The sequence below is a fragment of the Silene latifolia genome, chromosome 3 (genome assembly GCF_048544455.1).
Source record: "Silene latifolia isolate original U9 population chromosome 3, ASM4854445v1, whole genome shotgun sequence".
NCBI classification, from domain to species: Eukaryota; Viridiplantae; Streptophyta; class Magnoliopsida; order Caryophyllales; family Caryophyllaceae; genus Silene; species Silene latifolia.
In genome coordinates this window covers 33,716,533-33,788,621 of record NC_133528.1, presented here as the reverse complement: position 1 = coordinate 33,788,621, position 72,089 = coordinate 33,716,533, and the positions used below count along the sequence as shown (strand labels likewise).

General features: G+C 37.4%; 2 non-coding genes across 2 annotated transcripts; both read left to right on the top strand.

Annotated features, from left to right (window-relative positions):
- The first annotated feature begins 39,979 nt into the window (after nucleotides 1-39,979).
- On the top strand, nucleotides 39,980-40,086 carry LOC141650815 (small nucleolar RNA R71). The gene has a single exon (XR_012546829.1). It is a non-coding gene; the product is annotated as a small nucleolar RNA R71 (small nucleolar RNA).
- Nucleotides 40,087-61,173: 21,087 nt separating this feature from the next.
- On the top strand, nucleotides 61,174-61,280 carry LOC141650795 (small nucleolar RNA R71). Its single transcript, XR_012546810.1, has one exon. It is a non-coding gene; the product is annotated as a small nucleolar RNA R71 (small nucleolar RNA).
- Nucleotides 61,281-72,089: the final 10,809 nt, after the last annotated feature.

The window sequence follows — 72,089 nt, the reverse complement described above, 5'->3', positions numbered from 1 at the left end:
ATTTTAACTACCAATAAAACCAACTAGTACCCTCTTTCGCTTTTATTAGAAAATGTAACTGGTTACCTGCTAATCAGGTGAATAAACTTCTAAATCTCCTTTAACCCCTTTTTTTCTTTATACTTTTTTTTATTTTCTTTGTTAACCTCTTCTCCTAATCACCATTAAATCTTTCTCTCAGCTCCAACACACAATAACTCCATTGATGATCTTCACCGATGACATGAACGAACACATCCTCTCTTCTCATAATTTACTTTCTGAAAGCCCCAATGCCTATCATCACACCAAATCCCTCAAAATCTTCTTCATATATCCGAAACCCTAATTTGATCAATAATCACAATCAACAACTTCAAATTTCAAACTTTCGTCGGAAAATATAGATGTGGAGCAAAAGCAAGCTGATTTAGTGGATCAATTTATGAAAATGCATCGAAATGGCGGATTGATTACTTTCCTTGACCCTGATGAAGATGTCGACACAGTCGAAGATCCAGGCAACGACCCTTTCGGGGTTTTGGTCATTGCAATGATTGGGGAAATTTCAAAGTGGAAAGGATATTGGTTGATTCTGGAAGCGCCGTAGAAGTACTTACATATGCTGGTTTCTTAGGCATGGAATTCACAGACAAAGCTTTGAATTAAGTCTTTTAAGTTAAGGCTTGCTCCCCACATGCCCAATCTACGGATTCGCTAATCAACCAATCCATTCCTCTTAAAGGTTAAATTATCTTACCCATGGTGTTAGGAAATGAACAACACAAGTATAGGTGATAGTGAAATTCCTCGTGGTTGACCAACTGCCCGCTTATAATTTGATTTTTCGACACCCCTTTATCATCATATAATGTACAAATCTAAGTTACAAATTTAAGTGAGATAAATTAAATGGAAGAGAGAGAAAAAATTTGTGAAAAATGGGTAAAGAAAGAAGATGAAGAATGGAGAAGGAATAAAGAAGGGTTAAAAAAAGAAGATGAAGGTTGGAAGGAGATGAAGATTAATGAAGGGGAAAATAAGTGGGGCACTGAAAAAAAATTACCTGCTATGATAAGTTAAAAAACAACCAATTATGTTCAAAGTGAGAGAGGGTCTTAGTTGGTTTTATTGGTAGTTAAAATAAAGTTTGGAGTATTTTAAGCAGCACACTCATAGTTCAGAGTATTCCTATTAATTAATCCTTTAAAATTTCAACTTTAATCTTTATTGTTTAAAGATAAGTTGATTAACAATGTGAAGAGCAATTGGATACATCAATTAAATTGAATGATTAAATGTGTATCACGAAAGCTTAAGTGGACGAATAAAGTTTGGAAGTGACAGTTGTTCTGACTGTTACTTGATGGTCTCAGTTTATGAAGTAAAAACTATAGACCAGAAATAACAGTATTCAGGACTGTTACTAACAAAACCGTAAAAGAAGAACAATAAGTAAATTGCAGCGGAATTAAAAGCGAAGGTAGATCAACACAACGGTTTTGAATTAGTTCGGACAACACTCTAAAGGCCTACGTCCAATCTTCTTTTATTAATAAGTGAAGTTATCTACTCCGACTACTTAAGATACTTACAATAAAAGGACCAACAACCTACTCCAATTGCGACACGAGTTCTAAGACTACTCCGTCTATAAACTCGACACTCTAACTAGAATATTTACAAAACCAAGTTTCCTCAAACTGATTCTTAAAAAGAATTGAGAAGGACAACTTATTGGTACAAACGATTCTAGATGAGAGAGTACAATACTATGAAGTAACAATATTAATGACTGGCACATGCACTTGAAGACTTAGAAGATTTTTGCAAAGGGAAAAGCTTTGAGTTCTTAAAACTGATTTTGCAAAATGCTTTGATTTCTCAGGTAAAAGTCTTGCTTTCAAAGTGAAGGGAGCTGCTCCTTTTATAGGGAAAAAACGAATGGATGCATGCTAGGGTTTTAAGTCAAAACTTTTGGTCATGAGACAAAAGTATTGACCTTCCCAAATTAGCACCAAAAGGACTTCTTTCTAAGAAGCATAAAGGAGAAAAGAAGGCTTGTAATTTTCCTTAAAGAGTCTTTGTATTTTTCAGAAACAAAATGAAGAAGACATTAACAAGAGGACAGCTCTTGATAAAGGAAGAACCAAATATTGTTTCATAAAAGCCAAAGAAAAGTTGTAGCATAAAAGAGGAAATCTTTTGAAGTGCAAATTACAATCTCTTTACAAAGACCACCTTTCCAATTATCTCAAGTTTAAAACGCCATTTTAGAGCTGATGTAAAAAAGGCTATTTTGATAAAAGGTGAAATATTCAAAATGAAAGACTTGCTTCAAGTGTGACGGGTCAAACGTGACAGTCAAGCACACTGTTACCAGTGATGAGTAACGGTAGGCTTGATTGTTACCATTACATGTATTTTACCCTTCCATCTTTACATAGGTTGACAAAAATGACTCTAAATCTTGGGTAGCAAGCGATTGACGAATCTTGATTAAGACTTGCAAATTTATCGATTAATCCTGAAATAATAAACTAAGAAAGCACAAGTTAAATGGGTATGTCATCATCAAATAAGAGAACCCAACAAATTCCCCCTTTGATGATGACAAGCCCAAACAAAAAACGAATGTCTATCAAATCCTATATTCCCTCTTTCGTGTTTAGTCAAGAATCACCAACAACATGTAGATAGAAGTAGGTTAACCATATAAAGCAAAAGACCTAAGACAAGATAGACTAAATATAGATAATAAACCACACATCAAGAATTAATCGAATAGTTTAGGCATAGGCAAGGGTTAATCAAATTATTTAGAAAACAAGAGCATGAGTTTTACTTTTCCCCCTCTTGACATCATCAAAAGGGCAATGATGCTATCGTTTGATTAAGGGTAAACACACGTTAGAAGACATGTAAAGATATGCATAGTCGTGACAAGATAACAAAGTCAACATAAATCAAAGTTTAAACATAGTTCAAACGATGTTCACCATGGCTAAGTCAAGTTTAATATTACACCACCAAATAAAAATGAGATTGAGGGGTAGGTGGTGCAAACAAAAGGGCAAAAGAGTTTGATTAGGAAAACGGGTAGGCACTAATATGAAGAAACTTGGTCACCATCGGAATTTCCCTCGGAATTACCATCATCCTTACACTACGCTAAATAAGACATCCAATAACGGTCAAATAATGCAATTATCGTTATTAAATAGAAACACGGAACCGTTATTGCAACGACTGTTGTTAAATATATACCACAGTTGTATGACCGTTATATAACATCAATAACGGATCTATAATACCATTATCACTACTCAAGAACCGTTATAAAACTGTTGTTAATTATGTTTATGGCAACGGGTATACTTTTAAGAAACTGTTATAAGATATTAATAACGGTTTCAAACCCGTTGTCCTAGTTTACTATTGACAACGGTTTAGTGGTTCCAAAACCGTTGTTATATATTATCTATGATAACGACTCATTTCGTTATCTTATTTAATTAAATGTCAATATTTAACAATAGTTTTATTGCGTGATAAACCGTTGTTATATTTATCAATTGATGAAACTTTGACAACAGTTCTTCTTAAATAAACCGTTGTTAAATTTTGAAGTCGACAACGGTTATCGTTCGTTATCTTATATTTTTGGCGGTTTGAATGGGGAGGGAAAAGATGTCAACGGTTATTTATCTAAATAAAACCGTTGTCAAATAATTGTTTGCAACTGGTTCATCGGTTTTGTTACTCGTCGTCAAAAGTTACCTAGACCAAAACAATATTTATAACTTCACAAACTACTCTACTATTAGTAAAGAGGTAAGTAAAGGTCACATTCCAAGGGATGGGTATTGATGTAGGATTTTCGATTGCAAATGGTCGTGTCTAAGGGTGTCACAATTTGGGTTGAGATAAGAGATCACTAAACTAAATAACAATGTAAATAAACAAGCAAGATGATTAAAATGAGATGCAAACAATTGATTAAAAGCACTAGGGTGTAATTGGTTCATGGGGGATACATGGTAATTGATCATACAAACATATTCTCAAATTATAAGCAAGCAATTATTGTTGTGATATGATCGATTTGGTTTATATATTACAATCCTCGAAAGGTTTGGGTCTCGGAGCCGAATCGATTAGATTGAACAACACCTACAAGTCGACTTAATCCTCCCTACTCAACTATATGCATGGTCTACTGAGACTCGAGTTGGTTTATGTCTTACAAGTCTCATTGAATAGGTAAGTGATGGGTAAAAAATGCAAGGATTCATAGGCTCGCATTTCATCAAATATAACATGTGCATAAGTTGAGATCACAACAAGCAAGCAAATAAATCATGTGAACATATTAGATTAAGTATGAATCATACCCCATGTTAGTTTCCCTTAATTCCCCATTAACCCTAGTTAAGAGACTACTCACTCATTATCAAGTTTAACATGCTAACAAGGTTGTCAATCATATGAACAAGGCAAAACATGATGAATGAATGAAAATGATTAACAATAATTAAAACAAGGATTAAGAGAGAATTATACTTAAAGATGATTCCAAAATAATAAGCAAAGAATAATAGAAGTACTTGATGATTGATGAACGGTTGTCAATCTCCCAATAATACCCAAATAATCTTCAATTACCCAAAATAAATGATGAACAATAGAGAAATTAAGGAAAGATTAAGAAATGAGATTTGTATTAATACTAAATTAAGAGTTGATTACAAGATTAAGATGAGATTAAGATTGCATAAGAGGAACATGAGAAGGATGTCTAATCTAATTAGTACAATGGGGTATTTATACTAAGGATTTGGTACATAAATTAGGGTTACTAAGGGCTTAAATGACGATTAAGACCGTTAAGAAAAGTTGAGGAAGTGCTCCTCTCGAAGGAGATGCGCATATCCGTTTTGGTGGTCTTCATGGAATATGCTCATCCCGAGCGGACTGAGGAAGAGACGACTTGCACTGGAAAGGAATCCGAGCGGCTTGCTGAGGGCGACACTCGGATTCAGAGGGGTCAGGACGAGCGGACGGGCCACGGGACGCTCGGATTGTGGCAGGCCAGGACGCTCGTTCCGTGCACTGCGACGGCCGGATTGTTAGCCAGTCAACTTCTCTTCTTTTCTTTCTCCAACAATCCTCAAGGATCTTGTTGGAGATGCAAGGATCTTCTCATCATTGCCCATTTACTTCATTATTTACATAGGCCTTCTAGTCTTGTCTTCCCTTTGATGCTTGGTCATTAGATTCGATCAATTTAGCTCCATTTTGCCATGAAAATGCAAGGTTCTTACTCCTTTCCTACCAAGGGATCAAAACCTCAAAGAATATGCAAAACGAAAGACTAAATATAGTAAATGACCCAATTATGCACTAAAAAGCATAGGAACGAGGCTAATTCGGGGACTAAATATGCTCTAAAATGAGTCACATAAAATATCCCCATACCGAACCTTTGCTCGTCCCGAGTAAAGAGGTGACAAAAACTAGGACCTTTATTTAAACTATCCTACTAATATAGCCGATATGAGACAATTAGCGGGTCTCACTCCGCCCCTTCAACTCACAACAAGACAACCATGAGGTAGGATGCCTTCTTGTAAGGCAAGGTGGGTCTTGCCAAAATGGCGACACATCCAAACATTAAAGCACACAAAATCAAGTAATGGATGCATCTACAAAAATGAATAGCCACTTTCCTCATCTAAGTGGCGGAAATTATCTACAAGGGAAGCAATCTAAGGGTACACATTCCATCATAGATATGGTTTCTTCAAACTTCTAAGCCTAGAAGGATACCAATAAATCACCTCCAAGTTGTGTCAAGCTAGGGTACCTTTGTCCTCAATCGTTAAATGCTTTCGTCAAGAGTAGACTCCCTATGGTGTTAGAAACACTGGAGGATCGCGGAATTCCCCTTCTTGCCTAGACAAGAAGAAGGGTCTGTTGGAATATGTGTCATCCGAAAATAATGCGATCACAACTGTCGATCATGATGATCACATGTTTAAGTCTCATTTTAAGAATACAATTGGGAAGTAATATTTTACTGTCAACTGGTCCACGCATATTGGTAATGATTGGCTGACTAGAGTTTGACATTACTGTCGTACGACGGTGGTGATCAGTTGATCCCTTTAGGTCATACCTAAAGGGTAACACTCTTAATTGAATATTTAATTAATCGTATGACGATACGGGTTAATTAAATTACTTAAAATTGACGGACGATTTTGGAAGTAATATTTACGTGTCTCATTGTAATTTGATTAAATAAGATACGGTCTAAGTAATCGAATTGTTTTATTGCTTAGATGAAATTATTGTTTACGAAAACAATTGAACTGAATGAATAATTATTATAAATACAAGATGTTGTGATTTATAATTGGTAAATTATTTTGGTACAAGTAATTATGAATTACTAAGTCGATTTTGTATATGACGTATTTTTATTAATGCGTTGATTTTTAATATGTTAAAAATACATAACAATTTTACATGACATGTAACATGTGACAAATTGACAAATTGACAAAGATAAAATGGAGTCCATTTTATCTCATATGGACCGAATAAGTGGGAGTATTAGGATAAATATTATGTTGATTAATTAAGTGAAAAACATAATCATTCTTCCTAAACCTAGCCATGCAAACCTACTTGCTCTTGTGAAGAACACCTTGCTCATGCATTGGCCATCACCACCCCTCCTCTACCCGGTTTTATTAAGAGAAAACCATGGGTTTTTCTCTTTAAATTTTTACCTTATACACTACTTGAATACTAGTGTATTATTCATTCATTCACCCATAAAAAATATAGAGTTTTTAGAGAGATAAAAATTATTCTTTCTTCTCCTTCTCTTAACCGAAATTAAGAGACCTAAATAATTATTTTTGGGTCAATTTTATTCAAATTAATATTGTTCTAGTATCAATAATATTAATTTTATTAAGAGATTACCTTGGGTATTATTCCTTGGGAGAGATTCTATATTTGAATCCTTTGTTCTTCCATTTAAGGAGTGCTCAAGAACAAGTAAGAAGGAGATCTTACTTATGCCCAATAATCCGAAATATCAATGTAAGAATGATGATTCCTCTTTAATATTTACTTATGTTTGCATGCATAAGATCTAATTAATTTTATGACTAAATTAATTTTGAAACATATATGAATATGTTGTAATAATGAGATATAGATTACTAACAAGCGGTATCATGAGCCTTAGGTTGTTTGCATGCAAATCGGTTATAGTTTTTCCGAGTTATACGATTAACATATAAAACTTATAAATTTGTGTTTATTATGATATATCACGAAATCAATTATGCATGTTAAAGTTTCTGATCCTAAAATATATTTAGGATATTTTGGTTAATTTATGGATTTTTATTGTTCATTTTATTTTATAATGGCATTAAAATGTGATTTTATGATAAAAATGTCATTTTCGGACTACAATTAGCTAAACTTCGAATTTTACAGTGGTTTTTGGATATGTTTTTACATATATTATTTTTAGATGACATGTAAATTTTCATAATTGTTGGAGTTCTTATGCTCGAAATATGGATTTTTCATGATAAAAATCGAATTTAAATGAAAAATGGGTTAGTATGAGATAAATTTCGAATCTGGTCATAGAAATTTAGTATGTTGTCACATGAAATTTTACAAGATGTGTGTAAAATAATTGGCTATAACGAAAACCTTATGCATGATTTATGAATTTTTTGATGAAAAATAACATAAATAGTGACTTAATTAGTGAATAATTGCTAAAACATACTTCATGACTAAGGAAAAACGTCACATGTTGCATTTTATTACCTATTTCAGATCTAAAATTGAAAAGTTGATAAATATAATTTTTCTCATGTTTTTATGATTATATTTGATAAATCCGATAAACTGCAACAATGTTTTTCCCGATAAATTTTCGAAATTTTAACCTAAGTTTTTTGAACATTATGAGTGTCATGGTATTTTTTTCCAGAATGTTCATGAGTTTAAATTTCAAATTTCAAATTTATTTGAAATTTTTATGATTTATTTGGAGTTTATGGCATTTTATTGTAATTTTGAGTCCATTAATGAACAATTTTTAAGAAATAAAAGTTAATTATTGTCAATATGTTAGTGGAGACTAATTTTGAGTCCTAAGTTGGTTAGGGTAATTAACTTGTGCATAAATATGATTTTATGTAATTTATTGTGATTTTAAAAGGTTGAATCACGCAAATCCGTAAAAACCGATTAATATACGATATTGGCTCCTTAAAGGCGATTTAGCATAAATTGGGCATGTTCATACATATTATAATGCTGCATTTTATTTATGATTGTCATAATTTTATTTTATGTAATTTTTGAATTATGTAATTTTACTTAGTATGGCCTTAGTTTTTTAATTGGTATTACCCGAAATGTATGAGAATATCGATTCGGTTGTAATTTATTGTGATCTCGTATCACCGTTTTGTAATTTAATAGATTTATTTTATTTTAATTACAAATGTATAATAGGAAATTATGTAATTTGTTATGTAATTTATTTATTTCAGAGTTCCTTGAAGACGGTGTCACTCAAGGAAGACGATACATAAAGACGGTGTTACCTCGAGATGGGTGCCAAAACCGAAGTTCAAGGGACCAATGGAGTTGGTTTTCGAATATGTAATAGTTAATTAGATTTTCTATTTTAGGAAGGCCATACTAGGATTTAATTTATGCTTTGCATTTTATTTATATGTTGCATGCATCGCTAAATCGCCATAACTAAAACATGCATTGTCATTTTAATCGAGTTTATCGACCGTGTCAATTAGAATTATCGTAGTTCACCGCTTTAGTTCACTTAAAACGTGATAGATAATAAATTGACATGACCTCTCGCTAAAATAATCAATTGAGACATAGCCTTACCAAAAAATAGAAACCATGAAAACCTATTTCGTGAGGGAGTGCACTCGGCCACACCGGGGTACAAACCTTGTTACGTAGGGGAAGTGGGTGATAAATGTCTACCCACCGAATTCATGTTGATACGGGATGAATCGGCTACACCGTGCCCAAGTTAATATGGATTTGGATCATGGACACATTTATTCGAAATTTGGGTTGAACTCAACAAAAGTATTGATAAGGGATGAATCGGCTACACCTTGCCCTTGTCGGATGTGTTTTGGGCTAAAGATAAATGTTAATGTAATTTTATCGACCAAGAGTTCTAAAAGTAGAATCGATTAAAGCGTTAATCCATCGAGTTATATTGATAAGGGATGAATCGGCCACACCGTGCCCAAGTTAATATGAATTTGGATCTTGGAATCATTTATCAAGTTGGGTAGAGGTCACTAGATAAATGCAATAAAACTTGTTTAAATTAAAAATTTTACGAGTATTATTATTTTGAAAACGACATATGTTTTATTCCTTCTATATTTTTTGTTTTGTAGACCGCTTTTATTTCTCATAACAAATGGCCACTCCAAACACCAACGCCACACCTCTCACTAATACTTCATGGCTCCGATCCTTCATGGATCGTTGTAAACTTGAAAAGAATGGGTCAAATTTCTCCGATTGGGATGCCCAACTCAAATTAGCCGCCCAAGGTGATGACAAGCTTCGTTACCTCACCGAGGCCTCTCCACCCGAACCTAATACTAGGTTGACCGCCGCTACTAGGGAAGCATATGAGGCTTACCACAAGGAGTCCGCCGCAATGAAAAATGTGTTAATCTTTGCGATGGAGGCGGATCTCCAAAGGAGAGCCTTTAAGATGGGCACCGCTAATGAAATCTATTCCAAGCTTGTGATAATGTTTTCACAAACTCCGCGGATCGTCCAATATGAGGCGGCCGCAGCATTCTTTGATCTCGACTTTAAAGAGGGCCAAAAGGTTAGCCCTCACGTGCTCAAATTGATGGAGCTAGTCGAGACCTTGAAGATTTAAAAGGTTGAAATCCCCAAAGAACTCATTGTAGATTGGATTCTACACTCCTTATCCAAAGTCAAAGCGTATGTTCAATTCCGGGTGAATTTTAACATGCAAGACAAGGACGTGTCTCTTGAAGAGTTGCACAAGTTACTTGTGCAAGCCGAAAGAGACATGGGGTTAAATGTTAACCCACCTAAGGATGTGCTTAACATAAGCACCAAAAGCAAGGGGAAGTTCAAGAAGAATGGGAAGAAGGGTAAGAAGCAAGCTCCCACTTTCACCAAAGCTAATACTTATGAAGCTAGCACTTCCAAGATCAAGAAGGGTCCTCTTGATAAATGCCATTATTGTAATGGTGTTGAACATTGGAAAAGAAATTGTTCCAAATATCTTGGTGACATTAAAGCTGGAAAGATCACTCCAGTAGGTAAATGGCTATCCTTTCTTTTATGTTTCTAATTCAACTATGGTATTGTGATACAAAGTTGTGATAATGTATCCCCTTTTTATTGTAAATAGGGCCTCCACCAAGCAAGGACAAGGGAAAAGAAAAGCAAGCTTGAGAAACCATCAAGAAGCTAGGAGTAGCTTCCATGAAGCTTGGCCTTTTATTATCTTATTTTAATTCATGTTTCGGATTTTTAGAACCTTTTGATTTCCGTGTTCGACATGGAAATGTTTGATCTTTTCTAAAACAATTGTTGTATTTTGGATTATGGTGGCTTGGTTTGCAACCCAAGTCACCCGCTTTATCGTATTTTATCCTTGTTCTAAAAATTCGTCTTTATATGCTTGCTCATAGAAACATATGATCATTCACTTAAGTGGTCTAATGGACAACTATAATGATGAGATTCATTATATGACCACAAGCTTAAGGCTTGTGTATGATCAATTATAAAGTGATATTGAGTTGATGAACTCTCTTAAAGGAATGTCAATCACCAAGTATACTTATCAAATCTAAAACAATTAGTCAACCTATGAGATAGTCCTCCTTATACTTCAAAAATCATTATTTGTGTCTCATATACTATCTTTTGAATCTCTAGTATATTCATTCTAAAGATAGAGTGGGAGAAAATGAAGACACAAAGAACACCAAGCAAAATTTGTATACTTGTGTAAATGAGATCTACGCAAGAAAGGAATAATTTGTATACCTATACAGATAGTATACACGAATAGATGAGATCTATGGTCTCGAATAGATGAAATCTACATGACAAAAGAGACCAAGTGAAGTAATCAAAAGAATATGTTCTCCAGATAACTACACGAGGAGACCAAAAGGAAGTTTTTAGAAAAAGAATGACTAATGTGAAGTCTTAACAATAGATTTGACTAGTTTATGATAAAATTTGACACATAGTTTCAATATTGCTATTTACTTAAGAGCCTAAATGAATCAAAGTTGCATCCTCGAAAATAAATGAGATTTATGACTAAAAGTTGCAAAGAATGATATGCCGATATCCACAATAGCTAAGTTAAGTATTAACCACGCTAATGTCATTACTTAACCTCATTATGAAAATGAAATGGTTAAACCTCCTTCCGAAAAGGGTATTTTGAGAAGGACGTATATTAGATATAATTCACATTTAAATAATGACATTGCTACGCATCATTTTAAAATGAATGAGTTAGAGATTAGAATCTCTTTCCATAAAGTTTAAGATATGAAACCTTTTCAAAATAGGTATTTTGAAACGATATGCTGGGAGCATATATGGTTTTATCTTAATAACTTGGCAAAGCAAAATATATTTCAATTCTTAAAATGTTTCGATTGATTAGTCAATTGCGAAACATATGGAATTAAGTGGGAGTTGGAAATTATCATGTGAAGACATGAAATTTAGTGGGAGCAATCATCTTGTAAAAGTTTATTACTCATTACTCATTGAGAATGACAAGCTAATATTTTCTTTCACAAAGAAGTATTTGAGTTTTCAATTCTGGATGAAAATGGACTATGATGAATCCAATCACATCATGAGATGTTGGATAGGTATTGAGATATACATATCGTATCAACGAGAAACGTAGGTTATTCATGTCAATGAAAATGGAATTGCCATTAGCAGTCATGGTCGTTCATTGAACCTAAGAATGGCTGATCACATGATTATTAGTTACTAATGTTTCCGCCATTAGAATAATCATGCACATGTCCAATAATGAATCATATGCATAAGAGCATGATGAATCATTGGCAAGCCATAGAAGAATCGTCATGAATTCTCGAGGAGAATCCGATGAGCGATTTCAGTGTTGGACAGAACACTCTGTTATGTGTTAAGAGGTTGCACATATTAAAGTTCGAACACGCGTAAGGATTTATGAAAATCCTAAGCTTTTCAAGCTAAAAGGAGAAATAAGAAGTTTGAAAGATACTTAGTTGAAGTAAGAAGTTACTCAAAACTAATATTTTCTAATATGCTAGGACCTGTGAGAAGTGCTAGGCTAATCATCTTGACAATTGTTGCAAGACTCTACAAAACATATACCTAGTGCATTGTGAGTGGGTGGAGTACTTGACCAGTGCAAGTCATATCATCCACCACAAATTCTTTGGTTGTGTGATAAACAACCAGAAAGTTCTTTCAAGATAAAGAACCCAAACCGAGGTTGGGAACCTATATGTGTACTTGGTAAGGTTCAGGCTATGAGAGATAACATGAATATAAGGGATAATGCAATATAAGAAGTTTGAACACATGGACACATGGTATGTTAAACTTCTATTGCAATCAACTAGTGTTTACACACTTACGATATGCATCACAAGGTTGTAATACGGTATTGACTACCCGAATGTGATGTCGACATCTGTCGTTTGAGTTATTATTAACTCACCTTATACTTTGTTACATCCAAACGGGTTGTAGAGACAATTGAACCCCGTTAAAGTGAACACGGATTATCATTGTATTCGCCCATAGTTACTTACATGAGGTGACGTCTCGAAGTGACTAGAATGTGATGCGATTGATGGCAAGTTCAAGTGCCATGGAGTCATGTGTGATGACTAGTCGATCACATAAGCAGATTGTTAAGAACACCTTGTCGGGCCTTATGACCGCTTATAGAGTTCTGGCAAATTTATATAGCCTGGTCGTGGCGAGAGCTACTATAGTATTCTAATGAGTTGATTCTTTTGACTAAAGATTGTTCGCCTAAGATGGCACAGTTTCAGATTAACTTTGATTTGTGTTACTACGACCTTCGTAAATGGGGTCAAATGGGCATATTTTGGGTTATGATGGCTGTGGCTAACCGAAGGGAATGAGTGCGATAGGAATTGTCCACCCCTAGTCAGGGTTATAAGCATATCTCAGGGCCACTCGAGGAGTAATGAACTGGAAATGCGTGGCCACGCTCGGAAGACATCTATGGTAGATAAATCCAGTCAATCAGTTATTCTCCAAATCGAGGAAACCACTCTCGATATGATCACTTGCAAGTACGACCTGAAAGACACCTTGCATTGAGTGGGAGATAGTAATAAGACAAGAGAATTGGTGACGCACACTTGTTGAGGACAAGTGGGAGATTGTTGGAATATGTGTCCTCCGACAATAATGCGATCACAACTGTCGATCATGATGATCACATGTTTAAGTCTCATTTTAAGAATACAATTGGGAAGTAATATTTTACTGTCAACTGGTCCATGCATATCGGTAATGATTGGATGACTAGAGTTGACATTACTGTCGTACGACGGTGGTGATCAGTTGATCCCCTTAGGTCATACCTAAAGGGTAACACTCTTAATTGAATATTTAATTAATCGTATGACGATACGGGTTAATTAAATTACTTAAAATTGACGGACGATTTTGGAAGTAATATTTACGTGTCTCATTGTAATTTGATTAAATAAGATACGGTCTAAGTAATCGAATTATTTTATTGCTTAGATGAAATTATTGTTTACGAAAACAATTGAACTGAATGAATAATTATTATAAATACAAGATGTTGTGATTTATAATTGGTAAATTATTTTGGTACAAGTAATTATGAATTACTAAGTCGATTTTGTATATGACGTATTTTTATTAATGCATTGATTTTTAATTTGTTAAAAATACATAACAATTTTACATGACATGTAACATGTGACAAATTGACAAAGATAAAATGGAGTCCATTTTATCTCATATGGACCGAATAAGTGGGAGTATTAGGATAAATATTATGTTGATTAATTAAGTGGAAAACATAATCATTCTTCCTAAACCTAGCCATGCAAACCTACTTGCTCTTGTGAAGAACACCTTGCTCATGCATTGGCCATCACCACCCCTCCCTTACCCGGTTTTATTAAGAGAAAACCATGGGTTTTTCTCTTTAAATTTTTACCTTATACACTACTTGAATACTAGTGTATTATTCATTCATTCACCCATAAAAAATATAGAGTTTTTAGAGAGATAAAAATTCTTCTTCCTTCTCCTTCTCTTAACCGAAATTAAGAGACCTAAATAATTATTTTTGGGTCAATTTTATTCAAATTAATATTGTTCTAGTATCAATAATATTAATTTTATTAAGAGATTACCTTGGGTATTATTCCTTGGGAGGGATTCTATACTTGAATCCTTTGTTCTTCCATTTAAGGAGTGCTCAAGAACAAGTAAGAAGGAGATCTTACTTGTGCCCAATAATCCGAAATATCAATGTAAGAATGATGATTTCTCCTTAATATTTACTTATGTTTGCATGCATAGGATGTAATTAATTTTATGACTAAATTAATTTTGAAACATATATGAATATGTTGTAATAATGAGATATAGATTACTAACATGGTCGTCCCCTCTCTACCATGCACAAAAGTGGATACGATGGAATATGGATCAATAGAATTTGAGTTTCAATTTGGGAGTTTGCTTTTGTTGTTTTTTTCCCCCAATTTCTTGTGGCATTTGACATTTGAGAACACTTTCTTTTTGCCATCAATACTATATATTAAATCCAGAAACCAAGGGACTTCAATGTAATTAAAGAAAGTTATACAAATTAATTATACTATATAGTTTTAAATCAATAACACCGTGTGATGGACCCTATTAAGGGATCTCAATGCAAATATTATATAGTTTGGGTTAAAATTAAATTATATAGAAGCTTGGTAATTTCCCTAAACATGGTCAATTTCCTTAAAATAAAATAATTAATTAAGATGGCCAATTTCCTTAAAATAATTAATTAAGATGGTCAATTTCAAGGAGACTAAAAGAAAAAAGATGCCTGGTAATTTTCCTAAATATTTATAAAAGACTAGAAGATGGTCAATTTCCTTAAAATAAAATAATTAATTAGTATAAACATGCACACTTATGGTATTAATTAATATCATCATAAAATTATATATTAAATTTAAAATCTATGCAATTTTATTAAACTTTATAGTTTATTAGATGTATAGAGATGTTAATTATTTAACATACAAAAATATAATAAGTAGGTTATAAATAATTCAAGTTAGATTCCATAATATATAATATTGCATAATTCTTTCGATATGATTTAATGCGTATATGTAATATATTTATATAAATATATAATCCTCCTAAAATTGTAGGCCTAAGTAGTAAAAATAATTTCGTCAGTAAAGAAAAGAATTGTAGTAACATTGGATATAGTTATATGATAGTAATCACTCATTTGAATAGTAAAAGTAACAATATTATCAACGAGATTAGTGAGAGTGGTATAAACAACAACGGGAGTAGTGAAATAATCAATATTAATGCGGTAATAGTGAAAGTAACAATAATTACGGCGGGAGTAGTGAAATTATCAATATTAATGCGGCAGTAGTGACAGTAACAATAATTACGGCGGGAGTAATGAAAGTAACAATGATTACGGGCAAGTAGTAAAATGTTATTACTATTATTTCATTAATAAGAGTAAAATATTAATAGCGGGAGTAGTGAATTTGTCTCAAAAATTTTTCATCGTAATTTTAGGATATGTTATAAAAAATATATTAATGATAAATTTATGGGTTATGCAACTTTAAGTAATTTTATTTAATGAAAAAAAAATTTAATGGTAAGTAGAAGTAGCCCGGGCGAAGCCGGGCACCAATACTAGTTTCTTTTGATGTTTGGCATTTCAACACTTGACAATTTCAACTTTTTCTTGCATTTTCTTTTGAACATTTTCAAAGTCACCCCATTTGTAGTGAGGGTGCTTATTTTTGAAGCATATGAGTCTATTTTTGCTCCTCTTTTCATTTGATGTATTTGCAAACTTTTTATTTTCTTTTCATTTCTTGAACTCAAATTTTTGAACAATTTTTTTTGTGCCCATTCCCTTTGATGACAAAAATGTGGTAGAACATGGATGATGGTTGCATGGTTTTAAGGATCACCTTGTAATAAACGGTAGCCAAGGAGTTATCACACCACAATGTACTCTTGACTAAGCCTTAATCCATGGGTCAAAGGATACTAGCATGACACATCCTAGGGTGTTTTACAAGTATTCTAACAAGCAAAGTCTTAAGAAGAAAAAGTATCTACAAGGGCCTATATACACTTGTCAAGCTTCCCAAATAGTCGGTTTCACAATTTTTTTCCTAAATGCAACTATCATTTATACAACCTAATGCATATGCTTCTACCAACTAGTATGCCAAATAATCTAGATGCAATCCTATAATCACATTGTTTATACCGCATCAATGAAAATAAAGCCACATAGTCATTAACATAAAGAGGAAAAAGGAGATTGGAAAGATCATAACATGCGGTCTTCTATATCCTCATGTCTCGGATGTGGCGTAGTTGGTCAATGTTAAAAGGATAAACAAACACAATATATACAAACGATATATACAAGACTACACTACAAAGGAAATGAACATGTTTTTGGATTTTTGAATTTTTGAATTTTTTGTATTTTGTTTTAATGAATTTAAAGACATTTTTTTGTATTTTTCAAAAAAAAAAATTCAATTTTTATCATTTTTGTTTTTTTTAAAAAGGTCAAGTTAGAATTTCCCATCCCCACACTAGTATGGGCATTGTCCTCAATGGCCAATACGATAGGAAATTATGCAATCTATATGAAAATGCATGATTTCTAAGCTAAATGCAAACTAGACTAAACTATACTGCATGATGCATGAGTTTTTGTTATGGTGGAGAGCATAATTTAGATTAGCCACTAATGCATATGCATAAACTTCCCCAAACCAAAATAGACACTATTTCTAATGTCAAAAATTGGGGGAGTTCATGCATAAAGATGTTATGCATGAAACTACAATTTGTCATTTTGGATTTTGAAAACGGGAACAATAAAATGAACACCTCAATGGAACCGAGGTGTTAGTCCTCTAGATGATGCTAGGACTCCACAAATCATGATCAAGATAAAATTATAAGAAAAACAAGAGAAGTAGACAAATCTCAATCTTCGCCCATGGCGTCATCACTATTATCTCCATCATCGTCACCAACTTCACTTGAATCATCATCATCAACCTCCATGGATGTGGAGTCATCACCACTCTCACTTGCACTTCCCTCTTCTTCTTCTTCTTCTTCTTCTTCTTCTTCTTCTTCTTCTTCTTCTTCTTCTTCTTCTTCTTCTTCTTCTTCTTCTTCTTCTTCTTCTTCTTCTTCTTCTTCTTCTTCTTCTTCTTCTTCTTCTTCTTCTTCTTCTTCTTCTTCTTCTTCTTCTTCTTCTTCTTCTTCTTCTTCTTCTTCTTCTTCTTCATCTTCACCTTCTTGCTCACTACTCTCAACAACAACCATCTCCTCTTCACCCAAGTTACCACCTCTAGAAGCACTAGGAAAGAAGGTTTCCTTATCCGCCCAACTAGGCAAAGGACAAGATGGATCGAGAAGTCCTTGCCTAGCAAGATGAAGGTGGGGGCGGATATGTGATTTGTAAGCATTGACTCTATATTCATAAGCTTGCTTGTGCATTTCTTTCATCAAGACAGCCAAGTAGTCATTCCCCACCTTAACATTTTCGGGTTGAAATTCATGGTAGGTGAATGGGTAAGGTGGGGTGATAATGGAGGAGGAGGGCTCGAAAAATTCTTCCTCTTGGTGTTGAATAATATATTCGGCTTCTTCGGAGAGTGGGAGAAGGTAATTCGGTCTATAAACATTCAAGCGGGAAATCTTGCTAGGCAATGTGAAGGATTTAGCATCATTTGTCAACCACCCAAATTTGTTATCAAGAGTATCATTCTTGACCCATTTGAACTTTAGGACCATGGTGGGCAAATCAATAATATGGCCTCCCTTTACCGGTGTATAAGCGTAATTCTTGCTGAAATCTCGGTTAAAGTGCTTAGCCAAATAAGTCACTAATCCTCCATTGACAATAAAGGTCGTGCCTTCTTTGCCACAATCAATATTGAGCCATCTTTCAATCAAGAGTCGTAAAGCGTTGTATGGCTTTGTGAACTCTCTTCCAATGTTCAAAGTCAACTCGAGAAGAATAAAGTCAAGTTCGGTGAGATGATTTGTACCTTTCCTAGCTATCGAGGTATGCCCAACAACCTTGTGCCATACTCTTATGCCCGGATGATGGACTAAGAGAGCACGACAATCATGATAAGATGTAAATTCTTTTCCGGAAATGGCCTTCCATAGAGGAGCGGGGTCATACTTGGTAGGCTTCTTTGTAAAATTTGGGTCATCACTAAGGCCAAATATTTTACCAAACTCTCTATAAGACAAACATCTATCAACATTCTCGAGACGAAACTCAATATTGGTTCGGGTCTCCACCTTGGTGACTTTCAAAGAGCTTAAGAACTCTAAGGTGAGGGAAGAGTAAGTCAATTCTTGCATTTTAAACAATGTACTCAATCCCATAGACTCGAAAAAAGTCTTTGTTTGCTCTAGGACACCCAATTTCGACAAAGTCTCTTGACAAATGAACTTGGTGGGCAAGATAGTTTTCTTAGCAAAGGAAATAAATTTCTTCCTATGGGAGTCAGAAGTGAAAATTACCTCTGGATAATCGGTTAGTTGTTCAACAACCGGAGTAGTAGAAGTAGTAGATTCCATAGGAGGATCTTGCTCTTGAATTTCCAACCTTGCATTATGGACTACCAATGTCTTTGATGCTTGAATAGCTTGAAGAGCTTGTTGTATCTTAGAAAGGTTCTTCTTTTGGGGTGCCTTACTTCCACCTTTTGTTCTTGCCATACTCCTTTACTTAGTAACACCAAAGAAAGCTTGAAATATTCAATTTCTAGTAATACCCAAATCGATTTAGGATAGTTGAATGTTGCCTTGTATCCCAAAATCGACTCAAACCTTGAGGATGTTGGTGTTTTAATCACTTGTTGTTGGTAAAGGAGTGATTTAATTTTGTTTTGAGGAAGTTTGGATTTGATTTGGTTGAGAAATTTGTTGTTGGTTGTGGAGAGAATGAGGATTTTGGGGTTTTAGGGTAGTGTTTATGTTTGAATGAATGAAAATGAATTGGGGAAAGAGGTTTTTTCTTAGGATTCAATAATCTCATTAGTATACATATTCATATATGAAACAATTTATGTGGTCATAAAATAAATACAAGATCTTATGCATGCAAACTTAATAAAAGGAGATGGAAAAATCGATTTCTCACCATCTTATTTTCGGCCATTTGGGCACCAACAAGATCTCCTTCTTGTTAGTTCTTGAGCTTTCCAACAATGGATGAATTGTAGGGTTATATCCGTATAAAACCCATTTATAACAAGGATTATAACGCAAATTAACATGTGATTAATTGTCATAAACGAAAAATACAAGAGAAACGATAAAGAATAAGAATCAACCTCGGGTCCTGTGCAATTCGGCCTAATGAACAGAAATCAATTTAGATTTCCTCCTAATCGTTGCACCCAAGACCGTCTGAGACTATGCCCCTTGTGCTAGAAATTACTCTCTAATTGCCTTGCAATATTGAGAGAGTTTTTGTGAGGTTTTCGATGTGAGATCTAGAATTTCAGAGAAAATTGCCCCGAAACCCTAATTTTTTGTGCAAATGACAATGCATTAGGTCAAAAAGAGAGAAGCTCTCCTTTTGTTCATATGGTTCGGCCGTGGGTTTTACAAGGGGAGTGAGTGGGCTTTCCACTTTCTCCTCATTTAACTCGTGGTCCGACTTGAATCGCTAAAATGTATATGACGGGTTTTCAATTATAAATCGTCATCCGTCATCGGATATTAAAACATCGACTAGTAACATGAATTAGTCGATATATTAATACATGTCCGATAATGACAATATTGTATAATTAATTAAGTTCAATATACATTAATTAAATATAATCGTTTATATTCAATTTATGAATTAACTGCTTAATTCACTTTAGCCATTATTATTTAATCCGTATTAAATAATTATCTCAACATCGCGTTTGACTAATAATTAGTCAATAACTCCGAATAACTGCTTAGTCATCTTAGGCATCAACATGACTGTATTTTCATACCGTCACATCTCTCAAACGTGTCCTATAGGTGTGACTTTTAGGGACCAGTTGATCACCGCCATCTGTATGACAATAACGTCAAACTTATCTAGCAAGCCAACCGTTATTGATAAACGTGGACCAACTGATAATAATACAAAAGTATACCCTTTGATCCTTTTAGAGATTTATATGTTATTGCACTAACTGTGGAGGACACCAGCCCCAACAAGCTCCCACTTGTCCGTACAAGTGTACGTGCAATAACGTTATCCGCACTAACTGGAGGACACCGGCTCCAACAAACTCCCACTTGTCCGTACAAGTGTATGTGCGATAACTGATTCTCATATCCATTTAAAATTTCTCCCACTCAATGTAAAACAATTTGCAGATCCGTATCCGCAAAGGTCGTATTTTGCAATCGATCTGTATCAAGAGTGGTTTCCCCGACTAGAGAGTAACTTAACTGATAAAACGAATTCGTATTCGAGCATGGCCATGCATTTCGATTCTGACTCCTCGAGTGGCCCCGAGAAATATCGAGTACATGATAAAGGCTGAATATTTCCTTCAACTCGACTCCTGCCGATCTAAGCACGACATGAAATGACCTGAAAAAAATCTACTTGGCCCCTGTTACGGATGACCGTGAGAAAGAAACCAAAGTCACCCAAAATCTGCCTTAATCTCAAGAGACAGTCGATAGTCAAAAGAATCGACTCTTAGGATCACCATGGAGGTCCTATCCACGACCTGGCACCGAATGTTATAAAACATTTAGGACTCCACGTCGTTGTCACAATTGTGTCCTACGAGATATCCGTATAACTCGCCTCTGTGATTGGTCAGTCAACCGTTTGACTTATGGCTCGTTGAACCCACCATCAACCAACGTCACAAAATAATTGCCAGAGTTATCAGCTCACGTGGGCAATTAAGGACCAAAAATATAATGTTTGTTCAGTTCACTTTGTGGTGTTCAAAATTGTCGTACAAATCCACATGAAAAACAAAATATATAAATATCAAAACGATGATGTCGTATAGAGTACACAAGAAAATGAATCTAATCCATAAAAGAGTACTACAACTCAGGAACACGTTTAATTCCCATGGAATTAACATGCCTTTCATGCTTATCTTGTCGTAATGGTTTAGTGAGAGGATCTCGCTATATTATCATCTCAGTAGCAATCTTTTCTATCACTACCTCCTTTTGCTCCACGTAATCTCGGATTAGATGAGCTTTCCGTTGTACATGTCTAGACTTGTTGCTAGACTTAGGCTCCTTAGCTTGGAAGATGGCACCTCTATTGTCGCAATAGATGGTGATCGGGTCATTCGAACTAGGCACTACAGATAGTCCTTGTAAGAATTGACGCATCCATATCGCTTCCTTTGCGGCTTCGGACGCGGCATAGTACTCGGACTCGATCGTAGAATCTGCTTTGTAACACTTTGTTTGGAACTCTTCCAGTGATCTGCAGCGCCATTAAGAGTAAAAACGAATCCAGACCGAGATTTCGAGTCATCTCGATCCGTTTGGAAGCTAGCATCTCAGAACCGGTTGCGCATAGCTTTTGTTCGCCTCCATAAGTCAATGCCCAATCTTTAGTCCTCCGTAGGTACTTAAGAATGTTCTTGACAGCCATCCAATGTGACTCACCTGGATGCTGTTGGAATCGACTCGTCATACTCAATGCATATGCCACATCCGGACGTGTGCATATCATGGCATACATGATTGATCCTATAACCGAGGCATAAGGAATCCGTGTCATGCGCTCTTTCTCTTCCGGTGTCTCTGGTTCCTGAGACTTGCTCAAATGCACCCCTGGAGCCATAGGAAGAAACCCCTTTTTGGAGTTAGTCATGCTTTGAATCTCTCTAGTATCTTGTCTATATAAGACTCTGGACCGAGAGATAACATCCGACGTGATCTATCTCGATAGATACGGATGCCCAAAATTCTTTGTGCCTCACCCAGATCTTTCATCCGGAAATGGTTTTTCAACCATACTTTCACCGAAGTTAAGAGAGGTATGTCATTCCCAATCAGGAGTATGTCATCGACATACAATATTAGGAAGACAATCTTGCTCCCACTCGACTTGATATATAGACATGGTTCCTCGACCGATCGAGTAAATCCATTTTCTTTTATCACTTGGTCGAAACGATGATTCCAACTCCGAGAAGCTTGCTTAAGTCCATAAATGGAACGCTTAAGCTTGCACACTTTCTTAGGATATTCAGGATCGATGAAACCTTTGGGTTGTACCATGTACAAGTCTTCCTCCAAATAACCGTTTAAGAAGGCGGTTTTCACATCCATCTGCCAAATTTCATAGTCATGAAAAGCGGCAATCGCTAAGATAATCCGAATGGAACGCAGCATGACTACGGGTGCAAAAATTTCATCGTAGTGCAAGCCTGGCACTTGGGTGAAACCTTTAGCAACTAGTCGTGCTTTATAGATATCTTGTTGACCTTCCACAGAATGCTTTATCTTGTAAAGCCATTTGCATTGAAGGGGACGAACCTTAGCAGGTAAGTCAACAAGATCCCATACGTTGTTCTCATACATGGAGTCCATCTCGGATTGCATGGCCTCAAGCCATAGCTTTGAGTCGGAACTAGTCATGGCACCTTTATAGGTTGCGGGTTCACTACTCGTTAAGAGCAGAATGTCATCTATGTCATGTTACTCGACCATACCAATGTATCTGTCCGGAGGAATAGAGACTCTACCCGACCTCCTAGGTTACTCAGGAATATTAACCGCAACCGGGATTGAAGGAACTGGTTCCTCCAATGGTTGCTTGGTATTTGGTTCTGGAATCTCCGACAGCTCGAAGGTTCTATTACTCTTCGCATTCTCGAGAAATTCCTTCTCTAAGAATGTCGCACTAGCCGCAACAAATACACGTTGTTCGGTTGGCGAATAGAAGTAATGACCAAGTGTTCCTTTAGGATAACCTATAAAGTATGTCTTGACCGATCGCGGGCCGAGCTTATCCTCGTGTCTCCACTTGACATAAGCCTCGCAGCCCCAAACCCGTATAAAGGACAAGTTAGGGACCGTTCCCTTCCATAGTTCATATCGAGTCTTGTCAACAGCTTTAGACGGACTTCGGTTAAGTATTAGAGCAGCTGACAGAAGAGCATAACCCCACAATGAGTCAGGCAACACGGTGTGACTCATCATGGATCGAACCATATCAAGTAGTGTTCGATTTCTCCGTTCGGACACACCATTCAACTGAGGTGTTCCAGGTGGAGTTAACTGTAAAGAAATCCCACAGTCCTTAAGGTGTTGATCAAACTCGTGAGAAAGATACTCGCCACCACGGTCTGTTCGTAGTGTTTTAAGCTTTCTACCCAGTTGGTTCTGTACCCGATTCTGGTATTCTTTGAATTTCTCAAAGGATTCACTTTTGTGCTTCATTAAGTAGACATAGCCATATCTACTTAAATCGTCCGTGAAAGTGATGAAGTACCTATAGCCTTCTCGTGCGGTGATTGACATAGGTCCACACACATCCGTATGTATGAGTCCTAATAGGTCAGCAGCGCGCATTCCAACACCTTTGAAGGAAATTCGAGTCATCTTACCAATGAGACATGATTCACACGTGCCAAATGATTGAAAATCAAAGGCCGAGATAGCTCCATTCTGTATGAGCTGTTTAACGCGTTTCTCATTAATGTGTCCCATACGGCAGTGCCATAGATATGTTTGATCTTTGTCACCAACCTTTAACTTCTTATTCATTACGTGCAATATTTCGGTGGTCTGATCTAAAACATAAATTCCGTTCATGGAGACTGCCTTGCCATAAATCATATCGTGTAATGAGAAAATGCAACTATTATTCTCTATTACAAATGAAAAACCAAGTTTGTCAAGTGCGAAAACCGAAATAATGTTTTTAGAAAGACTGGGTACATAATAGCAGTTATATAAAAATAACTCAAATCCGCTAGGAAGCTGGATCACATGTGTTCCCCTCGAGACGGCACCACTCGCGCTCCATTCCCGACACGCAGGTCCACCTCACCCTTTACGAGGGGTTCGATGTTTCGGAGGCCCTGCACATGATTACACAGATGAGAACCACAACCAGGATCTAGTACCCAAGTTCCGTAACTTGCGTGGTTAATCTCAATCATATGAATAAAAAAAAGAAGAAGAAGAAGACATACCAACAGGATTAACGCGACCTGCTTTTATGTCCTCATGGTATACAGGACATGTACGCCTCCAATGCCCAGTCTTGTGGCGATGATGGCATTCCATGTTACCGGTCTTGCTCTTTGTCGTGCCTGATGAGGTGCTCGACTCACCAGGCCCACTCTTACCTGATCCCGACTTCTAAAACTTCGGTTTACCTACTGCTAGGTCTGCCTGAGCTTTGCCCTTACCCTTGCCCTTGTTTGACACAACGAGAACATCCTGTTTCAGGCTCCCACTAAACTTCATGTCCTTCTCGGTCTGTACGAGAAGGGAGTGTAGTGCATGAGGACTTTTCTTCAAATCATTCATATAGTAATTGGCTCTAAAGAGCGCAAAACCATCGTGGAGTGAATGAAGCATGCAGTCAATCACAATGTTCTCGCTGATTTTACAATCAAGCTCCTCCAATTTCTCGACATTCTCAATCATGCTGAGAATGTGTGGGCTAACCGGTTGGCCCTTCTGGAGTTTCGCCTCAAAGAAGCGACAGGTATGCTCATAGGTCACGATTCTCGGTGCTTTCGAGAATTCCTTAGTGAGCGTGGTGAAAATCTTGTTCGCACCTTGGGCTATGAAGCGTTTCTGCAAATTAGATTCCATTGCAAAAATGAGTACGTTTTTAATCGCACCCGCTTCCATGATGAAATCGCTATACGTGGCGATCTCGTTAGCTCCAGCCGTGGGGCCTGGGTTTGACGGGATGGGCTCAACCAGATATTTGAGCTTCCCGTCAGCAATGGCAGCATTCCGTAATGCCGCCTCCTATTCCGCGAAGTTTGATCCATCATTCTTCAGTCGAGTAGACTGATTCATGAAGATCCGAAGCCAGGACTCACGGTCCAATGTGGCACTTGGCATTGGGTCGTCAGCACGGCCAGCCATTATGTTATTAGCAATTTAAATGATCGTGATCTACACTGAAAAAGAAAGGAAAAACAAAACGAAATAAGCAACTCATCGAGGTGATTTAAGTCTATTTAAAATTCATTTTAACGTGTAGACTCATTGCACTTGCATAATTGATCTCCCTCAAGAATAATACAAGTGATCCCAAGACTCAATTTTCGTAAATTGATAAGCCAACTGTTTAGCTAGTTCTACCGTTAGAACCTTTGGTCGATAGATTTCCGTAAATCCTATCTTTAGTCCACCATAATCACAGGATCGTACGAGTGACCATAGTGTTGAGATAAAATAGGTGAATCAGTTCCAACTTACCCGACGTAGAAAGGGTCATATTATGCCTACCGACGAAGAAGGGATTCATTGGAGTTTGGCCTATAAAGACTATTCTCAATTTTTGGTTATACGAGGAAGATCCCATCAACTTAGTTTTAATTCATTTTAAGTGAACGAAAAACTAGCATTACGTGAATGAATTAACTTAGGTGATGGCTAATAAATTCGTGTGACATCTGTATCTCAAAGAAAACTAACGCGTGACCTCTATATGAGTCAGTTTTCATGCAAATATTAGGTGGTTTGGTTTTAGGCGGAAAATGATGCAAACTATCGTTACGATAAAATAAATAAAAGAATGCAAAACGTAAATAAAAGTCCTAGTGTGGCCTATCCTAGTAAAAAAGAACATTATACAACTTTGGAATCCACTGTTGGACCCGAGAAGCTTGTCTTGATGTTCCATCTTTGTCCATGCAGCGGGAGTGAGCATCCGATCTCCATCTTTGGTCTTCTCAAAATTACAATTTAAAATTTACAAAATATAAACCTATTTACATTCTAAATTAAAACTGTAATTACAAGGAAAAAACAAAACGGAGATGCGAGATCTCAAAATACAACCAAGACCGTGTTCCATCATTATGGTAACACGTTCTACTAAGGCCACACTAAGTTACAACCGTTTGTAAAAATAAATACGTAATAAAAAAAAACATTCATGGCATTCAAAAGTAACGATAAATAAATAAAAATGCATCAACTAAAATAAAATTTATTCGTGACATAATTCCGTAATTATGTTAAATTTATCCAAACCACCTTTTAACGATTAAAATTATGTGACAAAACCGCTTCTATCAACTTAATTTTAATTCATGATAATCCGTTACTTTAAATTGCTTTAAAATAACTAAATGGTATGTGAGTGAACCGTTTCACTATCAAGCGAATGCATAAAATCCGTATTATGCACATGTTATGGCCGGAAAAAAAAAATGAAACACGAAATTTTTTTTTTTTCTTTTTTCACGGCTGGACCGTGACAAAAACATCAAATTTTTTTTTTTTTTATTTTCCAGCAGCATTGCCGAGACCATTTGCAAAAAAAACATAATCGATTTGACAAAAACATCAATTGCAATTTAAACCTAATCCGTATAGAATTAAATCTACAATTGTCAAAACCATAACATATTGCTAAAAAGATCAATTATAATAACAATATGCAAAAACAAATCGAAAACAAACACATCGCCTGATCAGACGGGAACCGTTAGTCACGGTTTTCAAGGCAAATGTCACGGTTTTCCAAAAAAAAAAAAAAACAGCCGAGACAAAAAATTTTTCTGCCGCACGGAATTCAATGCAAAAATGATTATCGATTCAAATCGTTTAATGAAAATCACAATGAAAAATTTACGTGGCCTCGCTCTGATACCACTTGTAGGGTTATATCCGTATAAAACCCATTTATAACAAGGATTATAACGCAAATTAACATGTGATTAATTGTCATAAACGAAAAATACAAGAGAAACGATAAAGAATAAGAATCAACATCGGGTCCTGTGCAATTCGGCCTAATGAACAGAAATCAATGTAGATTTCCTCCTAATCGTTGCACCCAAGACCGTCTGAGACTATGCCCCTTGTGCTAGAAATTACTCTCTAATTGCCTTGCAATATTGAGAGAGTTTTTGTGAGGTTTTCGATGTGAGATCTAGAATTTCAGAGAAAATTGCCCCGAAACCCTAATTTTTTGTGCAAATGAAAATGCATTAGGTCAAAAAGAGAGAAGCTCTCCTTTTGTTCATATGGTTCGGCCGTGGGTTTTACAAGGGGAGTGAGTGGGCTTTCCACTTTCTCCTCATTTAACTCGTGGTCCGACTTGAATCGCTAAAATGTATATGACGGGTTTTCAATTATAAATCGTCATCCGTCATCGGATATTAAAACATCGACTAGTAACATGAATTAGTCGATATATTAATACATGTCCGATAATGACAATATTGTATAATTAATTAAGTTCAATATACATTAATTAAATATAATCGTTTATATTCAATTTATGAATTAACTGCTTAATTCACTTTAGCCATTATTATTTAATCCGTATTAAATAATTATCTCAACATCGCGTTTGACTAATAATTAGTCAATAACTCCGAATAACTGCTTAGTCATATTAGGCATCAACATGACTGTATTTTCATACCGTCACATCTCTCAAACGTGTCCTATAGGTGTGACTTTTAGGGACCAGTTGATCACCGCCATCTGTATGACAATAACGTCAAACTTATCTAGCAAGCCAACCGTTATTGATAAACGTGGACCAACTGATAATAATACAAAAGTATACCCTTTGATCCTTTTAGAGATTTATATGTTATTGCACTAACTGTGGAGGACACCAGCCCCAACATGAACAAGATTCAAATTAGAACCTCTCCCAAAAGCATATACCCAAGGAATACTATTAATAACCAATACTATTATGAACTAGTAATAATATTAGTCTTACTTAAAATTTGACACAAAAATAATTTGTAATTGCTCTTGAATATTTCGGTCCAAGAGGGTGTATTTGCGAGGTTTTATTTCTCTAAGATTTTCACAAATTGTAGAGAGAATTAATTTTCTTACACTAGAAAATATTAGGTAAAGTAGTGAATGAAAAATTAGAGGAATCCATTTGGTTCCTCATAGTGGAAAACCGGTGGGAGGGTGGTAGAGGGGAGCCAATGCATGATGCTCATTTTCTTCCCAAGAAAATAGGTTTGCATGGCTACTATTAGGTGAGTAATCATTTTGTTTTTAGTCATTTAAAATATAAAAAACACAACCCCACTATTCCCTTCAAAAACCGGTTATCCCATAAAATGGTAGTCCATTTTATTTTTGTCATTTGTCAATTGTGACATATGTGACATGTTACATGACATGTTACATTATAATGCATTTTTAACATATTAAAAAATCATCATATTAATTAAATATGTCACATACAAAAATAATTGGTAATTCACAATTACTTGTACCAAAATGGGTCATACAATTATAAACTACAACAACTTGTATTTATAATAAATTATTCATTCTGTTTCAATTGTTTCGTAAACAATATTTTAATCTAAGTAATAAAACAATTCGATTACTTAGACCGTATCTAATTTAATCGAATTACAATAAGACACGTTAACTTTACTCACAAAATCACCCGTCAATTTTAAGCAATTTAATTAACTCGTATCGGCATACGATTAATTAAATAATCAATTAAGAGTATTTCCCTATAGGTATGACCTATGGGGATCAACTGATCACCACCGTCGCACGACAGTAATGTCAAACTCTAGTCAGTCAATAATTACCGATATGTGTGGACCAGTTTACTGTAAAATATTACTTCCCACATGTATTCTTAAAATTAGATTTGAACATGTGATCATTATGATCAACAGTTGTGATCGCATTATTGTCGGAGGACACTTATTCCAACAATGTCCCACTTATCCTCGACAAGTGTGCGTCACCAATTCTCTTGTCCTATTACTATCTCCCACTCAATGCAAGGTGTCTTTCAGGTCGTACGTGCAAGTGATCATATCGAGAGTGGTTTCCTCGATCTGGAGAATAACTGATTGGCCGGAATTATCTACCATAGATACCTTCCGAGCGTGGCCACGCATTTCCAGTTCATTTCTCCTCGAGTGGCCCGGAGATATTGTTTTACCCCTGACAAGGGGTGGACAATTACTATCGCACTATTTCCTTCGATTAGCCACAACCATCATAATCCAAAATATGCTCATTTGACCCATTTATGAAGGTCATAGTAACATAAATCAAAGTTAATCTGAAACTGTGCCACCTTAGGCGAACAGTCTTTAGTCATAAGAATCGACTCATTAGAATACTATAGTAGCTCTCGCCACGACCAGGCTATATAAATTTGCCAGAACTTTATAAGCGGTCATTAGCCCGACAAAGTGTTCCTAACAGTCTGCCTATGTGATCGACTAGTCATCTCACATGTCTCTATGGCACTTGAACTTGCCATCAATCGCATAACACTCTAGTCACTTCGAGACGTCACCTCATACAAGTGACTATGGGTGATTACTATGTTAATTTAGTTCACTTTAATGGGGTTCAATCTTGTCTCCACAACCCATTTGAATATGACAAAGTAATGGAAAAATAAAAGACAAATGTGATTATGCATATGAGCAAATAAAACAACTCTTTTATTTCATATCAAAATCTAACATAAAGCTGGCATGCGTTTAAGTCCCATGGACGCAACATGTCCATCATGCTTAGCCTGCGATAAAGGCTTGGTGAGCGGATCAGCTATGTTATCATCTGTCCCAACCTTACATATCACAATTTCCTTTCTTTCAATGAAATCTCTTATTACATGATATTTTCTAAGTACATGTCTAGATCTATTACTAGACTTTGGCTCTTTGGCGTGGAAGATCGTCCCACTATTATCACAATAGAGAGTGATGGGATCATTGGCGGTAGGTACTACTCTTAGACCTTCCGTGAATTGCCTGATCCATACAGCTTACTTGGCAGCTTCGATCTTTGCAATGTACTCGACCTCCGTTGTTGAATCATGATCCAGACTTCCTTGAAGCTTCTTCAGCTAACAGCACCACCATTGAGCATGAAAGCAAAACCAGCTTGTGATTTCATGTCATCTCTATCCGTTTGAAAACTTGAGTCCGTGTAACCATTAACACGGAGCTCGATGTCTCCTCCAAACACTAAGATAGAATCCTTAGTTCTTCTCAAGTACTTAAGGATGTTCTTGACGGCTATCCAATGACTCTCACCTGGATTTCCTTAATATCTACTCGTCATGCTCAAGGCATACGAGACATCAGGACGTGTGCATATCATGGTGTACATGATTGATCCAACATCGGAAGCATAAGGTATCAACTTCATGCGTTCAACATCATGGGGTTCGGATGGCGATTGAGACTTGCTCAATATTGTCCCACTTAACATAGGTACCAATCCCCTTTTGGATTTGTCCATGCTGAAACGTCGAAGAATCTTATCAACATAAGATTCTTGACTTAGTGCCAATATCCTCTTGGATCAATCTCTATGGATCCGGATACCTAATATGCGTTGTGCCTCTCCTAAATCCTTCATTTGGAAGTGGTTACCTAACCACTTCTTCACCGAAGACAACATCGGAATATCATTTCCAATGAGTAGTATGTCATCAACATACAAGATTAAGAACACAACATTGCTCCCACTAAATTTCATGTATAAACATGGTTCCTCAACACTTCGAGTGAAACCATTCTCTTTTATCACATGATCGAATCGATGATTCCAACTTCTTGATGCTTGCTTAAGTCCATAAATGGATCTCTTAAGTTTGCATACTTTGTTAGGATTTTTAGAATCAACAAAATCTTCGGGTTGTATCATGTACACCTCCTCTTCTAAATGCCCATTTAGAAAAGCGATTTTGACATCCATTTGCCATATTTCATAATCATGAAATGCGGCAATTGCTAACAAAATCCGTATGGATTTTAGCATGGCTACGGGGGCGAAGGTTTCATCATAATGAAGACCTTGGACTTGGGTAAATCCTTTTGCCACTAGCCTAGCTTTGTAGACATCATCATGTCCTTCTATGCCATTCTTGACCTTGAAAATCCATTTTCATTGAAGAGGTCTTGCCCCTTCAGGCAAATCCACCAAGTTCCAAACTTGGTTTTCATGCATAGAATCCATCTCGGACTTCATGGCTTCAAGCCATAAGGAGGAATTGGGACTAGAGATTGCGGCTTTGTAGGTGGCGGGCTCGTCACTTTCTAAAAGCAACACATCGAGTGTTCCATCTTCTTTGATAAGTCCCACATATCGATCGGGATGGCGAGAAACTCGGCCCGTTCTTCTAAGTGGAGGAGGGACAACCGCGCTAGACGACGAAGGAACATCTTCTTGCGTCTCTACCAAGGTTTGTGGCTCTTGAACTTCATCAAGTTCAAAATTTCTCCCACTCTGTCTCTTAGAAATAAATTCTCTTTCTAAGAAGACAGCCTCGCAAGACACAAACACTTTGTTCTCTTGAGGTTTATAGAAGTAATAACCTCTTGAGGCGGTAGAATATCCTACAAAGATGCATTTTTCAGATCGTGGGGTTAGCTTGTTGTCATTTTTAACTTTGACATAAGCATTACAACCCCAAATTTTCAAATAGGATAGAACTGGAACTCTTCCTCTCCATATCTCATATGGAGTCTTTTTGGTTGCTTTGGTAGGACTAATGTTCAAAGATTTCATTGCGGTTTGGATCGCAAATCCCCAAAACGAGTCTGGTAGCTCGGCTTGACTCATCATTGATCGAACCATATCAAGTAGGGTTCGATTTCTCCTTTCGGCAAAACCATTGAGTTGTGGTGTTCCGGGTGGAGATAGTTGTGATATTATGCCACAACCTTTCAAGTGTGAATCGAATTCATGGCTAAGATATTCTCCACCATGATCGGATCGTAGTACTTTTATCCTTTTGTTCAATTGGTTCTCTACTTCATTTTGAAATTCCTTGAATTTCTCAAAAGCTTCACTTTTATGCTTCATTAAATAGATATACCCATATCTACTCAAGTCGTCGGTGAAGGTTATGAAGTAGTCATAATTTCCTCGAGCGGTGATACTCATTGGTCCACACACATCGGTATGTATGAGTCGCAATAGTTCACTAGCTCGTGTTCCTTTACCGCTAAAAGGATTACGAGTCATCTTGCCAAGAAGGCAATATTCACATGTTCGATATGATTGATAATCAAATGGTGTAATCACATCAGTCGAAATTAATCTTTTGATGCGATTCTCGTTTATGTGACCTAATCGACAATGCCAAATGAACAATTCATTTGGATCACTTGATTTGAGTTTCTTTGATTGAATGTTGTAGATGTCATTAGTTGGATTCGAGGTTTCTAAAATGTAAATGCCATTAATGGAAGGAGCTTGGCCTATAACCAAGTCGTTCCTTGAAATAATACAATGATTATTTTTAATGACAAAACAAAAACCGTCTATGTCTTAACATGGCGATAGAAATAATGTTTTTAGAAAGTGTAGGCACATAAAAACAATTATGTAAATACAACTCAAATCCATTAGGCAAAGCTAATACATAAGTTCCCTTGGATTCGGCCGCTACTCGAGCTCCATTTCCAAGGCGTAGATCCACATCTCCTTTGCTAAGCCTCTTCACGTCTCTTAACCCCTGTAAATGATTACAAAGGCGAGAACCACAACCAGTATCCAGTACCCATGTCGTAGTGGAAGTATAATTTACATCAATAACATAAATTTCCTTAGGAATTTTACCCTTTGGAACGATGATTCCTTCCCTTATATGTCGCAAATATATAGGACAATTCCTAAGCCAATGTCCCATGCCATAGCAATAATGACACTCATCTTCAACTTGCTTGAAGTTTTTCCCTTTCTTTCCCTTCTTCTTGAACCTTTTGCCGTTAGAAGCAAGAGCTTGATTGCTTGAGCTCCCACTAGTTTTGGCATCTTTCTCTTCCAAAGATAAAGATCCTATATATTTTATGAGGCGGTCTTCCTGAGACCGGCTCACAAGAGATCTTGTAGTAGTAGATGGTCCATAAGAAGTGATGAAGTTTATGTTTCCATCCGAACCTATCCCAAAATGAAGTTCTCTAGTAGTGTCGAAATCATTGTTGAAGCAAACGTCGTCAAAAACATTGTGGCAAGACTCAATAGTTATCTGTGTAGTAGCGTTTGATGGATTCATTATAATGAACTACAAGTATGGAGGAAAAAGAAATATTAACATTTGTCTTTTTAATCATACTTGTAAATAATTTTAACAAGATATGAGCATTTATATAGTGACCTCTACCCAACTATAATAAATGATTCCAAGATCCAAATTCATATTAACTTGGGCACGCTTTGGCGATACAACCCTCATCAATATAACTCGGTGGATTAACTCTTTAATCGATTATACTTTTAGAACTCTTGGTCGATAAAATTACATTAATATTTATCTTTAGCCCAAAACACATCTGGCTATGGTCGAGAATACTTTTGTTGAGTTCAACCCAAATTTCGAATAAATGTGTCCATGATCCAAATCCACATTAACTTGGGCACGCTTTGGCAATACAACCCTCATCAACATGAATTCGGTGGATATACATTTATCACCCACTTCCCCTACGTAACAAGGTTTGTACCCCGGTTTGGCCGAGCGCACTCCCTCACGAAATAGGTTTTCATGGTTTCTACTTTTTGGTAAGGCTAAGTCTCAATTGTTTATTTTTAGCGAGAGGTCATGTCAATTTATTATCTATCACGTTTTAAGTGAACTAAAGCGGTGAACTATGATAATTGTAATTGACACGGTCGATAAACTCGATTTAAAATGCATGTTTAGTTATGGCGATTTAGCGATGCATGCAACATATAAATAAAATCCAAAGCATAAAAATAAAATCCTAGTATGACCTTCCTAAAATAGTAAATCTAATAAACTATTACAGATTCGGAAACCAACTCCTTTGGTCCCTTGAACTTCGGTCTTGGCACACACTTCAAGGAAACACTTTCTTTGATGGACCGCCTTCTCGAATGGCACCATCTTCAAGGAACTCCGGAATAATTAAATTACAAAATGAATTACATAATTTCCTATTATACATTTGTAATAAAATAAAAATAAATTTATTAAATTACAAAACGGTGATACGAGATCACAATAATTACAACCGAATCGATATTCCCATACATTTCGGGTAATACCAATTAAAACTAAGGCCATACTAAGTAAAATTACATAATTCAAAAATTACATAAAATTAAAATATGACAATCATAAATAAAATTCAGCATTATAATATGTATGAACATGCTAAATATTATGTTAAATTGCCTTTAAAGAGCCAATATCGTATATTAATCGGTTTTTACGGATTTACGTGATTTAACTTATTAAAATCACAATAATTACATAAATTCATATTTATGTACAAGTTAATTACCCTAACCTTCTTAGGACTCAAAACTTAGTCTTCACTAATATTTTGACAATAACTCAACTTGATTTCTTAATATTGTTCATTATGGACCAAAAATACAAAATTTATGCTATAAACTTCAAATTAAATCATAAAAATTTCAAATAATTTCAAAATTTTAAATTTAAACTCATGAACATTCTGGAAAAATACCATGACACTCATAATGTTCAAAACTTAGGTTAAAAATTTCGAAAAATTATCGAGAAAAACAATGTTGCAGTTTATCGGTTTTAACAAATATGATCATAAAAATATGAGAAAAATTATTTTCATCAACTTTTCACTTTTAAATCTGAAATATATGATAAAATGCAACATTTGATGTTTTTCCTTTAGTCATGAAGTATGTTTTAGCATTATTACTAATTATAGTCACTATTTATGTGATGTTTCATCAAAAATTCATAAATCATGCAAAAATACTTTATTATATCCAAATATTTTACACACATCTTGTAAAATTGCATATGACAACATACTAAATTTCCATGACCAGATTCGAAATATAACTCATATTAACCTATTTACCCATTTAAATACGATTTTAACTTATAAAATTCATATTTCGAGCAAAATAACTTATTTTAACATGAAAATTTACAGGCCATCAGTATGTATTACATGTGAAAACATATCCAAAAACCACTGGAAAATTCGAAGTTAGGTATTTTTCGTTCAAAAATGACATTTTTCCTCATAAAATCGCATTTTAATGCCAATAATATATCAAATGAACAATAAAATCCATAAATAAACCAAAATGTCCTAAAAATCACTTAGGACCAGAAACTTTTAACATGCAAAGTTATTTTTAGGTTTATCTTCATAAATCCAAATTAATTAGTTTTGTATGTTAATCTTTTAACTCGTAAAACCATAAACCGATTTGCATGCAAACAACCTAAGGTACTCATTAGTATTCAATAATCTCATTAGTATACATATTCATATATGAAACAATTTATGTGGTCATAAAATAAATACAAGATCTTATGCATGCAAACTTAATAAAAGGAGATGGAAAAATCGATTTCTCACCATCTTATTTTCGGCCATTTGGGCACCAACAAGATCTCCTTCTTGTTAGTTCTTGAGCTTTCCAACAATGGATGAACAAGGTTCAAATTAGAACCTCTCCCAAAAGCATATACCCAAGTAATACTCTTAATAACCAATACTATTATGAACTAGTAATAATATTAGTCTTACTTAAAATTTGACACAAAAATAATTTGTAATTGCTCTTGAATATTTCGGTCCAAGAGGGAGTATTTGTGAGGTTTTATTTCTCTAAGATTTTCACAAATTGTAGAGAGAATGAATTTTGTTACACTAGAAAATATTAGGTAAAGTAGTGAATGAAAAATTAGAGGAATCCATTTGGTTCCTCATAGTGGAAAATCGGTGGGAGGGTGGTAGAGGGGAGCCAATGCATGATGCTCATTTTTTTCCCAAGAAAATAGGTTTGCATGGCTACTATTAGGTGAGTAATCATTTTGTTTTTAGTCATTTAAAATATAAAAAACACAACCCCACTATTCCCTTCAAAAACCGGTTATCCCATAAAATGGTAGTCCATTTTATTTTTGTCATTTGTCAATTGTGACATATGTGACATGTTACATTATAATGCATTTTTAACATATTAAAAAATCATCATAATAATTAAATATGTCACATACAAAAATAATTGGTAATTCACAATTACTTGTACCAAAATGGGTCATACAATTATAAACTACAACAACTTATATTTATAATAAATTATTCATTCTATTTCAATTGTTTCGTAAACAATATTTTAATCTAAGTAATGAAACAATTCGATTACTTAGACCGTATCTAATTTAATCGAATTACAATAAGACACGTTAACTTTACTCACAAAATCACCCGTCAATTTTAAGCAATTTAATTAACTCGTATCGGCATACGATTAATTAAATAATCAATTAAGAGTATTTCCCTATAGGTATGACCTAAGGGGATCAACTGATCACCACCGTCGCACGACAGTAATGTCAAACTCTAGTCAGCCAATCATTACCGATATGTGTGGACCAGTTGACTGTAAAATATTACTTCCCACATGTATTTTTAAAATGAGATTTGAACATGTGATCATTATGATCAACAGTTGTGATCGCATTATTGTCGGAAGACACTTATTCCAACAGTTTTTAAGACCCGTTAGATTTGAAAACCAGAGGGGAGACGAGCGGATAGGCTTCGGGACGCTCGGATTCTTCGGTTTCTGGGCTCAGGAAAAGTGCACTGGGGACGAGCGTCTTATAGGCAAGACGAGCGGGTTCTTAAACTGGGACGAGCGTCCTAAGTTGGAGACGCTCGGATTCCTTTCCAGGGAGAAATACCAAAAATTAACAGTGTAAAGACGAGCGGATTTCTTCTGGGACGACCGTCCAGGCTGAGACAAGCGGATTCTTTGTTAGGATGCTCAGATTCTCAGTCAGACCCAAAAGTTGATTTTCCCAGCTTCACAGGTCGAGCGTCTTTGACCCTGGACGCTCGGGTTCTCTTCAAGACGATCGGATCCTCGTCGGGTCGCTCGGATTGTCCCTTTTTCTCACGGATTCAGGTCCATCCGTGGGTGCTTCGTAACCCGTGTCATTCATTCTTCATTTCTTGTCGTCTTCATTATGGGGGCACTACAAAGGCTTGGATAGCCTAGGAAATTGCTATCCCCACACTAAGGTAAAACGCTACACATTAATAAACTCATAAGTCCCTCCCTCACTTCTCTCAAAATGATGAAAATCTTGATCGAGGCATAAAAATGTAAATGCAAAATTGACAAAAATGCAATACAATAATTAAAATACAAGTTATGAAGTTAGAATATTTACAAGTGGTGGTTTAGAGAGGACTCCCCCAAACTCTCATCCAATAATGAGATGTCAAGGGGGCATGTTCAAGGTGTTGTTGATGTTGCTCAACACCTTGAAAAAGTAATCGAAAGCTTGTTCATTGTCATGATAAAGATCTTCAATAGACCTTTGCACTTGTTGTTCTTCATGGTGGTCTTGGGCCATAGCATTACCGATATAGGGATTGAATATCCCTTCAAACTCATCATCCCAATGACCGCATACTTCGTCTACTTGATCCCTAAAAATGTCATGAGTTGATGAAGGCAACTCTCCTTCTTTCTTATCTTGGCCAATGAGGCCTTCTTCTTCACTTGTCATGAGTGAGATTTTCAGGCTCTCTTTGTTGCAATTTCCTTGCTCTTTTGATGGAGCATCATCCACTTTCTTCTTCCATTGAAATGCCAACTTCTTTCTATCATCTTACCGGCTATAGTGATCAACCATAAAACATGGCTCATGTAATCGTGGAGCTCTCATTGTCTTGTCAAAATTGAAAGTGATGGTTTCATCTCCCACTTCAAGGGTGAGCTCTCCATGTTTTACATCGATCACCGCTCCCACGGTGTGTAATAAAGGTCTTCCTAAAATAATAGGAATGTTGGAATCTTCTTCCATGTCAACAATAACAAAATACACCGGGATAAAGAACTTGCCAATTCTTACTGGCACATCTTCCCATACCCCTAAAGATGTCTTTGTTGATCTATCCGCCATTTGAAGTGTGATATTAGTGCACTTGAGTTCTACCATTCCTAGCCTCTTACACACCGAATACGGCATAACACTCACACTTGCCCCAAGGTCACATAAAGCTTTGTTGATCGTGGTCTCGCCAATAGTGCATGGAATGGAGAAACTTCCCGGATCCTTTAGTTTTGGAGGTGAACTTCCTTGTAGGATGGCACTACTCACTTTAGTGAAAACAATAGTATCAAGCTTCCGGATGGATTTCTTCTTCGTAAGAATATCTTTCATATACTTTGCATAGGCCGGAACATGATTGATTAATTCCGTAAATAGAATTGAGACTTCCAAATTCTTCACAATCTCCATGAATTTTCCAAGTTGGTCATCAAACTTAGGCTTAGCTTGACGACTTGGAAATGGAAGTCTAATCACAATAGGCTCCTTCTCTTTAGCCTTCTCTTCATCCTTCTTTGAAACTTCTTGAATGGTGGGTTCTTCTTCTCTAGAGTTTTCAACAACTCTTTCCTTGTCACTAGCATTCACAACATCTTCATCAACGGGCCTCTTCGGCCCTTCATACCTTTGTATCACTCCTCAAATGTATGGCACTCACCGATTCTTGTCTTGGGGGATTACCTTGAGGTGGTAATTGCCCCTTTTGTCTGTGTGAACTGGAAGATGCTAATTGAGACATTTGGATCTCCAACATCTTTGTGTGAGCTAGTATATTGTTAATGGTGATGTCTTTTGCTTGGCTATCCTTTTGCATTTGAGTGAAAAACTCTTGTTGGCTCTTTTGCATTTGGAGGACCGCTTTTTGAACATCAAAACCTTGGTCATTTGGTTGAGTGTATGGAGTTTGATTTTAGTAACCTTGGTTTTGGTTATAAAAGGGTCTTTGAGCTTGGTTTCTCATTGGACGTGGGGTGTATGTTGGTTGAGAGTTTTGAACATTTTGGCTTTTATATGAGAAGTTGGGATGAAATTTGGTGTTTTCATTGTAATAGTTGGAATAAGGGGTACCACTCTTGTATGCTTGGAAAGCATTCACTTATTCCCGTACATTCACTTTGGTCATGTCCCAAAGTTCCACAACTCTCACATATTCCACTTGGAATGGATGAAGATGCCACCATGGCATTAACATGTTGCTTAGGTGATTTTGAGGTTTCTTCAAGTTTAGCCATAACCTTTTCAAACTTCATGTTGATGGTATCAATATGAGCACTAAGTTGAGCACCCAATTGAGTAATAGAGTCCACTTCATACTTTCCTCCTCTAGTAGCCTTCCGATGTCTACTATATTATGAGTTATGGACCGCTATTTCCTCAATCTTGTTCCATGTTTGATTATCATCAACTTCGGTGAACATACCATTTAATCCCATGTTGAGAATGTTTCGGGAGTCTTCATAAAGGCCATTCCAAAAATTTTGGGCCAAGAACCACTCGCTAAGTCCATGATGAGGACATGAGCGACAAGTTCCTTTGAATCGCTCCCAAGCTTCATACAAATATTCTTCGTCCCTTTGTTTGAACCCCGTGATTTGGGCTCTTAGCATGTTAGTCTTTTCCGGAGGGTAGAACTTTTTGTAGAAAGCAAGTGCCAATTTCTTCCAAGAGTCAATACCAAGAGTAGCCTTATCATGGCTCTTTAACCATTGTTTCGCGGTACCAATCAAAGAAAAAGGAAATAAGACTCATCGGATTTGGTCTTGAGTAATCCGGTTTGAGAAATAGCATAACAATAGTCACAAAAAGTCTCCATGTGAGAATGAGGGTCTTCAGTAGGCATCCCCCCAAATTGGCTTCTTTCGACTAATTGGATAAATGCGGATTTTGCAATGAAATTACCGATCAAATGTTGTATTGTGGGAGTACCATTTGGTAGGTTCTCCTCGGTTGGTACGGAATGTGATGAATATTTAGGCATTGTGGGTTGATTTTGTGGTGGGTTATGTGTTGGGTTATCTTCTCCTTCTCTTGCAAAAGGGTTGATGAACTCAATATTATTTGGTTGAATGTCCACAATCTCACCAATACCTCTCAAAGTATTTCTAGCAAGTCTTCTATTGGTTGTCAAAGTTCTTTCAATTTCGTGATCAATGGGTAACAAGTTACCTTGTGATCCTCTAGACATGCAAAATATCAAAAGACTTGAAAAAAATTAGAATAAACCTTGAGAAGTTTTACTTCCCCAAGGGAAAGAAAGACACAACTAAGAATAATCCAAAGAAAATCAAATCAAGTTAACACCGTCCCCGGGAACGGCGCCATTTTTGGTTCGTCGGTTTTGTTACTCGTCATCAAAAGTTACCTAGACCAAAACAATATTTATAACTTCACAAACTACTCTACTATTAGTAAAGAGGTAAGTAAAGGTCGGATCCCAAGGGACGGGTATTAATGTAGGATTTTCGATTGCAAATGGTCGTATCTAAGGGTGTCACAATTTGGGTTGAGATAAAAGATCACTAAACTAAATAACAATGGAAATAAACAAGCAAGATGATTAAAATGAGATGCAAACAATTGATTAAAAGCACTAGGGTGTCATGGGTTCATAGGGGATACATGGGAATTGATCATACAAACATATTCTCAAATTATAAGAAAGCAATTATTGTTGTGATAGGATCGAGTTGGTTTATATCTTACAATCCTAGGAAGGTTTGGGTCCCAGAGCCGAATCGATTAGATTGTACAACACCTACAAGTCGACTTAATCCTCCCTGCTCAACTATATGCATGGTCTAATGAGACTCGAGTTGATTTATGTCTTAAAAGTCTCATTGAATAGGTAAGTGATGGGTAAAAAATGTAAGGATTCATAGGCTCGCATTTCATCAAACATAACATGTGTATAAGTTGAGATCACAACAAGCAAGCAAACAAATAATGTGAACATATTAGATTAAGTATGAATCATCCCCCATGTTGGTTTCCCTTAATTCCCCATTAACCCTAGTTAAGAGACTACTCACTCATTATCAAGTTTAACATGCTAACAAGGTTGTCAATCATATTAACAAGGCAAAACATGATGAATGAATGGAAATGATTAACAATAATTAAAACAAGGATTAAGAGAGAATTATACCTAAAGATGATTCCAAAATAATAAGCAAAGAATAATAGAAGTACTTGATGATTGATGGAAGGTTGTCAATCTCCCAATAATACCCAAATATTCTTCAATTACCCAAAATAAATGATGAACAATAGAGAAATTAAGGAAAGATTAAGAAATGAGATTTGTATTAAACTAAATTAAGAGTTGATTACAAGATTAAGATGAGATTAAGATTGCATAAGAGGAACATGAGAAGGATGTCTAATCTAATTAGTACAATGGGGTATTTATACTAAGGATTTGGTACATAAATTAGGGTTTCTAAGGGCTTAAATGACGATTAAGACCCTTAAGAAAAGTTGAGGAACTGCTCCTCTCGAAGAAGATGCGCATATCCGTTTTGGTGGTCTTCATGGAATATGCTCGTCCTGAGCGGACTGAGGAAGAGACGGCTTGCACTGGAAAGGAATCCGAGCGGCTTGCTGAGGGCGACGCTCGGATTGAGAGGGGTCAGGACGAGCGGACGGGCCACGGGACGCTCGGATTGTGGCAGGCGAGGACGCTCGTACCGTGCACTACGACGCCCGGATTGTTAGCCAGTCAACTTCTCTTCTTTTCTTTCTCCAACAATCCTCAAGGATCTTGTTGGAGATGCAAGGATCTTCTCATCATTGCCCATTCACTTCATTATTTACATAGGCCTTCTAGTCTTGTCTTCCCTTTGATGCATGGTAATTAGATTCGATCAATTTAGCACCATTTTGCCATGAAAATGCAAGGTTCTTACTCTTTTCCTACCAAGGGATCAAAACCACAAAGAATATGCAAAACGAAAGACTAAAGATAGTAAATGACCCAATTATGCACTAAAAAGTATAGGAACGAGGCTAATTCGGGGACTAAATATGCTCTAAAATGAGTCACATCAGCAACGGGTTGTTTTTAACCGTTTTCGTTTTTAATTTTTTTTTTCTTTTTTTTTTTTTAAAATTTAGCTTGTTCTAGCAGTTGCTGAAATGCTATTTTTTCAGCAGCGTTTGTAGCATTCTTTGGAATGCTATTTTTTAAATTTCTTCTGCTGAAAATAGCATTCCAGCAGCTGTGCACAGCAAAAATTCAATCCTGCATCAAAATATTACACCCCGTGATCAATTAAACCAAGTTTCAAAACAGTACAAACAAGATGATCAAAAGCCAAAACACAACTTCCTCAAAAAAACAAAAGAAGCCAATACACAATGGCTCTATATATACACACACACACATGTACATAAAGCATGAGCAAACTATTGAGACTCCGTTAATGAAATAACATAACTGGCCCACATATTTCTCATCCGATTGATGTCCGCTGGCGAATATTCTGGGGCTTTGTTGACTATTAGTGGAAACTACAATTCAAAATATATATAATCAAAATAGATATAATACATGGAAGTATACAGAATTGAACTCAGTTTACATCTGAAATAGTTTTAAATCACACTAACCCGTATCGGAATGGTAGAAAGTTTTCCGTCGATAACCTTCCACATGGAGTGACAAACGTAAAAGGCGCATTGTTTGTCGTCTGGTGCTTTAAGAGACTATTATATAAATCACACACAAATCAGCTGAATTAGATAATCAACCTCTCGCATAAACATTAATTAAATGGTACGAGTAATTATTAAGAATACACTTACTATTGGCGTGATAAAATTGAGATCAGTGTTGCTTTCATATTTCCCAAATGGACATAATCTTTTTTTTTTTGCTTCAAAAACACTAATTCATAAATAAACACACATGCCATTATTATTTGCATATATATGGCTCAATTCATACAATAACAAATGACATTATTGAAGGTTGTAAACTTACTCAGTTATCATCCTTACACAACTGTCAGAGGGTTTGTCTTCGCGAGAGTCAATCCAGTACACTGTTTTTGTTTCCACTTGGATTGCCAGTAGCACCCAATGCTTCCTATTCATTTTGAGACATTGAACTGTTAGTTCATTTACACACATTTAAGCATGTTAATAATAAATTTATAGAACCGTGATTCATTACAACAATCACGTACTATACATACATATTCTCATTGTAGGGGGCAAGCCATAGTTTTTTGGACGACATCAACCGACGAGCGATACTATTGATTTGTTCTTCGTATGAAATTCTGTTAACAGAGAACGCCTTAGGACTCAAGAATCCGTAGGCGTGACTAGGGACCTTCCACTCACCAAACTGATTATTGAAGTACCTATCACGCCACATGGAACGAAGATTGTTATTGTAATTGATAATTTTAACAAACATCATTATTCGTAAATGGAAATGACTTAATAGTTATATTAATAAAATTTACTTCATCCAAATCAAAATGTGAACAACATCTAAATTGTCAAGGTCGACAAATTCCATCGATTTGCTTCGGGTCCAAAGATGGCTATATCACCGCGCCCATAACTTCCTTTTCAATGCTAATCATGACTGCATCACCTGTAGGTGACCTCTTTACAGCCAGGTTGTGCAAAGCCTTTAGCGAAGCAGTTTTCATCTTTTTCTTATATTCACACGATTCATAATAAGAATCATAAGCAGGCTTGCCTACAACAACTTTCGTTAACGTAGTAGTAACTACTTTAGCTGCCATCATGACTTTGCTTAAGTTCTGCAAATGTAAAGATTAAAGTAGTTACGATATGTTAATATTCGTACCCTAATATATTTAAAGAACAAGTGACCCCTTCAGTAAAGATTAACGTCTGCATATAGGTACCTCGGGGATGACAACATTGATGAGTTTGTCAGGTCATTGCACATAAGAGCTTAGGGCTTCGTTCAAATAAGTGACCCCCTTAGTAGGAAATGGTACTTGTACTTCCCCATACTCGTCTTTATATAATTGGGACACTTCCACTTTCCTGCAATTGCGACGAAGGGGTATACCATGAACCTTAACTTCCTGAAGCCGGTCGTAATTGAACACGTATCCCCTGGCAACAACAACTTTCTGTTTCCCCTGTAAATAGGACAGACGACAAGCCACCTTGTAATCAAGCTTCGCGTCAGCTTTAATCAATTAGTACACATACAATCACTACCTTTAATAAATTTCCTAGGTAAAAAACATGTATGATATGAATAATTATAAACTAGCAGCTATTACCTTTTTCGGTGTTGAGAAGAACATCTGATCATCAATTACCTCCACTTCATCCTGTGTCACGGCCTTCCTGGCATCCTCTTCCTCTTCAACTGCCTGATATCGATCCTCGGCTCCCACTTCAGTCTCCCTTTCCCATTTCCTTCTCCCTTGTCATGTCATCCCCGGCTTCCTTCTGTACATTAACACTTTTCCATATAACACATACTGATTTTCCAAATCATATAACACACTGTATATAAGACAAATATTATTACCTCTTTTTCCTCCTCCTCCTCCTCCTTCTCCTCCTCCTCCTCCCCCTTCTCCTCCTCCTCCTCCTCCTCCTTCTCCTTCTCCTCCTCTTTCTCCTCCTGCTCCTCCTCCTCATGTGTTTCCTTTATGACTTCTTGAACCGTTTCCAACTCCTTTTCTGATGGATTTTCCCCAGTTTCCAACATTCTCATCATCAACCTGGCTATTTTATGTAGCTGTGTAGTAGAAATTAATGTCAGCATATTGGTTCGAAGGTTTAAAACTCGTCGTCAAAAGTTACCCAACCAAAACAATATTTATAACTTCACCAACTACTCTTAGTAAAGAGGCAAGTAAAGGTCGGATCCAAAGAGACGGGTATTGATGTAGGATTTTCAATTGTAAATGGTCGTGTCTTAGGGTGTGACAATTTGGGGTTGAGATAGGAGATAAATTAAAACTAATCAACAATAAAAACAAAGCAAGGTAGATAAAATGAAGGTGTAAACAATTGATTAAAAGCACTAGGGTATCATGGGTTCATAGGGGAATACATGGGAGTTGATCATACAAACATGTTCTCAAATTAAAAGCAAGCAATTATTATTGTGATAGGATCGAGTTAGTGTATATCTTACAATCCCTAAGAAGGTTTGGGTCCCGGAGCCGAATCTATTAGATTGTAAAACACCTACAAGTCGACTTAATCCTTCCTATTCAACATTATGCATGGTCTAATGAGGCTCGAGTTGGTTTATGTCTTACAAGCCTCATTGAAAAGATAAGTGATGGGTAAAAAAATGCAAGAATTCATAGGCTCGCATTTCATCAAACATAACATGCGCATAAGTTGAAATCACAACAAGCAAGCAAACAAATTATGTGAACATATTAGATTAAGCATGAATCATTCCCCATGTTGGTTTCCCCTAATTATCCATTAACCCTAGCTAAGGAAACTACTCACTCATGATCAAGTTTAACATGCTAATAAGATTGTCAATCACATTAACAAGGCAAAACATGATGAATGAATGAAAATGATTAACAATAATTAAATCAAGGATTAAGAGAATTATACCTATGAAGATTCCAAAATAATAATGCAAAGAATAATAGAAGTACTTGATGATTGATGGAAGGTTGTCAATCTTCCAATAAACCCAAATGATCTTCTAATTACCCAAAATAAATGATGAACAATAGAGAACTTAAGGAAAGATTAAATATTGAGATTTTTATTAAGACTAGATTAAGAGTTGATTACAAGATTAAGGAATGATTACTAATTGATTACAACTTGATTACTAGATGATGCTAATCTAGGTAGTACAATGGGGTATTTATACTAAAGATTAAGTACAAATATTAGGGTTACTAACGGCTTAAATGACTATTAAGTCCTTAAGAAAAGTTGAGGAAATGCTCCTCTCCAAGGAGATAAGCATCTTCGTTTTGCTAGTCTTGCCATGATCCGAGCGACTTAAAAACAGGCACGGGCTCTCTGGAGTACGATCCGAGTGGATTGTCAAGGGAGACGCTCAGATCTTCTTGCTTCAGGACGAGCGTCTTGGGCACGGGACGCTCGGATGGTGGTGGAGGAAGACGCTCGGATCCTCTGTGATCCGCTCGGATCCCTTGGCAGGCTGCTTTTCTTCTTTTCTTCCTTCATAATCCGCGAGGATCAATCCGAGCATGCAAGGATCCTTTCGTCATTGCCCGTTTCACTTTATTATCTACATAGGCTATCTAGTATTGTCTCCCCCTTGATGCTTGGTCATTAGGTGCGATCAATTTAGCTCCATTTCGCCATGTAAATGCAAGGTTTGCACTCCTCTCCTACCAAGGGAACAAAACCTCAAAGAATATGCAAAATGGGAAACTAAATATAGTAAGTGACCCAATTAGTACTAAAAAGCATAAAAACGAGGTAGATTCGGGGACTAAATGTGCTCAAATATGAGTCACATCAAACATCCCCAAACCGAACCTTTGCTCGTCCCGAGTAAAGAGGTGACAAAAACTAGGACCCTTATTCAAACTAACCTACTAATATAGCCGATGTGAGACAATTAGCGGGTCTCACTCTGCCCCTTCAACTCACAACAAGACAACCATGAGGTAGGATGCCTTCTTGCAAGGCAAGGTGGGTCTTGCCAAAATGGCGATACATCCAATCATAAAAGCACATAAATCAAGTAATGGATGCATCTACAAAAATGAATAGCCACTTTCCTCATCTAAGTGGCAGAAATTATCTACAAGGGAAGCAATCTAAGGGTACACATTCTATCATATATACGGTTTCTTCAAACTACTAAGCTTAGAAGGATACCAATAAATCACCTCCAAGTTGTGTCAAGCTAGGGTACCTTTGTCCTCAATCGTTAAATATTTTCGTCAAGAGGATGCTCCCTATGGTGTTACAAACACTGGAGGATCGCGGAATTCCCCTTATTGCCTAGACAAGATGAAGGGTCGTCCCCTCTCTACCATGCACAAAAGTGGATACGATGGAAAAGGAATCAATAGAATTTGAGTTTTATGTGGGAGTTTGCTTTTTATTGTTTTTTTTCCCCCCAATTTCTTGTGGCATTTGACATTTTGAGAACAATTTCTTTTTGCCATTTCTTTTGATGTTTGGCATTTCAACACTTTGACAATTTCAACTTTTTCTTGCATTTTCTTTTGAACATTTTCAAAGCTACCCCATTTGTAGTGAGGGTGATTGTATTTGAAGCATAAGAGTTTTCACTTTTGTTACTCCTCTTTTCTTTTTGATGCAATTGCAAACTTTTTGACTTTCATTTCAATTCTTGAACTCAAATTTGAACAATTTTTATGCCCATTCCCTTTTTGATGACAAAAATGTGGTAGAATATGGATGATGGTTGCATGGTTTCAAGGGTCACCTTGGAATAAACGGTAGCCTATGAGTTATCACACTACAAGGTACTCTTGACTAGGCCTTAATCCGAGGGCCAAAGGATACTAGCATGACACATCCTAGGGTGTTTTACAAGTATCCTAACAAACAAAGTCTCAAGAAGAAAAAGTATCTACAAGGGCCTATATACACTTGTCAAGTTTCCCAAATAGATGCTTTCACAAAAAGTTTCCTAAGTGCAACTATATGTCGTGATGCAACTAACATTTATACAACCTAATGCATATGCTTCTACCAACTAGTATGCCATATAATCTAAATGCAATCCTATAATCACATTGTTTATACCGCATCAATCAAAATAAAGCCACATAGTCATTAACATAAAGAGGAAAAAGGAGATTGGAAAGATCATACCATGCGGTCTTCAATATCCTCATGTCTCGGATGTGGCGTAGTCGATTAATGTGAAAAAGGATAAACAAACAACCAAACAAACAAGTATATACAATATATACAATTCTAAACTATAAGGGTAATGAAAATGTTTTTGGGTTTTTCAAAAATTTTCAATATCGACATTCAAGGTTGACTTGAGATAGATGAAATCAAGTTCGGTGAAGTGATTAGTCCCCTTCCTAGCAATAAGAGTATTTCCCACAACCTTGTGCCACACCCTTATGTCCGGGAGATGAACATAAAGGGCACGACATTCATGGAAGGACTCGAATTTCCTCCCGGTAATAGCTTTCCAGAAAGGGGCGGGATCATATTTTGTTGAAGGTTTCTTCACATATGTCGAGTCATTATCAAGACCGAAAACTTTGCCAAACTCATTAAAGGACATCTTCATATCCACATTATCAAGGCGGAATTCAATATTCGTTCGAGTCTCCACCTTTGTAACTTTCAACAAACTTAGAAATTCCAAGGTGAGGGAGGGGTAGGTCAATTCTTGCATATTAAACAATGTAAGCAACCCCATAGACTCAAAGAAATTCTTCGTTCTTTCAAGGACACCCAATTTGGTCAAGGCATCTTGGCAAATAAACTTGGTGGGTAAAATCGATTTCTTAGCAAGAGACAAAAAATTTTTCCTATGAGCATCGGATGTGAAAATTACCTCCGGATATTCTTGTTTGCTCAATAACCGAAATAGAAGTAGTAGTTTCCACCATAGGAGTTTCTTGAATTTCCATTCTTGCTTGTTGAACCACCAAAGCCTTTTAAACTTTAAGAGCTTGTTGCCTCTTTGAAAGATTTGATTTTGTAGGTGCCTTGTTTCCACCTTTAGTCCTAGCCATAGTTCTTCTTCTTGTATGTATCAAAAACCAATGATTTGCTTGAATTCTTCTAGTATCCTCAAGCTTCAATGAATCCCAAATCGATTTAGGATTTTCGAAATTTGCCTTTAACCCTAGAAAATCGATTCAATTTTTGAGGATTTGGATGTTTGAATGGTTTTTTGTTGATAGAGGAGTGATTTGTTTGAGTTTTGAGGAAGTTTGAAATTGATTTAGGTGAATTTGGTTGAGAAAATTGATTTTTGTGGATGGAGGGATTGAGGGTTTTGAGGGTTTTGAATGCGTGTTTATGTTTTGAATGAAGGAAATGAAATGGAGAAAGGGAGTGTAAATCCCGTGTTTTTGGATTGCTGCAGAGGGAGACGAGCGCCTACAGCACAGGACGCTCGGATTATTGCCCAGTCAGTTTTATAAAATGTAATCCATGCTGAAACGAGCGTCTTCAGTAGGGGACGAGTGGATTGCTGTCTGGAGACGAGCGAATTCTATTGAGGACGCTCGGATTCAAGGTCAGAGTGAAATCCCAAATTTTGGTGCAACCAGGACGAGCGGATTCACTCTAAGACGAGCGTCTTTGGGTTGAGATGAGCGGATTCTTGAGGAGACGCTCGGATTCATACCCAGTGCAAGTTTTTCCTATTCAGCTCTACCAGGACGAGCGTATTTCAGTCAGGATGCTCGGATTTTCAGCCAGGACGAGCGGGTTCTTCTTGAGATGCTCAGATTGCTCCTGTATCTCATGGATTCAGTTCTACCCATGGGTATTTTCATAACCCAAGTCATTCCGTCTTCATTCCTTTGGTCTTCATTGTGGGGGCACTACGAAGGCCTGGATAGCCTAGGCAATTGTTATCCCCACACTAATCAAAACACTACACATCAAGAAACATATAAGTCCCTCCCTCACTTTCTCTCAAAATGATAATCTTGATCAAAGTAAAATGGAAAATCCAAAAATTGACAAAAATGCAATAAGTAAAATGCAAGTTAAAGGGCTAGAATATTTACAAATGGTGGTTTAGGGAGGACTCCACCAAACTCTCATTCATGTATGAGATGTCAAGGAGGCATAGCCAAGGTGTTGTTGATGTTGCTCAACACCTTGAAGAAGTAGTCGAAGGCTTGTTCATTGTCATTATAAAGATCTTCAATAGACCTTTGCACATTGTGTTCTTCATTGTGGTGACTTGGGTGGAAATGGTCACCAAAGCCTTGGTCCACGGTCATAGGATTGCCAATATAAGGATTGACTAATCCTTCGAATTCATCATCCCATAGACCACATACTTCATTAGCTTGCTTCCCAATAGTATCATGAGTTGATGAGAACAACTCTTCTTCCTTCTTGTCATGGCCAATGAGGCCTTCTTCTTCTCTTGTCATGAGTGGTGGTGAGCTATTCAAGCTCTCATTCTTGTTGAAACTTTCTTGCTCTTTGGATGGAGCATCTTGGAGATTATCCACTTTCTTCTCCCATATGGGCGGTGATTCTTTACCCATAGATTGTCCTTTACATTGAGATGCCAACTTCTTCCTATCACTTTCCCGGCTATAATGATCGATCATGAAACATGGCTCATGTAAGCGGGGAGCTCTCATTGTCTTGTCAAGGTTAAAAGTGATTGTTTCATCTCCCACTTCAAGTGTGAGCTCTCCATGTTTCACATCAATCACCGCTCCCGTGGTGTGTAAGAATGGTCTTTCTAAAATGATAGGAATGTTGGAGTCTTCCTCCATGTCAGCAATAACAAAGTCCACCGGGATGAAGAACTTGCCAATTCTTACCGGCACATCGTCCCATACCCCTGAAGGTGTCTTTGTTGATTGATCCGCCATTTGAAGTGTGGTATTAGTGCACTTGAGTTCTCCCATTCCTAGCCTTTTGCACAGCGAGTATGGCATGACACTCACACTTGCCCCAAGGTCACATAAAGCTTTGTTGATTGTAGTGTCACCAATGGTGCATGGAATAGAGAAACTTCCCGAATCCTTGAGTTTTGGAGGTGAACTTCCTTGTAGGATGGCACTACTCATCTTAGTGAACGCAATAGTCTCTAACTTCCGGATGGATTATTTTTAAGAATACCTTTCATGTATTTCACATAGGCCGGAACATGATTGATTAGTTCCGTGAATGGAATTGAGACTTCCAAGTTCTTCACAATCTCCATGAGCTTTCCAAGTTGTTCATCGAACTTAGGCTTAGCTTGACGACTTAGATATGGAAGTCTAATCACAATAGGCTCTTTCTCCTTAGCCTTCTCTTCATTCTTCTTCTTTGAAACTTCTTGAATGGTGGTGGGTTCTTCTTCTTTCTTAGAGTTTTCAACTCTTTCCTTGTCACTAGCACTCACAACATCTTCATCAATGGGCCTCTTCGGCCCTTCATACCTTGTAGCACTCCTCAAATGGATGGCACTCACCGACTCATGTCTTGGGGGATTACCTTAAGGTGGTAATTGCCCCTTTTGTCTTTGAGAACTAGAAGATGCTAATTGAGACATTTGGGTTTCCAACATCTTTGTGGGAGCTAGTATGTTGTTGATGGTGATGTCTTTTGCTTGGCTATGCTTTTGCATTTGAGTGAAAAATTCTTGTTCATTCTTTTGCATTTGGAGGACCGCTTTTTGAACATCAAAACCTTGGTCTTTGTTTGATTGTATGGAGGTTGATTTTTATAGCTTTGGTTTTGATTGTAAAAGGGTCTTTGAGCTTGGTTTCTCATTGGAGGTGGGGTGTATGCTTGAGGGTTTTGAACATTTTGACTTTTGTATGAAAGATTGGGGTGGAATTTGGTGTTCTTATTGTAATAGTTTGAATAAGGGGTGCCAATTTTGTATGTTTGGAAAGCATTCACTTGTTCAATCCCCTACATTCACTTTGGTCATGTCCCAAAGTTCCAGTAGTTTTCCCAAAATACTTAGTGATACCAACATGCGTTCCTACCCCTCTCACACGACCTGGATGCTCTGCTTTGCCGATTGCCCTAGCAAGAATGTCATCACGTCCTTCAGGCTTCCAATTTCCTTCCTCTACCTCCTTCTCACAGATCCTCTACATACACGTAAAACCATTAAGCAACACACAATTATATAACTCCGACTACCAGTGGTAGGAGTGACATATTTATTCAAATTTACAATTTTCTCTTTGATGTCCTTATCATATTCAGTTTCCGTCTTTCCATTCTTAGGAGTGTGATCTTCCACCCAAGTGTCATGACGACTGAATTTTCCAAGCTTTGCCTACAATTCATTCATCACATTGATATCCTCTCAAAATATGTATGATTATGATGAACATATATAACGTCCGACTATAACACCTAATAGTCTAATACTATAAGAATTATGTAGTACTTACAAGTTTCTTCTTAATCAATCTATAACCACCTCGGGAGCCTTGTTCCTCTCACTCATAGCCTTCATCAAATAAATTGTATCAAGAAACATAAGCATGACCAAACACTAAACTAAGTATACTTATTTACTTATTATTATTATTATTATTATTATTAAGTTACCTTAAACTTCTCAGACTGCCTATAAGCGATATAGCTGGTCGGACTAAATCTTTTCGGTAACTTGTCGTTAGGAGCACCTAGACCAAAACATAATTTATAGCTTCACAAACAACTCTACAATTAGTAAAGAGGCAAGTAAAGGTCGGATCCCAAGGGACGGGAATTGAGATGAGATTTCTATTACAACTAGCGGTGTCTTAGGGGTGTCACAATTTGGGTTGATGTAGAATGTCACTAAACTAAATAGCAATGAAAGTAAACAAGCAAGATGAATTAAAAAGAGTTGTAAACAATTGATAAAAAGCACTAGGGTATCATGGGGTCATAGGGGATTCATGGGAAATGATCATACAAACATGTTCTCAAATTATAAGCAAGCAATTATTATTGTGATGGATTGAGTTGGGTTATATCTTACAATCCTAGAAAAGTTTGGGTCCCGGAGCCGAATCGATTAGATTTTACAACACCTACAAGTTGACTTAGTCTTCCCTACTCAACAACATACATGGTCTAATGAGACTCGAGTTGGTTTATGTCTTACAAGTCTCGTTGAAAAGATAGGTGATGGGTACAAAATGCAAGGATTCATAGGCTCGCATTTCATCAAACATAACATGTGCATGAGTTGAGATCATAACAAGCAAGCAAATAAACCATGAAAGCATAACAATTTAAGCATGAATCATTCCCCATGTTGGTTTCCCCTAATTACCCATTAACCCTAGCTAAGTTACTACTCACTCATTATCATGTTGAACATGCTAGCAAGGTTGTCAATCATACCAACAAAGTGAAACATGATGAATAAATGAAAGTAATTAGCAATAATTAAAAAGGGATTAAGAGAATTATACCTACTAATGATTCCAACAATAAAGCAAAGAATAAAAGAAGTACTTGATGCTTGATTGAGAGGTTGTCAATCTCCCAATAATAACCCAAATAATCTTCAATTACCCAAAATAAAGGATGAACAAAAGAGAGATTAAGGAAATAAAACTTGTATTAAAACTTGATTAATTGTTGATTACAATATTAAAGAGAGATTTGATTGATATTAACTATATTAAAGATTGCTAAGAAGAACATGCTCTTCTAATTAGACTAATGGGGTATTTATAGTGGGGATTAGGTGTATGAATTAGGGTTAACTAAGGGCTTAAATGACGATTAAGTCCCTACTTAAGGAAACGCCGGTATTTTTGGAAGGATGGGCATCTTTCTTGAAGCTTGAAGAAGACGAAGTTGTGCTGCCTTGGAATCCGTGCGTCTTTAGCACGGGACGGCCGGATTCGAGGGCCTCTGCCCGAGCATCTTGGGGAGAAGACGGGCGTCTTCTGGGGTTGCTGCCCGGGCGTCTTGGAGTGAAGACGCACTGATTGTGAAGGTGGAGGACGGGCGTCTTCAGGACAATCCGCACGGATTCTTTGGACGATCTCATTTCTTCTTCTTTTCTTCCCTTTTCTTCATAAAATCCTTGGGGATTTCCTCGGGGATGCAAGGATCTTTTCTCATCATTGCCCATCTACTATAGTATGTACAAAGGCCTTCTAATCTTGTCTCTCCTTGATGCTTGGTCATTGAATTCAATCAATTTAGTCTCGTTTTGCTATGAAAATGCAAGGTTTGCACTCCTTTCCTACCAAGGACACAAAACCTCAAAGAATATGCAAAACAAAGAACTAAAGACAATAAATGAGCCAAATATGCACTAAAAAACATGGGAACAAGGCTAATTCGGGGACTAAATATGCTCTAATTATGGTCACATCAAATATCCCCAAACCGAACCTTTGCTCGTCCCGAGTAAAGAGGTGACAAAGACTAGGACCATTATTTAAACTAACCTAATAACATAGCCGATATGAGAAAATTAGCGGGTCTCACTCCACCCCTTCAACTCACAACAAGACAACCATGAGGTAGGATGCCTTCTTGCAAGGCAAGGTGGGTTTTGCCAAAATGACGACACATCCAAACATTAAGCACACAAAAACAAATAATGGATGCATCTACAAAAGTATAGCCACTTTACTCATCTAAGTGGCAGAAATTATCTACAAGGGAAGCAATTCAAGGGTACACACTCCTTCATAGATGCAATTTCTTCAAACTACTAAGCCTAGAAGGATACCAATAAATCACCTCCAAGTTGTGTCAAGCTAGGGTACCTTTGTCCTCAATCGTTAAATGCTTTTGTCAAGAGTAGACTCCCTATGGTGTTAGAAACACTGGAGGATCGCGGAATTCCCCCTCTTGCCTAGACAAGAAGAAAGGTCGTCCCCTCTCTACCATGCATAAAAATGGATACGATGGATAAAGGGATCAATAGATATTTGAGTTTCACTTTGGGAGTTTTCTTTCATTTTTGTTTTTCCCCCCAATTTCATGTGGCATATAACATTTGAGAACACTTTCTTGCCATTTCTTTTTGATTTTTGGCATTTCAACACTTGACAACTTTCTTTGCATTTCTTTTGAACATTTTCAAAGTCACCCCATATGTAGTGAGGGTGGCTTATATTTGAAGCTTTAGGAGTTCTATTTTTGCTCCTCTTTTCATTTGATGCATTTTTTTTGCAAACTTCCTTTCACTTTTCATTTCATTGAACTCAACTTGATTTCTTTTTGTGCCCATTCCCTTTGATGACAAAAATGTATGGTAGAACATGGATGATGGATGCATGGTTTCAAGGTTCACCTTGGAATAAACGGTAGCCAAGGAGTTATCACACAACAAGGTACTCTTGACTAGGCCTTAAACCATGGGTCAAAGGATACTAGCATGACACATCCTAGGGTGTTTTACAAGTATTCTAACAAGCAAAGTCTTAAGAAGAAAAAGCATCTACTAGGGCCTATATACACTTGTCAAGCTTCCCAAGTAGACGGTTTCGCAAAATTTTTCTAACATGCAACTACATGCCATGATGCAACTAACATATAAACATCCTAATACAAATGATTCTACCAACTAATATGCCATATAAACTAAATGCAAGTCCTAAGTTCACATTGTTATACCACATCAATCAAAATAAAGCCACATAGTGATTAACATAAAGAGGAAAAAGGAGATTGGAAAGATCATACCATGCGGTCTTCAATATCCTCATGTCTCGGATGTGGCGTAGTCGATCAATGTGAAAAAGGGTAGAACAAACACAATATATACAATAATATATACACGACTATACTACAAAGGAAATGAACATGTTTTTGGTTTTTCAAATTTTCAAATTTTTATGGTTTTTTGAAATTTTCAATTTTTTTGGATTTTTGAATAAAATTTAAGTTAGAATTCCCCATCCCCACACTAATATGGGCATTGTCCTCAATGGCCAAAATGATGGGAAATCATGCAAGCATGATGCATGAATTCTATACTAAATGCAAGCTACACTAATCTACACTACATGATGCATGGTTTTTGTTTATGACGGAGAGGATAATTTAGATTACCTCCCGTCGTGTATGTATGTACTTCCCTAAACCGAGTTAAACATTATTTCTAATATCCTAAGGTTGGTTGTAGTTCATGCACACACGATGCAATGCATGAAACTAAATTTGTCATTTTGGATTTTCAAAAGTGGGAACAATAAAATAAGAACACCTCAATGGGGCCGAGGTGTTAGTCCTCTATGTTGCTAGGACTACTCCAATCATAATCAAGATAAATAAATATAACAAAGAGAGAAATAGACAAACCTCGAGAGGGTAGGAGCCTCCAAAGCTTGCTAATCTTCCATCATATCATCACTATCATCATCTTCCTCAATAGAAGTGGACTCATTACCACTTCCCTCTTCACTTTCTTGTTCACTTTGTTCATCATCCTCTTCTTCTTCTTCACTAGCCTCTTTATCAATGCTATCATCAACCGCATCACCGATAACCTCATCGTCACCCGGAATCTCACCCCTAGATGCATTAGGAAAGAAGACTTCCCTATCCGCCCAACTAGGCAAAGGACATGAAGGATCAAGGAGTCCTTGCCTAGCTAAATGAAGGAGGGGTGGATATTGGGCTAAGTAAGCATCTTCCCGATCCTTAAAAGCTTGCTTGTGCATCTCTTGCATAAGAAGAGTCATATAATCTTTGCTTGCTTCAACACCTTCGGGTTTGAACTCTTGGTACTTGAAAGGATAGGGTGGTGTGACAATGGAAGAGGAGGGCATTTCAATTTCATCCCTTTCTTGTCGGATAATGTATTCGGCCTCTTTTGAGAGGGGAAGGAGATAGTTGGTCCGATGGACACTTAAACGACAAATCTTCGAAGGCAAAGTAAAAGATCTAGCCTCACTAGTGAGCCATCCATACTTGGTGTCAAGAGGGTTATGAGAGACCCACTTGTATTTGTTTATCATAGCATCAATATCAATGAGATGACCATCCTTTTTCGCCACATACTTGCTATCCTTGTTGAAGTTCGGATCAAAGTATTTAGCCAAAAGAGTGACTAGACCTCCATTCACAATAACGGTAGTGCATTGCTTCCCACAATCAACATTTAGCCATCTATCTACCAAAAGCCTTAGAGAGTTGAAAGGCTTGGTGAATTCCTTTCCAATGTTTAAGGCCGACTCAAGAAGAACAAGATCGAGCTTGGTAAAGTGATTGGTGTCTTTTCTTGCAATGATGGTATTCCCTACGACCTTGTGCCACACTCTAATGCCCAGATGGTGGACTAATAGAGCACGACTAGCATGATAGTTCTCAAATTTCCTTCCGGAAATCGCCTCCCAAAGAGGGGCGGGGTCATACTTGCCAACATTCTTGAAATAACTAGGTGAATCACTAAGACCCAAAGCTTTACTCATTTCCTCAAAGGATATGCGCCTACTAACATTAGCTAGGCGGAACTCGATGCTTTCCATAGTCTCAACCTTTGTAACTTTCAAAGAACTCAAGAATTCTAAGGTAAGGGAGGGGTATGTTAATTCTTTTGTTGTAAACAATTTGCCCAACCCCATGGCTTCAAATAAGGCTCTAGTTTGCTCAAGGACACCCAACTTATCTAAGGCATCTTCACAAATAAACTTGGTGGATAGAAAGGATTTTCTAGCATACTTGGCAAAAGTTTCCCTATGGGAGTTAGAGATGAAAATTACCTCCGGATAGTTCGAAAGTTGAGAAATTTCCGGAGTAGTAGAAGTTGTTGCTTTCAAGGGAGGTTGTTGTTGTTGCACTTCCAAGTTTGAGCTAGCTACCACCATAGCCAATGAGGCTTTCTTTGCTTGAAGACTCTTTTGTCTTGTTGAGAGTGCCTTTGCCTTTGGTGCCTTTGTTGCTCCTTTTGTCCTTGCCATTGAAGCTTGAACCAAGAAAAGAGTGAAAATCTTCAATTTCCAAGTGTACCCAAATCGATTTTAAGATGAAAGGCTTTGCCCTTATAAATTCAAAAGTCGACTCAAAGGTTGAAGATTTTGGTGCTTGGTTTGATTTTTGTTGAAAGAGGAGTGATTAATTTTTTGTTGAAAGGATGTTTTGATTTGATTTTGATGAATGTGGTTGAGGAAATCTTGTTTTTGTGATGGAGAGGATGAGGGTTTTGAGTTTTTGGGGTTTATGGGTAGTGTTTTGAATGAAGGAATGAAGAAATGAATGTGGGGGGTTTATAAAAGACCCGAAAATTTTGAAATGCAGGGGGAAGACGGGCGGCTTTCCTTCAGGACGCCCGGATTCTGTCTGTTCTGGGCTTCAGAATTCTCGCCTAAAGACGGGCATCTTTGAGCAAAGACGCTCGAATTGTTCAGCGGCGGGACGGGCGTCTTTCAATGAAGACGGGCGGATTCCTTTCCAGGGAATTTTCTTGTTTTTCTCAGCCAAAAAGACGGGCGGCTTTTCTTGCAGACGGGCGTCTTTTTGAGGACGGGCGGATTCTTTTGCAGGACGCCCGGATTTGCTAACAGTCCCAAAATTTTAAAAATTCAGCTCAGAGAGACGGGCATTTTGTGACAAATACGCCCGGGTTGCCTGAAGACGGGCGGATTCTCTTGAAAACGCTCGGATTCTACCCCTTTTACCCGGATTCAGTTCCATCCGTGTACTTGCATATCCCTTGTCATTTTTCATTCTTCAAAATCTCGTGTTCTTCATTGTGGGGGCACTACTAAGGCATGGATAGCCTAGGCAATTGCTATCCACACACTAAGCTAAAGCACTACACATCAATTGAAATCATTAGTCCCTCCCTCACTTCTCTCAAACATGATAATTATCTTGATCAAGGCATAAAAATCCAAAAATGACAAAAATGCAATATGAGAATTAAAATGCGAGTTCGGAGTTAGAAATATTTACAAATGGTGGTTTAGGGAGGACTCCACCAAACTCGCATCCTTAATGAGATGTCATGGGGGCATGTCCAAGGTGTTGTTGATGTTGCTCAACACCTTGAAGAAGTAATCAAAAGCTTGTTCATTATCATGATAAAGATCTTCAATAGATCTTTGCCCTTGTTGTCGGTCTTGATCGATAGCATTACCAATATAGGGATTGAAAATCCCTTCAAACTCGTCGTCCCAAAGACCACAAACTTCATCTACTTGGTCACTAAAGATCTCTTGAGTTGATAGAGACAATTCTCCCATTTTCTTGTCTTGGCCAATGAGGCCATCTTCTTCATTGCTTGACTTTGGTGAGCTTTTCAAGCTCTCTTTGTTATAATTCACTTGTTCTTTGAATGGAGCATCTTCAATTTTCTTCTTCCATTGGAGTTACGACTTCTTCCTATCATCCTTCCGGCTATAATGATCAATCATAAAACATGGTTCATGTAAACGGGGAGCTCTCATGGTCTTGTCAAGATTGAAAGTTATACTCTCATCTCCCACTTCTAGAGTGAGCTCTCCATGTTTTACATCAATCACCGCACCCGCGGTGTATAAGAAAGGTCTTCCTAGAATGATTGGAATGTTGGAGTCTTCTTCCATATCAACAATGACAAAGTCCACCGGGATGAAAAATTTCCCAATTCGTACGGGAACATCTTCCCATATCCCTAATGGTGTCTTCGTCGATCTATCGGCCATTTGGAGTGTGATATTGGTGCATTTAAGCTCTCCCATCCCCAACCTTTTACTCACCGAGTACGGTATAACACTCACACTAGCCCCTAGATCGCATAAGGCTTTGTTGATCGTGGTGTCGCCAATGGTACACGGTATTGAGAAGCTTCCCGGATCCTTGAGTTTTGGAGGTGAACTCCCTTGAAGTATTGCACTACTCACCTTAGTGAAGGCGATAGTCTCAAGCTTCCGGATCGACTTCTTCTTTGTGAGGATGTCTTTCATGTATTTCGCATAGGTTGGCACGTGATTGATTAATTCCGTGAAAGGAATTGAGATTTCCAAATTCTTCACAATTTCCATAAATTTTCCAAGTTGGTCATCAAATTTGGGCTTTGCTTGACGACTTGGAAAAGGAAACCTAATCACAATGGGCTCCTTCTCCTTGACCTTGTCTTCATTTTTCTTTGAAATTTCTTCTTTTGATGGTTCTCCATCCTTGGAGTTTTGCACAATTTTTGCCTTTTCACTAGCTTCCACAACTTCATCCTCAACTTGCTTCTTCGGTGCTTCATACCTTGTACCACTTCTCAAGAGAATGGCACTAACCATTTCATGTCTTGGGGGATTACTTTGAGGTGGTAATTGCCCTTTTTGTCTTTGTGAGCTTGAAGATGCTAGTTGAGTCAATTGGGTTTCCAACATTTTGGTGTGAGCTAGGATGTTGTTGATGGTGGTTTCCTTGCTTGACTATCCTTTTGCATTTGAGTGAAAAACTCTTGTTGATTCTTTAGCATTTGAAGGACCGCTTTTTGAACATCAAAACCTTGGTCATTTCGTTGATTGTATGGAGATTGATTTTGGTAACCTTGGTTTTGGTTGTAAAAGGGTCTTTGATTTTGGTTTCTCATAGGAGGTGGGGTGTATGTTGTTTGAGGGTTTTGAACATTTTGGCTTTTGTATGAGAGATTTGGATGGAATTTGGTGTTTTCATTGTAATAGTTGGAATAAGGGGTACCACTCTTGTATGCTTGGAAATCATTCACTTGTTCATTTGTTCCCCTACATTCACTTGGGTCATGTCCCAAAGTTCCACAATTCTCACATATCTCACTTGGGATTGATGAAGATGCCGTCATGGCATTAACATGATGCTTTGGTGATTTTGAGGCTTCTTCAAGTCTAGCCATAGCCTTTTCAAACTTCAAATTGATGGTATCAATGTGAGCACTAAGTTGAGCACCCAATTGAGTAACAGAGTTCACTTCATACTTTCCTCCTCTAGTAGCCTTGCGAGGTCTACTATATTGTGAGTTATGGACCGCCATTTCCTCAATTTTGTTCCAAGTTTGATTGTCATCAACTTCGGTGAACATTCCATTTGATCCCATGTTGAGAATGTTCCTTGAATATTCATATAGACCGTTCCAAAATTGTTGTAACAAGAACCACTCGCTAAGTCCATGGTGAGTACATGAGCGACAAATTCCTTTGAACCGCTCCCAAGCTTCATACAAAGATTCTTCATCCCTTTGCTTAAAACCCGTAATTTGAGCTCTTAGCATGTTAGTCTTTTCTGGTGGATAGAACTTTTTGTAGAAAGCTAGAGCCAACTTTTTCCAAGAATCAATTCCGAGAGTGGCCTTATCAAGGCCCTTCAACCATTGTTTCGCGGTGCCAATTAGAGAAAAAGAAAATAAGACCCATCGAATTTGGTCTTGAGTTACACCGGTTTGAGAAATCGCATCACAATAATCGCAAAAAGCCTCCATAAGAGAGTGAGGGTCTTCACTAGGCATCCCCCCAAATTGGCTTCTTTCGACTAATTGGATAAATGCGGATTTGGCAATGAAATTCCGGTTAGATGTTGTGGTGTGGGAGTACCATTGGGTAGGTTCTCCTCGGTGGGTACGGAATGTGATGAAAACTTAGGCATTGTGGGTTGATTTTGTGTTGTATTTTGTGTTGGGTTCTCCTCACCTTCTCTTCCAAAAGGGTTGATGAACTCAATAGTTGGTTGAATATCTACAACCTCACCAATATCTCTCAAATTTCTCCTAGCAAGTCTTCTATTGGTTGTCAAAGTTCTTTCAATTTCACGATCAAAGGGTAACAAGTCACCTTGTGACCTTCTAGACATGCAAAATATCAAACAACTCGAAAATAATTAGAACAAACCTTGAGGAGTTTTACTTCCCCAAGGCAAATCAAGACACAATTAATAACAATAAATGAAAATCTAAATCAAGTTAACACCGTCCCCGGCAACAGCGCCATTTTTGGTTGGACTAAATCTTTTCGGTAACTTGTCGTTAGGAGCACCTAGACCAAAACATAATTTATAGCTTCAAAACCAACTCTAAAATTAGTAAAGAGGCAAGTAAAGGTCGGATCCCAAGGGACGGGAATTGAGATGAGATTTCTGTTGCAACTAGTGGTGTCTTAGGGGTGTCACAATTTGGGTTGATGTAGAAGGTCACTAAACTAAATAGCAGTGAAAGTAAACAAGCAAGATGAATTAAAAAGAGTTGTAAACAATTGATAAAAAGCACTAGGGTATCATGGGGTCATAGGGGATTCATGGGAATTGATCATACAAACATGTTCTCAAATTATAAGTAAGCAATTATTGTTGTGATGGATTGAGTTGGGTTATATCTTACAATCCTAGGAAAGTTTGGGTCCCGGAGCCGAATCGATTAGATTGTACAACACCTACAAGTCGACTTAGTCTTCCCTACTCAATAACATGCATGGTCTAATGAGACTCGAGTTGGTTTATGTCTTACAAGTCTCATTGAAAAGATAGGTGATGGGTAAAAAATGCGATTCATAGGCTCGCATTTCATCAAACATAACATGTGCATGAGTTGAGATCATAACAAGCAAGCAAATAAACCATGAAAGCATATTAATTTAAGCATGAATCATTCCCCATGTTGGTTTCCCCTAATTACCCATTAACCCTAGCTAAGTGACTACTCACTCATTATCATGTTGAACATGCTAGCAAGGTTGTCAATCATACCAAAAAAGTGAAACATGATGAATAAAAGAAAGTAATTAACAATAATTAAAAAGGGATTAAGAGAATTATACCCACTAATGATTCCAACAATAAAGCAAAGAATAAAAGAAGTACTTGATGCTTGATTGAGAGGTTGTCAATCTCCCAATAATAACCCAAATAATCTTCAATTACCCAAAATGAAGGATGAACAAAAGAGAGATTAAGGAAATAAAACTTGTATTAAAACTTGATTAATTGTTGATTACAATATTAAAGAGATATTTGATTGATATTAACTATACTAAAGATTGCTAAGAAGAACATGCTCTTCTAATTAGACTAATGGGGTATTTATAGTGGGGATTAGGTGTAGGAATTAGGGTTAACTAAGGGCTTAAATGACGATTAAGTCCCTACTTAAGGAAACGCCGGTATTTTTGGAAGGATGGGCATCTTTCTTGAAGCTTGAAGAAGACGAAGTTGTGCTGCCTTGGAATCCGTGCGTCTTTAGCACGGGACGACCGGATTCGAGGGCCTCTGCTCGGGCGTCTTGGGGAGAAGACGGGCGTCTTCTGGGGTTGCTGCCCGGGCATCTTAGAGTGAAGACGCATGGATTGTGAAGGTGGAGGACGGGCGTCTTCAGGACAATTCGCACGGATTGCTGGACAGTCTCATTTCTTCTTCTTTTCTTCCCTTTTCTTCATAAAATCCTTGGGGATTTCCTCGGGGATGCAAGGATCTTTTCTCATCATTGCCCATCTACTATAGTATGTACAAAGGCCTTCTAATCTTGTCTCTCCTTGATGCTTGGTCATTGAATTCAATCAATTTAGTCTCGTTTTGCCATGAAAATGCAAGGTTTGCACTCCTTTCCTACCAAGGACACAAAACCTTAAAGAATATGCAAAACAAAGAACGAAAGACAATAAATGACCCAAATATGCACTAAAAAGCATGCGAACAAGGCTAATTCAGGGAGTAAATATGCTCTAATTATGGTCACATCAATAGCTATCCCAATGGTCCTGACTGAGATACAGATACTTCTTTTTTGGTGGGTTCTTGTTCATCTCCCCGGTTTCCTTGTTCAACAAGTGGTTCTCAGCCATCTTTAACTTCCAAGATCTGAGGGCTTCCCCTGGCTTTTTTAGGTACTTATCATACATTTCGGGGACAACATAAGCTAACTGCATATATGATGAGCATAGTTGGTACAAGTGTTTCGGCTAATACACATATCAAGTAATAACTTAGTTTCAGCTAAAACATTTATTATTATATATACATACCTTTATTCTATTTATTAGCATGGTGTTCCGTATTTGACTCAGTTCACAGATACGCGGCGTACAGAGAGGCACATATTGTCTTACACAACAACCAATCCAACTCGCAAAATACCCGGCATACTCACCATATGGCAGCCCCGTATCTTTATCCCATTGTAAAGGATTAGGTATCTTTGAATTTATTGCTTCTAGGGAAACCCTGTGACGCATTCGACCCGCAGTGTGTTGCAAATTATTCTCATCACCTGAGTCGTCGCCTGACGCATTTCCATCGTTTCTTTTGCGCTTTTGGACCATATCTAAAGCAGAAATTAATAAACAAATAATAACAATGCATACTTATAATAACAAACAAATCTCTAGAGAGGAGGGTTTGTTACTTCTTTAAACAGGAGAATCCGGATTGATCTGGCGGCGGCAATGGCGACGATGACGATGACTGCGATGGCAATGGGGTAGGCTGGTGGTAGAGGGGAAGCTCAATGTTTGAGAATATTATGTGGGGAAGGGAAGATCAAAGTATATATGTGTGAATAATACAACACTTCTTGCAAGACCTTGTTTAAGTAATAAACACGGTATAAGAAAAACCGTTATATTTTGTTTCCAAACAGACTACGATTTTGTTTGAAACCGTAATTGATTAGTACTATCTACAACGGGTTAGAAATAACCGTTGTCTGAAATATTTTCATTTTTTTTTATTTTCCCGCCATGAAATAAAGCAACATTTTTATAAACATAACAACGGCCTCAACCGTTATAACTGTACACGTCCAGAACAACGGTTTGGGTATATCCGTTTTAATTTATATTTCATTTTGTTTGATTTTACCGCCAAGAAATAAAGCATCATTTTCATATAGATAAAGCATCATTTTGTTTGATATGATTTTTCCCTAGCCCGCCCGCTGCAACAGCAGAAAAGTTTACAACAACAGTTTGATATATACAACAGCAAGACAATAATTACACATGACATAAGATAAATTGGATGGCTGATATTTTCACGGCTTCCGGGAACGTTTTTTGGATTTGCTAGTCTCTTCATTAACCCAAATACCTTCATCATGATCATCCCGTATATATATGTTTGGAATGTTAAAATTTTCAACATCATTACCAAATTGCGATATAGCATTGTGATCAAGTCCTTCAAATTCGACGTCTTCATCATCTGGAATTCGGCGATGGCAAGATAGAACAACTGATCACTTCTTATCCATAGGGATTGGTAACATAAAAAACTTGTTTTGCTTGTGACGCTAATATAAAAGGATCGTCCTTGTTTCCAACCTTGTCAAAATTTACTAATGTGAATCCTAAATCATCCTTTCTAACACCATTGTTGTTGTCAACCCACTTGCACCGAAATAGAGGTATCTCAAAATTCATGTCGTCTAAAACCAATATCTCTTCAATAACTCCATAATATTGCATTGTACCCAAAATAGGATTTTTATCCTTTGAACTAGAAAAGTATATAGCCTGAGAATCTACGCAAACTCCACTGTTTTGCATTGTGCTCGCCTCATCTTGAATGCGAGTGTAGAAAGTGTACCCATTGATCGCATACCCGCTATAAAAAGTTGCACGAGCATCAGGACCGAAAGCAAGATGTTGTAGGCTGGTTGAGCTATCATCAATTGGGTTGTCATCATCGTAATAGATGGCCAACACAACTAGCCAAGTATTGTGTTGGGTACTCATGTTTCCATAAGGGTTCATTCCATCTGTGGACAGCGCTAGACGCAAGTTCCTTGCTTCTTTGGCGAAGTCAGGATATTTAGCGTCAAACTCTTTCCACTGTTGACCATCCGCTGGGTGTCTTAACTTTCCATCTTCAATCCTTCCACTATTATGCCAAGTCAACATTCCTGCATCTTCTTCATTCAAATAAATCCTTATGAATCTTGGTATTATTGGAAAATATCACAACACCTTAGCTGGGATCCCTTCCTTAGTCTTATAACGCCATACAGAGCAGCGCGGACAATATGATAATTTCTCATAATCTTTACGGTACAATATGAAGTCATTGGGACAAGCATGTATTTTCTCATATTCCATGCCCAATTCTCTAATCATTTTTTTAGCCTCATATGTCCGACTCGGAAGAACATTACCGTCAGGAAGCATATCACATAGCAAAGCTAGAAGATCCGTAAAACTCTTATCACTCCACGCATTTGCCCCCTTCAAGTTATATAACTTTACCACCGCGGAAAATTTGGTATACTTCTTACAATCAGTAAATAAAGGCATTTTAGATTGACTCAACTTCTCAATTAAATCATCAGCATTTATTTCCCCATCACCGGTAGCTTCAGAATCATCGAATCCATCATCTTCAGCAAACTTCTCACCTAAAACAACTTCAGGTATAGGTGAACGATTGTTTACACACACATCATATGCCCCATCCCCTATATCTAAACCAGCAGCTTTAGATGTATGATTATTTACCTCTACATCAGATTCCCCATCCTCATCCTCTAATTCTCCATGAAAAATCCAACGCCTATAATCTCTACTGAAACTATTCTTTTCTAAGTGTATTTTGACATCTGGGATAGGTAAAACCCTAATATTACCACATCTATTACAAGGGCAGGGGATTGATGAGTGGAGATGAAAATTTTCACTAACGAAATTGTAAAGTTCAGCAATTCCATCATTATAAATGGGATCACCAATTTCACCATCAATCATCCAAGTACGACCCATATATAAGCCAGTAGCTATGAAAATGAGATTACCTTTTTTAAGCTATAAAGATTAATGACGGCGACGACGGCAAATATGACTTCTTTAATTAGTTTTTCATTATAAATAACACCCTAAAAAAAATACTCTATATATACGCTAGTTGGTAAACTAAAATCACAAACTTTTCGGTTTCACAGTGGATCTATTTTTACAATGAATTTAAGAAACATCGTTGTTAATTGTTGTAATATGACAACGGCTTTAAAATAACCGTTGTTGATATATGTAATATGATAACGGCTTAACAAAGAACCGTTATCATTTTGTCTTATTATTGACATAACGATTCCAATTCTTATTATTTTATTATGTCGTTTCCATTCTTTTTTATTATTATAAGTAGAAAGTTAGTCATTATAATATTTTATTTGGTGGATTGAATTTGAGTGTAAGGACTTGATTAAAACGCAGTAACAAATAATATAAATAATTAAACTTTTATTCAAATAACCACCATAATCAAAATACAACTCATAATGTCAGATAATAATTAATTAAAGACTTAATTAGAATCTGATGAAGAATTAGGATAGTCTTTATGCCCAATTTCGGCATAGATCAAGTCGTAGATCGACTCTTCATCATCAGCGGGCAGCACAGCTGGTGGAATGGCCTCTTTCTCCCATGACATAGGCACGGTTGCAGGAATGTGCTGCCTCCTGTAATGTGTCAGCAGACAAAAATCAACATGGGTCGCAACCCATAAATAAGGGCCCTTTTGTTTAGCATCCGAATAAAAGTCCTCTTTCCTCGCATCTTTCTCCGCAAATCTAGCCCCTAATGTTCTTGCCTGACGAAAACTATCATGGCAGTTGGCTTCATCAAACTCGATAAAAGCAAAGCCTACAAAACCTTGCTTGTTTGTAGACACAGGGTACACTTTTTTAACCGCAGTGAAACCGGAGTCATGAAGCATTTGCGTCAACCACCCAAACTTAGGGTTTAAACCCTTTCCATTCCCATCATAACGAACCGGGAGATTATGGAGAGTTCAAGTAAAAGGCTGCGCGTAACGATGATGTGATTGTAGCTCCGATACACCAGCGATATTTTTTTAGAGGGAAATTTAGAGAGAAATTAAAAAGTAAATGTTTGATAATTTAGATTTTGACCTAAAATATTATGAAGACATATTTATAGAATTATTTTGGTCAAATTGAATATTATTGGTCAAACTGAATATTTATTAAAGTTCTTAAACTGGTAACGGTTACAAGAAACGCGTATCTATAACATAACAACGGGTACCACAAACCGTTGCTGGTGCTAATATAGTAACGGTTTTCGAAATGCTGTTTTCTTAAACTGGTAACGGTTGTCTAACAACCGTTGATAAGAGCGATTTTATAACGAGTTTTGGAAATCGTTAACGTTTTTTATAACAGTTTGTTAAACAACCGTTGTCACATTATAATAAGAACGGTTCTCGACGGAAACCGTTATTCTTATTAGTGTGGTCTAGGTTTCCACCAATATTTTGAAAACGGTAATCTAAGTGTCGTTATTAAATGCATTAAACCGTTGTGATACGCTCCTTATTGATTGCCGGATTTGACGTAGTGTTAGCTTGAAGAAGAGTAGAGATGATGTTCACTTCTCCTTTGAGCCCATCCACCGTCTTCTCAAGTCTACTTATAGCGACATCTTTCTTCTCCGAATCCGCTTTCACCCAATCATTCAAATCCTGAACGGCCTTAAGAACCGTGGCCATATTAGGACCGAACCCTTACTAGAAGATGTCGCCTCCCGAGCTTTCCCAAGAGATTTCACCAGAGACAACTTATCATCACCAATCCGAATCAACATTTTCCCAAACTGACCATCACTCATAGTGTCAAAACAGTTGCGACACCTCACACTAGTCGAGAGAAAAATACCCTTAGCCTTTAAAGCCATTGACACTCACATACAGTACGGCAAACGAATAATGCTTGTGTCTTTTGGGTCATAGAGTTTGGCCGTAATCGCAGCAAATCGGCGAAAAATCAAACCGGGTAGGTTAACTTTTCGGTGAGTGCGTAGATGGTAAATGAGATATTGTTTGCCAATAGACAATTTGGTATGGTCACCGGAGGGGTACAAAGTTCGACACAACATATTAAAAATTAGGCGAAGTCGGGGAGGAATTTGGGTATTTCCAACGGATCCCCAAGAGACGGCTTTTGGGTAAACGACCTTAGCAACAGTGAGAGGGGATGCATATTCAAGAGCTGGCCAAGTCTCGTTTGGGAGGTTATCATAACCCTTATTTGGGATTTGAAGAATTTCAGCAAAATCACTTTAAGTTAAGGACAAGGGCTTACCATTCACTTTTGCAGTAAGAGAGGTTCCGGATTTATCGATCCGTAAAGACGCATAGAACTAAACCACCTCACTTATGAAAACTGGTTCCCTGACTCCCATCAGATTTTCCCACCCTTGAGTTGCCAAGATTTCCCGAACCTTGCAAAAGACATGTCTTTCATACCATGTTTTCTCATAAATTCGGGTTGAGTGAACTACGTCTTTTGTAATCAATCTCTCGCAATTTTTGTAGATCTAGGGAGGAAGATCAAAGGCCTCGATTTGCGCCTAAAAAGTGTCCACATCCCATTTCGAGACAAGAGGAACCGAGTCATTTGGACCGAGAAATACGGCTTTACCTTTTCCAAAGAAGTCGATATCTTGGCTTTCTTTTGTGGTGGTCCCCTGGATACTTTGCCCTTTTTTTGGTTTCCTGGTCACAGAGACCGTCTCCTCTACCCCGACGCTTTCCTCTTTGTCAGAGACCTTTCCTTTTCCCTTATCAATTTTTGTTGGGGACCCCGATTTATCACATGCAGGGGTACTATCATCAATATTAGTCACTTCCCTTTCAACATTAGTCTCCTGACCCTCTCCTTCTTCCTCGATATCTGGGAGAGATGAGGTAGCTGCTCCCTTCCTTTTTAGCCCTTATTTTGGTTTCCCCGGTACAACATTCACCAGATCTCCTTGATCCACCTTTTTCTCAGACTGAAGAGAGTGACCAAGGGGATCTTCTTCCTCGTTATCGCCGTCGAGTATGGTGACGGTTCCCGATGATGACCCGACAGAGGGAATGGCTTTCTTTTTGGCTCCACGGGTTCAGTTGCCGATTATAGAGGAGATCGGAGTTCATTGTAACACCTCAACTATCCAGCCAAGATGATTGGGGCGTTACCGTCTCGGTTTTCCGAGGTAGTGAAATCGGAGATACAATCCAAGAACAATTTTATAATTAGAGTGTTTAATGGTTTTACAACAAATAAATGAATAATGAGAGATTACGAGTCATGACCCCTAAACTAATCTAATCAATCATGTCGGACTCGAAGATCATTAAGCCTCGTCCCTTCTCACGCATGCTACCAAAGCTAACCTGTAATAACTGCTCCCCATATGATCGGAAATATCATATGGATCAACACAGGTCACCCCGGAAATAGGTGACATTTACACGGACACAACAAACGTCAGTTTCAATGATAAATGCAAGACATGACATAATAAGGAAATACGCAACATGTTGATTATGTGAATGAGACACGAATAAATCAACATCATACCGGTACCAAGACACTCCCAGACATACCCATACCCATCATCCTGGTACCGGGACAGCCCAGACATACCGACCATCACACTAGGTACTGGGACACTGCCACACGTACCGGTTCCGGAAGCCAACCGGATCCCCTGCCAGACATCGTGTCTCAACCACACGCGTCCCTCCATACTCAAGTCATTAATGTGCACATTCTCCTTGGAGTGGGAAGCTCCAAGGGGTGACCCGAGCATAAGACGGTTTCACAACCGTCTTACGTCTCCTCAACAATCAAGTACTACCATCAAAGGTCTCTAACACAATCCATTCACAACTATACATAGAAAATGGAAGAACCACATTAAGCATATGACCAATTCATGAATTACATCCCACATGTTATGAATAACAACCCTTCCAATACCCACATGAAATACGAACCAATTTATGAATGCATATGACAAGGAAAGACACATAAACATGCTTAAACAATATTGAAACCGAGTAGGATAACCTACCTTTAAGCATAATCCTTAAGCTAATCGAAACCACCAAGTATCCATCTCATAAAATCGTCTCATCCTACATAAATCATGTAATAACTATCACAATTCACTCTATACTAAATTATAACATAAAATCCCTCATTATTAGTTACTAACTATCCATTTTACCTAATTAAATACTAATTAATCTCTCTTAGTAAACCCTAACTCGAATTTATTCATAAAACAAAGAGAAAAGGGTGAGATTTCTACTTAAAAAGGTAGATCGGGGCATAGGAGGCATGTTCCACCATTAATCCAAGCTTGAAGGTCAAGGGAAAGGCATTGGGGGTATTTTAGAGAGAGAGGAGAGGGTTTTAGTGTAAGAAGGAAGTGGGAGGATAATGAATGGGATAAGGTTGGATAGAATGAAAATCCCGAAATATCATATCTCGGGTACAGCTCAGCACACTCGACCGAGTGACCGATTCACTCGACCGAGTGGCTCTCACTCGGTCGAGTGTACCCTCACTTGACCGAGTTCCAACTCACTTGATCCGCTTGAGGTATTACTCGGTCCACTGGAAGTCCACTAGGTCTAGTTTAGGTCTTACTTGGTCTTATCCGAGTACGTGTGGGTTCCCACACGCGTCCCTAGATCTAAGTACGGGTCCCACGAATGCCGGGTATTACATTCACTGGGTAGGGATTTTTCAGGAGGTAGGGTGGCTAGTGGTTGAGGTTCCAAGGGTGTCTGAGGAGAAGGCATAGCTCGGATAGATCCCGGCATCACCCATGTATGGGTCACGCAAGTGTCCTTCGCCGAAAGGAAAGTTGATCTCCAAATCCGATGGTTGGATACCATAGGCCTTGAAGACTCCGGAAATGTCTCCGGGTCCGGACCAAAATCTAGGTCGGTGGGCAGGTCTTACTCCTTGGTTATAGGCCGCCTCGTGCATGTCCCTCCACACAAGATCGGTGTTCTCTCGGTGAATGAGGTACGACATGGGGTAGTTGGAGTCAAAGGTGGGCGGGGCTTGGCCAAAATTCCCGGCATAAGGCGGGGGTATCATAGTTATAGGCATGGAGTGGGGAAAAGATGTGGGAGCTTGGTCGATGGGAGCACTAGGTGAGGGAGGTAACGGGGGCGCCTCCCGTTTCTTGGTGACATCCTCAAGGTCAAATGTGAGGTTACTAGGGATGGTATACATTTGGGCCTCGGGGTGCGGTGATTCCGCTCTCTCTAAAGGGGAAGTCGGGGGTAGGCCCTCACCAGC